Source organism: Vigna unguiculata, chromosome 5 (genome assembly GCF_004118075.2).
Source record: "Vigna unguiculata cultivar IT97K-499-35 chromosome 5, ASM411807v1, whole genome shotgun sequence".
Taxonomy (NCBI): Eukaryota; Viridiplantae; Streptophyta; class Magnoliopsida; order Fabales; family Fabaceae; genus Vigna; species Vigna unguiculata.
This window is the reverse complement of record NC_040283.1, coordinates 24304273-24376361: the sequence shown is the minus strand read 5'-3', so window position 1 is coordinate 24376361 and position 72089 is coordinate 24304273. Positions and strand designations below refer to the sequence as shown.

General features: G+C 35.3%; 2 protein-coding genes across 3 annotated transcripts; one reads left to right on the top strand and one right to left on the bottom strand.

Moving 5' to 3' along the window:
- Positions 1 to 14299: 14299 nt before the first annotated feature.
- Positions 14300 to 16151, bottom strand: LOC114186083 (cytochrome P450 83B1-like). The gene is made up of 2 exons (XM_028074096.1): positions 15231 to 16151; positions 14300 to 15099 (listed from the first exon to the last, which is right to left on the bottom strand). Exons 1-2 carry the CDS (start codon positions 16125 to 16127, stop codon positions 14491 to 14493), a joined length of 1506 nt encoding a protein of 501 aa, XP_027929897.1. The 5' UTR covers positions 16128 to 16151; the 3' UTR covers positions 14300 to 14490.
- A 23327-nt stretch (positions 16152 to 39478) lies between these two features.
- Positions 39479 to 50254, top strand: LOC114185891 (DNA repair protein UVH3). Of its 2 annotated transcripts, XM_028073831.1 has the most exons (19): positions 39479 to 39618; positions 39705 to 39955; positions 40667 to 40818; positions 40896 to 40985; positions 41132 to 41246; positions 41513 to 41590; positions 41869 to 42047; positions 42122 to 42245; positions 42789 to 42866; positions 42949 to 43002; positions 43276 to 43460; positions 43623 to 45306; positions 46169 to 46363; positions 46451 to 46536; positions 46995 to 47280; positions 47384 to 47520; positions 47799 to 47883; positions 48052 to 48600; positions 49371 to 50254. In XM_028073831.1, exons 1-19 carry the CDS (start codon positions 39531 to 39533, stop codon positions 50043 to 50045), a joined length of 5091 nt encoding a protein of 1696 aa, XP_027929632.1. In that variant the 5' UTR covers positions 39479 to 39530; the 3' UTR covers positions 50046 to 50254. The 2 variants fall into 2 exon arrangements, with proteins under 2 accessions (XP_027929632.1, XP_027929634.1); XM_028073833.1 differs by lacking the exons at positions 39479 to 39618; positions 39705 to 39955 and having other exon boundaries at positions 40695 to 40818; positions 40904 to 40985.
- The last annotated feature ends 21835 nt before the right edge of the window (positions 50255 to 72089 follow it).

Sequence of the window (72089 nt, the reverse complement as noted above, 5' to 3'; positions counted from 1 at the left end):
ATTCGTGTTTAGACAGCGCCTTATATGCCTCGGTTCTCTCACAAACGAGATAGATAGAGACACGGTGGCATTTTTGTGATTTAAAACAACTTTTGTGCCTCGGTTACCAAACAACTGAGGCCTATGAGCGTTTATGCCTCAGTTATATTTCCAACCGAGGCAGTAATAGTGTGAAAAATTCAAACATTCCCGCTTTTTTAAAATTCAAAAATAATGAGGCAATTTTATGCCTCGGGTCCCAATGAACCGAGGCATATAAGTGTTACTGCAGCAGGCCTTTTCACCCGAGGCCTATAATTAGCCAAATTTATCAACGTGTTTTTTTTTTGTTATTTTGCGTGAGAATATGCCTCGGTTATGCTTTGAACCGAGGCCTATTCACGTTTATGCCTCGGTTTCGAATCAACCGAGGCAGTATAGCTTATTAGGTTAAAAAACCCCAAATCGCAGCACTGTTCCTGCGTCTTCTCCATTCGCAAAAAAAATGCAGCCACTAGTTCAGAGATTCTCAGGCCGCGCCACCACTGATTTTCGCCCTCCACCGCACCGGTTGGCCATCAAATTGGTCGTTCTTGTTGGTCCTCCATTTCCGGCGTGAATCACGCCCCTTTGTACGGTTCATTTTTACGTTTTTGTTTCGTTTTTTATTCAGCCCTATCACTTTTTTTGCGTTTTTTTGGTATGTTGTTGAAACCCACACCACCAGACACCACGTGATACCTCGAAACCACCGCGGCACCATAAGTCTTTTGCGAGCCACCCAGCTTGCAGATCTGCAAGCAATAACAACCAAACCACCAATCTCAATGGTGGCCATCATGAAACCATCAACGCACTCTCGTGAGCAAACCACCACTTCGAGCTGCACTTGCGAAGGCCAGATCCAAACACCATGGCAACAGAGAGACACCACCGCAAGGTCTGGACGAAGCAAGCCACCAAAGTCATCGCGACGAGGAAGAAGTTCTGGCGTCACGCCTAGGTTGTCGTTGCGAACCTTACGAAGGGGACACGCTCAAGGAATGCGAAACTTCTCCATTGTGCAGCCACGAACAAGACAGACGCGCCTCCACTATGTGCTCAATTTTCTTTTTTTTTTTTTGAATTTCTGATACACATTAGGCCTCGGTTAGGCAGAAACCGAGGCAATAACTATTAAATATGCCTCGGGTTTGTAACCGAGGCATAAAGTACTACCTTTTTACCTTGTTAGTATATGCCTCGGGTGCGCACCCGAAGCCAAAAGGTGAAAATAACCGCTGTCATTTCCCTTCCCTGCACTAGTGCATATTCTTGGATTTGATACCCAGGATTTCCCTATACTTCATAAAGGGGATTTTGGTTTTGTTTTCTCTGAGCTATACTTCATAAGGGGGATTTTGGTTTTGTTTGCTCTAAGCGCAACTGAAAAATTGAGTTAACAATGAAACTTAGTATTTGATGGATATTCTCAATTAAAGATTACTTGCCAAGAAGAAATTTGATTTTTTAGTAAGTTATAATCCAATTGGTTGTAAACAAATGAGATGTTAGTTTAACTCAAACGTGCAATATAAATATATATATATATATATATATATATATATATATATATATATATATATATATATATTACGTTTCATATACATTGCACTATATAAGTTGATTGTAATCATGAATAAAAATTGTACATGTTTAAAAATCCCCTATCCTAAGGCTTATTTGTAAGACCCGGAGAATTGAAATAATTAATTAAATAATTATTTAATAAATGTGGGTAGTGAAAGCTTTTATGGGTTTAAATATTGATTGAGATGATGTGGAGTAGTACTAGTTCAAATGGTTGAGAGTACTTTATTGTATGAGAGGACTTGGGTTTGAGTCCTTTGTATGCTATTTGTGTGTTATTTAATTGATTATTATTTTGACAATATGTTTGATCATGTTGAGTGACAATATAATTAGAGAATTATATTAGTCATCACGAAACATGAATTGGTTTAATGGTTGTGCATGGATTTAACATTGGCATGGTTGTGTGTTTGAACCTTGATAGAACCAAATTAGGCTTTCTTTTTTGTTAATTTTAGTTTTGGCATGAAGATGAAAGGGTAGAGAAAACCCTAACTGACAATAAGCATAGGGTTGTTGTTGGGAGAGGCAAAGGAATACATTGTTTGATAAGAGGAAGCTTTAAATTCTCAAGTTTAAGCAAGGAATTCCAAATTAGGGAAGTTCCTATTCGGTGTTTTAACCTTTCTCATATGAAAATGTATTATATGGAATGATTGAAATGCATGATCTTTGCCATTCTCGAATATTTCTCACGTTTTTGGATTTTTCTAGAAACCTCCTGGCGGCGCATGAATTGCCGCCAGGCGACGCATGTGGTTGCAGCCCAGTTTTCTGGGTTTCCCTATGAACCGCCTGGCGGCTGATGGTGACCCGCCAGGCAACGTATAATATGTTGATATTTTCGCTGCTTTGTTTGGTTTGTCCGTGGTATTGGAATGCTTGAATGGGATTCCTATTGAATGTATACGATTGACATGATGAATTATGATTGGAAATTAATTGATTGTTGGCAACTGCATGAATTTGTGAATGTATTTTGGGGATTTGGGTTTATGTTGGGGTTGGTGATGAATAAGCATGAAGTATATAATTGATTGAGGAGCTGGTGTTATGGAAATAATGTTCATATAAATACAGTATGATCCTTGTATGATGTGTGCACTTGAAATTATGTAAGTATGATGGTGGGTACTGCAATTGGGGTGTTTGGGGTCACGACTGGTGCAAGAATAGTCTGGGCAGAACCCAAAACTGCATGCATCGCCTGGCGGCGCATGAATTGCCGCCCGACAACATGTTAGAACAACTTGCTATTTTGATTTTTGTCTGGGTTTCATGTTACTGGGTGTTTAATTGGTAAATTAATACATATATGATTAAAATTAAGCATGTAGATGGATTTGGCATACTAGGGACTAAAGGAGGTTAAAATAAGAGAAAATTGTGAGGTGTGATATAGTATAATGGCTATTTTTTTATGTTTGGTGTATGTGCTAAGTTATAATCCAGAATGCATGCTAAATTGGTAATAAGAGTGAGATTGGTTTATGGGATATGGTATGGACGGTGCATTTTCTTAGTAGTTAGGCGTTGTGGTGGTGGTCTTATTATTAAAGTATATGTGTAACATTGACCAAATTGTGGTGGCATGAGTTTACATAGATATTAGACTATATGATTATAAGACTTGAAGTATAATCATATGGTGATGTTGTAGTCTGGTGGTTTAGGAAGTCCAGTGGAGTGTGTGAGATCGTGGCTCACACGGTGAGGTTTCAGAGCATATGATAGAGTTTGGTAGTCTGGAGACAACTACGGACTTCGATTCGTTTTGGGGAACGTCACTTGGTGTCGCAGATTGTGGTCGTGGCAATTTATTCCCACGTGTGGACTATTAGGTGGTGGCTTGTAGTCGGAAGGAGAGTAGACACTCGTGCAGCAAAGGTCGATCAGTGTACTCACTAAAGTGTGTAGAATCAATAGACTTTTAACATAATGGTTGAAAGTTGATGACCTGAGGAATGGGAAAAGCTAACTTGGGTTATAGTTTTGAGACACTTTAATTACTGTCATGTTTTATTTGTTTATTTAAATGAGCTCACCCTATCTGTGTGTGTTTGGCGATGATCATGTAACTTTACATGGGAGTAGAGGTTGATGCAGGTGAGCGTGTGGATGTGTGGAGATGGAGTGGGGAACACTATGGGAATTTCACTGGTTTTTCTATTTGGAAGTTTATGGATTATTTGTATTGGCTTCATAACTATTTTTTTATTGTAATATTTGAACATCACGGTTTTATTTGGTTTGTTGCGTTGAAATAAATGTTTTAAATTTTCCCACGTTTTGGGAAAGAATTTGAGAATAAATGAGGTTGTTATTATTATATTTAGTTGATTTTATTTTAAATAAGTAATTTTCGGCTAGGACGTTAGATTATTTAGCTTGGCACATTTTATTGCAATCACATTATGAGCTGAACAAACCCTAGTTGGAGTTCTCCTTTCTAAGCTTGGATCTAGTTTAAGCTTGCCATATAAATAATGAGTCAAGCTTTAGCTTGAAACATTATCATATTCAAACTATTTTAAGGAACAAAGACAATCTTATATTTCCAAATCGAGACAACAATAAAAAAATGAAATAAGTATTTGTGCATCTATAATGAAATCTAAGACACATGATTAAATGTCCACATCCCTCTACAACAGAATTTTGTGGTTGAATGCAGCTTAAAGGTCCAACATACTACAAACACCATTTACAGCTAAATTGTAATTTAGTTTAAAGGCATGGGCTTTTACATTCTACCACAAATAATGAAACAGAAATATGTATTTGAATCTAAATTATTTTCTATATTTCTATGATTTATCGTGCCATCTAGTTGGTAATTTCAACTTTAAAGCCATATCTACCCATACATTCTAACAACAAAATTATCGTAGTACCACTAAATAGCTAAATATTATCAGTCAGATAACAATATAGTTCCATCCTTAACATCAAATTTAATACCTTCCTTCCCTCAATACAGTATGTAGTATATGAGATTTTCAAACACATTTATTATATTGCTCAAACAACTACACTACTACCAAAAATGTGTTGAAAATTTCGATGATCCTTTTAATAAACACCAACCTCTAAAGCAGTAAATTATGCACCCAATTTCAACTGTTCCATTCAATTCTAAAAGCAGGATCAACCCAATTGAATAACTTATTGTACCTGAAACAAGAATAGAGACCATTGTAATTAATCTTATCAGACTTTGAATCAACCAAAGAGACATTTCACATAACAGTTTCCCACTTATCTATTACCCAACTAAGTGACCCAAACAAACCTTAAAAATTGCTAAAAACAAAGAAAAATGAAAATCAAATAGAGAAAACAAACCCAAATGAAAATTAAGTTGCATGTGTATATCTTCATGGATTATTATGTTATAGCTATGTATGTACCTATCAATCTTGCAAACCCTTGTAAAATTGCAAGAATAAAACCTATAAATCTTGGATCCTAACTTATTATCCCCAAAATCAAATAGTTACAAAGGTAGGTAAGATAAAAATAGAAACAAAAGAATAAAGTGGGCGTAGAAAAGATGTAATATATGTTGACAGGTGGAATATCAAACAATTTACATGTTTATTAAAAAAAGGTACATCTTAATTGAAGGTGAAGCCATTCAACATGCACGGATACAACCTCCACATTAGGATGCTCGACCTTAATGGTGTGTTTGGATGAGATAATTTAAGAGAGTAGTTCATTTATTTAGATAATTTGAATTTCTTTGAAGTAAAATGACGTGTTTGGATGAGGAAATTAAGAGAAAATTGAAATTGAGAAATTTTAAGAAGGTATTTCAAATAACTAAAATAGTATAATTTGAAATTCACTCAACAAACAAGGAAATTGAAATTCCACAATTTGTGGAATTCCTCATTGTTCAAGATGAAAAAAGGTCGGTGTCGAATTGATCAACAATCGACTAGGATTGACTCAGCCGATTTCGGTCAACTTTCCGTTGATATAAACTTGGTCGAAATTCGGTCAGGATTGACTCGGTCGAATTCAACCAAATTTTGATTGAGCTTATTCAACCAAATTCAATCGAGTTTGGCCAAATATTTGGCTAGGGCCAACTCAACCCAATTCGTCCAAGTTCGACTCGATCAAAATTTGGTTAGAACTAACTAGAATAAATTCAGTCAGGCAGTCTTGGCTGAGTACAACCAAATTTTGGGTAAGGCCAACTTGACCTAATTCGACAAGAGCAAGCTCAGCCGAAATTCGACCAACATTGACTCAACCGAATTTGGTCAAATTTTACCGAGTTGATCTGAACAAAAGTCAACCGGATTAGGATGAGTCGTCCTCGTCCAAAATTCGGCTATATTCGGCTAAGTGGACCTTGGATGAAATTCAGCCAAATTCGACCAAGTCGTCCCTAACAAAATTTGGCTGAATGCGCCCAAAGTTTGAATTGGCCGAAATTTAGCCGAATTCTACCGAGTCACACATATCAGAAGTTTGGCCAAATTTGGCTAGGTTAATCCTGGCTGAAATGTGGTCGAATTAGGCAAAGTCAACCTTAGCCGAATTTGACCGAATAGAACTCGACAAAAAATTTAGCGAAACATGACCTAGTCCAGCCTGAGATAAATTTGAATGAGATGGCTCTATCTAAAATTTGGACAAATTTAGTCGTGTTGATCTTGATTGAAATTTAGGAAAATTTGGTTGAGTCAACACCGATAGAAATTGAGCCGAATGTGACTGAGTTAGCCTTGGCCAAATTTGGTCGAGTCGCCCTCGCCCTAAAGTTGGCATAATTCGGTCGAAACTACACCATCCAAAATTCGACTGAATTCACCCCAGTCGAAAGTTGGCAAAATTCAGCCAAGTAAACCTAACTGAAATTCAATTGAGTCGACCTGTCCAAATTCCACCGAGTCGTCCCCAGCCAAAATTAACTGCATGTAGTAGAGTTGGCCTGGCCGCAATTCGACCAAATTTGGCCAAATCGACCATGGCCGAATTTGGCCAACTCAACCCTGACATAAATTTGAAGAATTTGGATTGAGTTTATGCCGGCCAAAATTCGGTCTAGTCGGTTGATCAAAATTTGACTGGATTTAAATACTTTAAGTTGACTACTATATTTTTTAAATTTAATTTCAAAATTTTATATATAAAAATAAATATTGTTAAAATAAAATTTTATCTCATAAGAGAAATTCAATAATTTTATCCAAAAAGAAAATTGAAATGTAAGGTATTCCAATTACTCTGTCCAAACAAATTATTTAAAAAATAAAGAAAATTCAATTGCAAGAATTTCAAATACTTTGCCTTTTAATATTTTAGAATTATTAAAAAGCTTCATTCAAACACAAGATAAAGGTCTTCCTAAATTCCTAGATGTCACATACCGTGAATGAGTGGACATTAGTATAAACCCTAAACAACAATACGATGGGAGTGAAGGGTATACGAAGCAACAAACAACCGTACCTTGTTCTTAGCTCAAACAGAGTTGTTGTGAGAAAGAGCTACTAGACGAGGAATCCCACCCTCTCTCACAAGTTGAACAAGAGTCAATAGCGAACTCCTTCCCTTTCACCAACCCATCTTTGATTGCTTCAGCACAACAATACCACCTTCTTCCACCACCGCCTCTTTTGCCTTTTTAATCCCCGCCAAGTTGTTCAGTACCACCATCGCCTTGTCTGGCATCCTCTTCCTTTCTCCACCATTAGTGCCACTAGCGACTTCACTATCCTCGCGGCTGAAGAAGATCCTCCTTGCACCTTCATGGAGAAACTCTTCCATTGGAGAAAACCTAGGCAAGACTCTAGAGGAGGAGAAGGTGGTAAGCCTCTAGAGCTCTCTCAACATATCATTGCTGCAAGTGGAGAATGAGTGGATCGCTAAAGAATGGATCGTTTGTATCGTGAATGAGTGGAAGAAGGAATGGAAATAGAAGAATAAAAGGAAGGACGCGAATTTCAAATTGTGAAACTAAATAATTTAATTAATTACAATATATTATTATATTATTATTTATTGTTATTAATCAAATAATAAAATTTAAAATAAAAATATCTCATGAAAAAATTGGAAAAAAATAATCAATCATAATATAATTGTAACATCCCAATTTTAGTAATTTCGAAAAAAACTAATAAAATAGGATTGTTTCATTATAGTAATCAAAACAAAAGATCCAATGTATAAAGTATATTAATACAATCCTAGAACAGATATGACCATAAAGGTATAACGTTTATACAAACCAACTAAAAAGCAATTCTAATTCTAAGCATGAACCACTCACTTACAACAACTCCCACAAAAACCTTCCACCACCTTAAAAGATGGCTCCTCATCCTCTAGAGGTGCCTTTGACACTACAACCACATTTGCTTCCACCGAATAGGTGATCATCGCAAAAGAAGAAAAAACAACATAGAAACACAAAAGAAGGGTAAGCTAATGTGCAAAAGATATAATAATACATATTTATATTTAAATCATGCCAAATACTTACAAACATGTTATAAAACATAACTCTGATATATAATCACACAAGAAGTTGACACTAAACTCAATTATTCGGATACATGCATCTGGCATCGGATCTCCTAGCAGCCTGCACCTACTGATGGTTCCCAAACTCTGCAGAGTTTGGCCTCAAGGGGTTATCACCTAACCATCAACAAGGTAAATCCCCTTCACGCCTAGGACTTGATCCAGTCCAGTGGCTAGGATCTCCTTCATATCTTCACCACATAATCTACTTTGCTCTACTTGAGCTTTAGTAGTTATTATAGAAAGGATACTAATCCAATAATGAATCCTTATGCTGATGCATACACTAAAGCCTCCACACAGAATTTCTCCATGAAATTCTTTAAACATCATAACTTGGCATGCTCACACAACATTTCATACCAATTATCATTTTATATACCCATAATAACATTTTTATCTCAATTTATAGCAATAAGGACTATAGAATCAAGTTCAAGTATACACAAAATATCCAAAGTAACCAAACTAGCAAAAACAGGAAAATAGAGCAATTGGCACTATACATGAAATACATCCAAATGATGAAAACCATTTCTCTAATCACAGACTTAAAAACAAAGATCCCACCGTTCAAAATGAAGATCAACATGTCTAAGATCAGCTGTCAAAATTTCAGCTTAATCCGACGGTTAATGAAGCGAGAATCTTCATTTTACCAATAAGACGCAATGTTGAAAACTGGGTAGCGCTCAACACTAGAAAGTGACGCCCAACGCTGATCAATTTTCAAAACCAGCGCTTAGTGCCACCTGGCCAACGCTCAGCGCCAATCGATTCACAAAAACAAGCGCTTAGCATTGCCACGTGAGGCTTAGCGTTGTATCAGATATCAACAACATCAAATTAAGGTTTTTGAGCAATATGGATTTGTTTCATTACTCCACTTGGTACTTCTACTACTGACAGTGGTCAAAAAGAGTTTTAAATTATAGTAGGTCCACCAATTAGATTCATGATCCAACAACTCCATCTTTCTCAGATACCCCCAATTCAAACAATATAATCAATTTCAATTCAATCATTTAAAAGATCAACATACCACAATCACAAGCATTAATAATTCATCATAGTATATCAAATACTTCACAATCATACGAGATATGACTCACTAATCTAAAAGCTATTAGTTTCCTTTACTTGTTATCTTGCTTAGGTCGCTCTATAAATGTCAAACGCCTCTAACTCCATAAGATGCTCTATCTACACATAGAAACATCACAAGAATGATAAGGATATATCATTATGACCACTGATCAGCAGAGACTCAATCATGTGGTACTCATTATGTCCCTTAGTAAGTTTGACGATATGGATTGGGTGGTGTTATGTTGCGAAGGGAGATGTCATTTGTCTAGATGTGGTTGTCTAGCATTAAATGAAAGTGAGGGATTTGATTTTGATTAATTAAAACACTTTGATTTATATAGTTAGAGGTTGACATTGCTAAATTTTCTTTGCTTTCAATTAGATTTAATTAACTTTTTTCAAAATTCACATGTTTACAAAATTTTGACACAATATATTTTGTATTATTTGCAGCTTGAAAATAGTGAAGAGAATCTTGCAAGAATAAAACTTGTGTTATATAGTAAAAAAACATTTTTTTTAAATGTGTAGTTTGAACACTATCATTCAAATATATATGTGTGAAAGTTATTTGTTCTTATTCGATTATATTTATTTTGTCTATTAATATATTTTTAAAGTGGTTGTCCACACTTAAAGTTGTGGAATGTTGTGGTTTGGAAGACATAAATAATAATTATATTGTTTTCATATTGAATTTCTGTATGAGTAATATATGCAAAATTAAAACAATATTTCACATCAAACAATAGTTTTATAAACGTGACTTAAATTTAAAGGCAATAAATATACGGTAGAAATATAAATCACTTCAAAAAGAAGGTGGAAGGAAAAACATGCGTGTTGTTGTCATGACTTTAATAAACTATTTTAAATTTGTTCTTTTACTCAAATCCGTTGCCTATTACAAGTAATGATGATGCTTAGACTATGGCTGAAAAACTATTTTCTAAACCTCATGGGTTTTCTATTTTAGACCGTGATTTTTTTGTTCATTAAGTTAAGTGATATTTATCTTAAGATTTAATTGAGAAACCTAATGCAAAAAAATATTAATTTATCTCTTTTACTCATATTCAAAACAAAAACTCGAGACATCAGATTACACATCTAGACAAGGCTGACATAATTTTAAAATTATACTATTTCGATAATTTTGAAGATAAAATTGTACCATTTTTATGTTTTTACCGAAAAACTATTGTCAAAAAAATTTAGGTTTTATATTTTGGGTCATGTTAACTGGTGGACATTAGTTAAGAATAACTAGTATGCATTGAATTTTACAAAAAATTATAGTCACCTATAATATTAAAATAATTATGACTTAATAATCATTAGTGCACTTTTATTTTATTTACAAGACAAAAATGTTCATAAATGTTATACAACTGTATTTAATATTTGGGTTGAATATGTTTTTTATCTTTTAACTTGTAAAAATTGGAATTAGTCCATCTTGTTTTGAAAATCTTGAACCAATCTAGTCTTTCAACTTTGTAAATACATGAATTTAGTCCTTTTAACCAAATTTTATTAAGTTGATTTAACGTTGTAAACACATTTTATTATAGTATTTTAGTTTGTTTACACCGCTTGACATATTTTTATTTTAATGTTGGTTGAGAAATGTATTTGAAACATTAAATAAACTTAAAAAAATTTGGTTTAAAAGACTGAATTCACGCATTTCTAAAGATAAGGGACTAAATTGGTTCAAAATTTCCAAAAGGACTAATTCCAATTTTCACTAAAAGTTGAAGGACCAAAAATATATTTTTGTAAGACCCGAGAAATTTAAATAATTAATTAATAAATGCGGGTAATAGGAGCCTTTAAGGCATTTAATGCGGTGTGCTATAATGTGGAAATGTACTAGCTTAAGTGGTTAAGAGTATTTAATTATGTGAGAGGACTTAGGTTCAAGTCTTATGTATGTCAATTGTATGTTATTTTGACTTGTGCATTATTTTTATGATATATTTGAATGTGAGTCGTGATAATGTAATCCTAAAATTATAGAAATTATCATGAAACAAGATTTGTTGAATTGGTTATGCACTTGCTTTGTGATTGAGTGGTTATGAGTTAAAACCTAGCTAAGAACAAAATTAAACTCTCTTTTTTGGCATTCGGTAGAGGTTTTTCAAAAGAATTGTGCTGCTTTGGAGAGAAGAATTAAGGTTGAAAACTAATATTGGAGTGGAAGCAAAGGTTGAGAGAATTTTGGGTTAGAGACACACATCAAATTCGAATTTGGAGCAAGGAAACCAGGTAAGGGGAGTTGTTTTGTATGATTTGTGGTATAACATGATTGAATCCAGGTAAGTGCATGTGCCGCCCGGCTACACATCTTGTCTGGCCTAATTTTATGGGTTCTGGTATGAACCACCTGGCGGTGAGGGAGAAACCGCCAGGCGATATGCAATGGCTGGTTGCAGTCTTTTCGTTTTTGGTGAAATTGTGTGTGAAAGATTCTCTATTGGATGGCTATATTCATGTATTTACTTGAGAATGATATTTTGCTACTACTATGCTGATTATGTATGAATTTGGGACTTACAGATATGAGAAGATTCATGCTATTATGATTGAATGAACTTGAATCATTGGGAATAAGTGTAATCTATGACGGGTTAGGGATTTTTGATGACATTGATTGTGTACGTATGAGGAAATTGAGAAATTTTTGAGATACTGTCGTGCCTGAAGATGATGGGAGAGAATGTCAAAACATAGAATTACAGGTGCTGGAAAACCTTGGGGTTGCTTAACCTAGCGCTAATGTGCCGCCTGGCGGCATCTTATTGGCTGTCAGGCGATGAGGGTGCGGGATTACCATTATGGGCATTTTCTTGGAGTGTTGGGCAGTGAGAGAAATAAAGATGAGATTAAAAGGGTGTATTAAGAATTGTAAGTATGGGGCTCCAAATGAAATAGGGGGTATTTACCATCTAAAATAAAGGATGAGAATGAGAGGAAGAAATCACATAAGGAAAATTAGGGCGAGGTTTAGCAACATGGTGGTTAAATGGTCCAATTAGTGGGAGGTGAGAATTCAAAGGGGGAGACATTAGGAAACTGTTGAGAGTTAAAATACTGCAGGGTACGGACGTATGAATCGTGAGTGCTTAGTGAGGCAGTGATATGTGAATTGAAAAGTGACTAAGTGTTGGTTGATATGAAAATGGATGAATCAATAGGCATAAGCTAAGGATGGACATATTTTGGGTGTGGTAAATAGAAATAAGTTAATAATGTCAATTTCTAGAATTTGATTTGTACTAAGTGGATGAAAAATGTCAATACATATGGCCATCCGTGTGGAATTATATGAAAGGTATCTAAGACTATGGGAAGGAATGTTTTATTCATTACAGTGCAGTATACTTGGAATGTCTAACTTAAGATATTGGATTGTTGGTCATTACCATAGGCATGGATATAATTACTATATTATGATAAAGCCATTCACAACTTAGAAACCTTGAATAGATGGATTGACAATTGTAAAGTATAGGTGCATGAAAATATGAGAGTTGCAAACTACCCCTAATGGAACCTTGATAGAGGAGTGTCTATTTGAATCTTTGGTAGTGGATTATACTGCAAGTCAGACTATGTGAGGTGCTAAAACTAGTAGATTTCTGCTACTGGTATGACGCTTGGCGGCACGGGTGTGTGGTCAAGCGATAAGAGTACCAAGGGGTTACTGTCACGCGTGCGCCTGGCGGCAGGGTGTGGCCTGCTAGACGATAGACTTCCAACAGAGGGTTCGCAATGACTTGGTGCCTGGCAGCAGAGGCGTTCCGCCAGGCGGTCTGGGCAAATTTTGCCTGGCAACGCTTAGGCTGCGCCAGGCGATAATGCTGTTGTCCATGGCTTGTTTGTGTGTTGTTTTACGCAATGATGCTATACTTAGATCAGAAGATGTTGTGCCATGAGCGTGTAGGTTCATGGATAGTGGTGAACATGTGATGATATGAGCGGAGAGGTTCGTATGTTCTGTGCTCACACTTGAGAGATGCTGTGTGCGGGGAGGTACGTGGCTGGTGGATAACATGTGTTAGACTACAGGCGGGTAGGTCTGTAGAGCAGAATTATGAGCGAGGAGGTTCGTAGAGTAGGACTACGAGTGGGGAGGTTCGTAGAGGCAGGACCACGAACGGGCAGGTTCGTGTGAGCATCATATTACTGAGTCCAAGGCTAACTATTTGTGTGATTAAATGATGAAAAGCCTTGGGGAGTAAGGTCTTGGCCAAGAACTAAGTAGAATGAATAAGATAGGTGTCTTATTTATATATTCTGTTTATTTATACTTTATTTCTAATTTTATCAGCTCACCCTTTTTGTTTGAAAATTGTAATAACTTTTAGTTTAATTCCATTTGAATTTTGTCGCACTGGATATTAATTTAAATTTTCCTGTGTTTGGGATAATAATATTGAGACATTTTAATTTCATTTTCTATATTTATTTGTTTAATTAAGTAATATTCCTTAGAGATGTTATATATTTAACCTTTAATATTTTATTTAATACACATAAATAAAAAGTTAAAAAATAATTAAATAACTATATCTTAATGTTGTTAAAAATTAAAATATAATCAAATGTAAAAAGTTTAAACTAATATAAAAAATAACATAAAATAGTGTTACACATTTAAAAAATTTACAATCAAATAAATTAAATATGAATGTGAGACTTCACTAAAAAAGATATACTACTTAGATATTTTAAAAGGTATTTTTATCTTTATAAAATTTATTTTATAAATTTATGTTATTTTAATTTATAGAATTAGTTATTCTAACTTTTAATATAAAAATAATAAAATTAATAATATTAAAATAATTTTTTAACAACTAAATCTCGATAACTTTCTGTTAAAAAAATCATCCTCAAAATTTAGATTAATATCATTGTCATATTAATTATACCTTAAACGAGAGCCCTTAAAAGTCAGCATTCTCCTTAGGCCATAACTTTTTGTTGTTGCATTGATTGATATTTATTGTAAGATATAGTTAAGAAACGTACTGCACAGAATATTAATTTAAAAACTGGAGACACCAGATTAAACTATATTACACTGAGACGACAGAAACGATTTATATAGCAAGACAAAGTAGCTACATGTGCATAACTTGTTTGTAACCATTAGCACTGTGATGCAAATTGCGAATCCTCGTAGGACAAGGGTGAGAGAATTTTTCATGTGTTTGTCATGCAAATTCCATATCATTCTCGCTTTTTTGCAACTAGGATGAGAGGGTTTTTCTTATGTTGGACAAGTCCAGGAAGCATATCAGTATCTATGTCGTCCCTTTCCATCCCTTGAGGCATTTCCCAATCAAATGAATGCAGAAGATTAGCAAGCACAAGCTCCATTGTGATAACTCCCATGTGTATGCCTGGGCAAATCCTTCGCCCAACGCCAAATGGAATCAGCTCATAATCATATCCCCTAAAATCTATTTTGCTGTTCAAGAACCTCTCAGGATAAAACTCTTCTGGCTCCTTCCATGTTTCTGGGTCTCTATGCACTGCCCAAGCATTCACATACACCAATGTCTTCTCCGGAATTTCGTACTCTCTGATGCTACACTTTTTAATCGTTTCCCTTTCTACAAGCAGAGGCAGAGGTGGGTATAATCTCATCGTTTCTTTTATAACTGCCTTAAGATAAGGAAGCTTTTCAATATCATTTTCCTCTATAAAATCTTTCCCACCAAACCCATTTTCGATCTCTTCTTGGGCTTTCTTCATCACTCTCGGGTTCTGCATCAGTGCCGTCATAGCCCAAACTACTGCGGCTGCAATTGTGTCTGTCCCGGCTAAAATCATATTCTGATTCACAAAAAATAAGCAAAAATTCACTGTTAGAAAACTCCAACAAATAGTTGTGTATGTGAACTAGAATAAAAATAGAAAAGTTATAGAAGGTGCTTAGAAAAAAACAAGAAGGTTAGAATAATAACCATGATCAAGGGTTTGATGTGAGAAGGAGTGAGATGCATGGAGAAGGAACGGTCATTCTTCAGTTGAAGCAATGCATCGATGAAATCGCCTTCATTGGTAAGTTTCTTCCTTTCAGGATCAAGGTGTTCATCGATGGCGTTCTGATAAAACCCATCCAACAGTTTAAACATTTTCTCGAGACGACCCATCAACCCAGTGAGTTTATCAACCACACCACCAACAAAAGGAATGTAATCTGTGTAGAAAGTTGAAGCTACCAATTCCTGCGCTTCTCTAAGAAGATCATGGAACATGCTTTTCTCGATTCCTTCCTCTTCATACCTTCTTCCCAGAGCAGTTCTCAACACTACAGCGCTTGTGAGACAAGTGAGGAGCTCATGCAAGTTCGTCTCCTTGGAAGAAGAAGCGTGCTCCGATATCTTTTTCACCAAATGGGAAACCTCACATTTTCTGAACGGGGAAAACATTAGAACACGCTTCAGGCTAAGGAAGTGGATGATGGAAATTTTTCTGGTGTGTCTCCAATAATCTCTGTAGGGTGAAAATGCCATGTCTAACCCATTGTAGGAAAGTTTCATTGAGCATAGGAGAGAGGGTCGACCACAGAAGGCAAGGTCGTGGGTTTTCATTACCTCCTTGGCTAATTTTGGTGAGGAGATAACAATGGCTGGCCTTGAACCCAGTTGAAGAGAAAAGATGGGACCATATTTTTTGGAGAGTTCATAGAGCTTCAAACAAAGAGTAGAACTATCGAGTAGATAAAGATTGCCAATGAAAGGAAGACCTCTAGGGCCTGGTGGAAAGGGTGGTTTCTTAGATGTTTTTCGTATTCGTAACACGAATAATAGCAAGATGGGGAAAGCTAAAAGAACAAATGGTAACATGTCATGGTCCATGAACGATTAGAGAGAGAGCAAGAATTTTCGTTGCAGTGGAATGAGATTTACTTCATCAAATGGGTAAATATATATGTGTATGAATTCCCTCGTTCCCTTTTGGTAAAACAATTATGTTCAGTTAATTATTAATGTGGCTAATGTCAATAACATCTGTACGTTGTAGCTTCTTAAGAAAAAACAGAGAAAGAAAAGATATTCTGAGCTTCAATCTGTGGTGAAAAGGCAAAATACTATTAGAGGTTGGTCGTTTATCTACGTTTTTTCGAGATGTTTATGTCATCTTGTTTCCTCGCTGTTTGGCTCTTTTTAATGATTTGACTTTCATGTTTAATTTATGACGTAAAAGGTTTCATTCGCTATGATGTGATTTAGAAATGGAAATATGACTAGTTTGTGAAGCGTATGCATCGTTATCAGGCTGATTCTGCACGAACCACAGAATTATTAATGATGAGTCAGGCAATCAATACAGGTCTATTCAATTTGTAGCGAATCACTGAGGACATCGTAACTATTAAGCATAAGAAATTGTAATTCGTAAGTTATTTAATTTGTTTATTAAGAAACTCTTTCCTAAAAATCTTTATATGTAATTATAGATTCAAATACTCACTGGTGTTTCAATTATTCATTATGTTCTGTTGCTATTGCGAAAATGAAAACATAGCTCAAGGGGGAAACGCAAAAATCAAGACTAAAATAAGGAAACCATCAAGAGAAAAGAAAAGGAACTTGCATGGAAAAAAATAATTTTACACACACCATATGAACAAATAAATCCAATATATATGAAAAGGGTGTCATCAAGCACTAACGACCCAAATTAGAAAGATCCTAATAGACGTTCTTCTGACAAACGCAAACACCCAAGGCCTCTATTAAACACACCAACAACGATAGACACAAGGTTTCCATTAGACCCTCCAACAGCAGCAGGTGCTAGGCTTCCATCAAATGTTTCAATACATATTCTAATAGCCTCCCTCAAGCTGAAATGTGTATGTTTAACATTTCAAGCTTGGAAACAAGATAGAATGTCTTAGAGAATATATGAATTGGTGAGGAAGTATAATTGAGAGTAATATGATGAGAAAGTACGAAGAACAAGTTTTGATATTCACGTTGAAAAAAGATTTTGACGTTATACTAAAAAAAGATGATAAGTAATAAGTCATGGGATTCATGGTGTCCACAAAACACGGCCAATAAATGAAAATTGCAAAACATGCAAGCAAGCAACAAACTTAGAGGTCGGATACTCATAGTTAGTCTATACGTCCACAGAACACGGTCAATAAATGAAAATTGCAAAACATGCAAGCAAGCAACAAACTTGGAGGCTAGACACTCACAGTTAGTCTATACGTCACTCCGCTCCTCAAGACTGGGGGGCTGATGTCCCAACCACACCACGAATATACGATCTTCAGCAACCCTCAAGCACTCTAGACTGAGGGTTACCGTATATGGCACGCGACCCTCAACACCCCTAAGAGCCACCCACTCCAGAGTGAGGTTACCCTAAACGGCAGGCAGTCATCAGCATTCCCCAAAGCCGCCCACTCCAAGATGGAAGCTCCACCATACGGCTTGCGACTAGTAACAACCCTCCAAACCACGTGCCGACACTATGCCCCCTTATCAAGAACGCGACCTCCAGCGTCTCTCTTAGGCCGCTTACTCCTTAGAGCCCCAGTGAAGTAGGCCACACCCAGTCACGATCACTCAAGAGTTAGGCAGACAAGAAGGACCTAGCCACTCAGATCCACATGGCCGCATACCGAATACCGAACACTCACCATAGCCTACTTGCAATTACTAGTAACTTCCAAAGGACCTCTTGGTAATTTACTCCTTAGCACTTGATCCAGAGGTAACTAAAAAGAGAATTTAGGCCTAGAAGCCCATGTCAGGTAGGACCCACAAGTAAAAAAGGGTATAAATAGCACACTATTCTATGCATTGATTACGCATTAAATATTCTTTGAATCCCTGACAGAACCAATGCTGACTTAGGCATCCGAGTATCTTTTGTAGGCACTCCTACGCTGATTCGAGATGACCACTGAAGCAAGGAAGGATCCATTAGAAGCCAAGTACCAAGACAGCTAGGTGAACCCAAGGAGTACACTTTGGTCCTATAAGAACAGTGGCCGGGATTAGCGGGAATTGGTATGTTCGACCAGCGGCACTTAGGCTAAGTGGCTGGGGTGTTTGGCCTTGTGCTCGACCGGAGGCACTTAGATTAGTGTTCAGGATTGTGCTTATTGCAGAAGCAAAAAATGTGGGTGTAACCTCATTGTATTTCTTTGATTGGAATGGGATGCCTCGTTAAAACCTTCCTGGCCAAAACCATCCTTAGGGAAAAAATGCCAAGGTAGGAAAGAGTACATCCGATTACATGGTGAAGAAAAACAAAATGACCAGCTAGCTGAAATCAAACTTTAAGTGCGAAATGTTCCAGGTGTTGGGTACTGGCTTACTGGATTGCAAGGCGCATCGCGGGTTGACGATTGAGGTGTGCATCTGTACGCCCAGAGGACCTCGAGTAACTCCTCCGACCACTTTCCTTTGGCCCCATCTAATCTTTTCTTGAGCTGTTTGAGGATGACTTTTTTGCGGCCTCCGCTTGACCATTAGTGATGTGCTTAATCTTGAAGTTGCGGTAGAATTCTGCCAACCCATGATTAATAAATTGTCTGCCGTTGTCGGTGATGATTGTGTGGGGTACATGCTCAATTTTGAAATCATTGAACTGGGCAATCATGATGGTAACTATGTGGTAGTACTGCATAAGCATAGGGTCTTTCACTTGATACTCCCCCGTTAGGTGCCCAACTGTCAATCGAGAGTTTGTTTTGCATAGGAGCTTCTTAGCGCCGACCTCTTTAGACAGGTTAAGGCCTGCAATTATTGCTTCATACTCGGCCTGGTTGTTCGAGGTGTTGAACTTAAAGTGCAGGGACTATTCGATTAGCACGTTGCCTGGTCCCTCGAGTACTACACCTGCTCTTGCCCCCTGTGGGTTGGACGAACCATCGACGTGCATGGTCCACCAGGTTTCCTCTAGGGTTGCGTAGTCTTGTAAATCATTGGCAAAATATGCCAAACACTGTGCTTTAATTGCGCCGCGCAGTTCGTAGCAAATGCTAAATTCTGACAACTTGATTAACCATGCGAAAAGTCTACCAGCCAAATCTGGTTTTTGCAGGATTATCTGGATGGGGCAGTCTGTGCGAACAATCATCGCATGACTCTAGAAATAAGGGCGAAGCCGTTTAGCTGTTGTTATGAGTGACAAGGCTACTTTTTCTACTACCTGGTATCGCGTTTCTGGATCTTGCAATATGCGATTGACAAAATAGATTGGCTACTGCTGACCGTTGGCCTCCTAGACTATTGCGGCACTAACGACTGTGACGGAGGCCGAGATGTAGATTATTAAAGGGCGGTTTGGGTCTGGCTTGCTCAAGATGGGTGGGGTGGTAAGTAGTTGTTTCAGCTAATCGAATTTTTGCTAGCATGTGTCACTCCAAGCGAACTTGGCCGATTTTTTGAGCAGTTTAATCATAGGTCCTGTTTTTTCTGCGAGCTTGGGAAGGAAACGTGATATGGTTGTCAGTCCCCCTACCAGGCACTGGACTTCCTTGAGGTTGGTTGGGCTCCTCATGTTGATAATTGTGTGGTATTTCTCCGGTTGGCTTCAATTCCCTGGTGAGTGAGCATGAAGCCCAGGAATTTGCTGCCATTAATGCCAAAAGTACATTTCTCTGGGTTCAGCCTCAAGTTGTAAGCCCGGATGGCATTGAAGACTGCTGCCAAATCTAACGAGTGTTATGACGGGTTTGAGGACTTTACCACAATGTCGTCTACATATACTTCAATGTAAGACCCGGGAAAATTAATTAACTAAATAATTAATTAATTCATAAATGCGGGTAGAAAGCGCCTTTATGGCATTATTTATTGGTTTATGTGACGTGGAAAAGTACTAGCTCAAATGGTTTAGAGTACTTGGTTTGTGTGAGAGGACTTGGGTTCGAGTCCTATGTATGCCAATTATGTGTTGATTGTTTTATTATTGATTTTTAATCATATGTATGGGTATGGAATTGACATTGTGATCTTATCATGGTTGGAATGTATCACTAACATGAATTGGTTGAATTGGTTATACACTTGAGGAGTAACTAAATGGTCATGGGTTCAAACTTGGTTGGGAATGAAATTGGAATTGGAATTTTATTTTTTAGTATAGTTTTGGAGGGAATATGAGAGGGCAACAGTAAACCTAGAAGGGGCAGCCAAGGAGGGGGCTGGAAATCATTTTTTTAAAGGTAATTAAATCGGACTTAACCACATCAAAAAGGCCTAAATTCGTTCCAGCCCTTTAACCCAATAATAAGACACATATAAAAGGCAAAGATTGAGGTGGAAAGGGGTTTTTGCAACTATTTTCGTTTTGGGTGAGAGGAGGGAGGGCAGAGATTGGGAGAGTGAGAGGCAGAATTGAGAGTGCAAGGGGCTGAGTGAGAGAGAGAGAGGTGGAAGCAAAGAATTTGGTGCACCAAGGAATCCCTAGTCTCTTCGCAAATTCAATCAAGAATTCAGGTTAGGGGAGCTGTCCTTATGCGATTAATTGCTTCACATGTGTTATGGTTTTTGGGGCTGTGCTGTTTAATACATTACTGGTTGGCACAAAATTCGTGTATAATGTTGGGAATTGGATGTGTAATTGATTGATGTTGTGCCAATAATTTTGTAAAGCATGATATTGTTGGTAATGAGGGTTTTTGGTAATGAATGGAGGTGGATAATTAGGTTCTGTATTTTGTGTGGATTGTATAAGTATAAAACATGCTTCTGGATTTGATGTGCCATTTCATTGTAACGATCGTGTTTTAGAAGTGTTTTGGTATTGGTTTTGGTGAATTGGGAGCATGTACAGAGGCAACACCCTGCAAGTCTCGCCCAAGCGAGTCCATCTTGCCTAAGCGATAATTGTAGAGCTACGTTTCTGGTTCAGAGGTCTTGTAGCTTGTCTAGGCGAGTTGTTTTAGTGTTGAGCGAGTGATACTCTCGCTTAGGCGAGAGTGATTCGCTTAAGCGAGATGGTGACGAGATCAGGTATGTTGAGCGCGATTTTCTGCCCAAGCGAGGGGGTTTGGAGGTTTGAGCGAACTAGGGTCTCGCTCAGGCGAGAAGGTCTCGCCTAAGTGAGATATCGGGATCAGTTGTGATGTTTTTGTTGAAACCTCGTCTAGGCGAGGTCTGTGTGTTGTTTTGGGCGAAGGTGTGACTCGCCCAAGCGAGAGGATCTCGCCTAAGCAAGATAACATGGTGTGGTCACTATTTTAAGCTCGCTCAGGCGAGGTGGGTTAGCCTAGGCGAGGCTGAGGGCTTAGCTTAGGCGAGAGGTCCCTAGCTTAAGCGAGTTTATGCGAGTTACTATGTTTCTATGTGCTTTTGAGTGTGTTTTGGCTGGTTATCCTAAGTATATGTTGTATATGCATGTGGTGTGGTGTTTGGGCTTGAAGGACTAAGTCCAATAGGGGTCTGGGATGTGCTCGGTGGTTGGACACATGATGGGCATGGAACTGGTTGAGTTCCCGTCGGCTATTAATGGGCAAGGAGTCCTTAGTATGGTGATTGCATGTGTCGAGCGCACGATGGGCAAGGAACTATGATATTTTCGTCGACTACTATTGGGCGAGGAGTCCATAGTATGGTGATTGCGTGCGTGTCAGGGTCCAAGTTATGAGACTTGGATGTTTATACTATAGGCAAGGAGTCTGTAGGGCATGACTATGAGCGGGATAGGCTCATAGGGTTGGACCACGAATGAGTTAGTTTCGTGGGATCACAGGGAAGTCCCAAGACTTAGTTCATGCATATGACTCATGAAGGACTATGAGGTCATGGTCAGGTGGTTTGAAAATTATGAGATTTGTACTTATGTTATTTTGGGTTGGGAAACATGTTTATTTCATATATCTGTTTATATTTTATTGTGCATAGCTCACCCTATCTGTGTGTGTATGGCGATGATTGGATAATTTGTTATCTGGGAGCAGATGATTTGACAGGTGAGCCAGGAGATGCTTAGAGACGGAGAGCATGGGCTACTTGGGATTTTGAGAGAAACTTTATTGTTTTGGATTTTTATGTAAATATTTTTATACACAACGATATTGTACATTCGGATTATGTATGGTACCAGTTATGGTTTTTTTTTAAATTTTCCTGCGATTTTGGGAATTAGTTTATATTCAATGCAGTATTTATTTTAAATTCGAATTTTATTTATTTAATACCCGTAATATTCCTTAGGGATGTTACATTCGACGCTTTTTCCCAACAGGGGTTCGAAAACCCTGTCCACTAGCCTTTGGCACGTGGCTCCAGCGTTTTTCAGGCCGAAGGGCATGACCTTGTAATATAGGTTAGCCTCCTCTGTGATGAATGCGGTTTTCAGCTTGTCTTCTTGAGCCATGGGTTTCTGGTTGTACCCAGAATATGCATCTAGGAAACTTAGGATTATGTGGCCTGCTGCGCCATCAATAAGTCGCTCAATACTAGGCAAGGGTAAGCATCCCGAAGGCAGGCCTTGTTGAGGTTAGTGTAGTCAACGCACATGCGCCATTTCCCGTTTGGTTTTTTAACTAGGACAACATTGGCCAGCCATGTTGTGTATCGCGCCTCGTCCACGAAGCTGGCTTTTTTTAACTTTTTTGCCTCCGCCTTGGCTGCTTGCCGGCGTTCTTCCCCGAGTTTCTATTTCTTCTGGGAAATTAGCTTGGCTTCCTTAAAGACGGAGAGCTTGTGTGATGTGACTCTTGGGTGGACCCTAGGGAGGTCTATTGCTGTCCATGTGAATAAGTCTGCATTATCGGAAAGTAGTTTCTCTAACTGTCGCTCCTCTTCAGCTTGGAAGGATGTTCCTATTTGTAAGAAATGGTCCGGTTGCGCGAGGGGAATTGCCGATTCTCTCCTACTGGTTCCACTCTGGACTTAGAGTTAATCCTGGGGTCTAGCTTTTCTTTAGCTAAGTTCGCACCTTCGGTGGTGATTTCTATGTTGTGCGTCGTCATGGGAGGTGTGATAGCTTTAGGCTAGCCATATAACATTCCCTTGTCGTTCTTTGATCTCCATGTATCGTGAGGATGTCTCTGAATGGTGATGGAAATTTCATGGCCAAGTGGGGGGTGGAGACTATCGAGCCTAGGGCATTTAGTGAGGGGCGCCCTAATAGTACGTTGTAGGAAGTATGGGCATCTACGACCAGGTATCGTATTAATATGGTTCGGACCCCCCCTTTCCTTCTCCAAAGGTTGTATGTAAGTCGATGTAACCCCTGGTTGGAACCCTTTTGCCAACGAAACTGTATATTGGTTCATCGTTTGGGGCCAGATCATCCTGGGATATATGAAGTTTTTGTAGGGTCTTCCAATATAAGATGTCAACCGAGCTGCCTTGGTCGACCAACACCTTTTTAACTGCGAAGCTTTGGAGTTCCACTGTTATCACCATAGGGTCATCTTGGTTAGGGTCAGAGCCTGTGAAGTCTGAGTCAATAAACGTTATGGGGGGCATCCTCCTTTGTGATCTACCGATCATGCTGTGTACTGACTGAATGGCTCTCAAATGTATTTTCCTTGAGGAGGATGAACGCCTTCCCCTTGCGAATCCCCTGGAGATGGTGTTGATAGTTCCCCTTAGAGGGGGTCTATCATCGGACCTCCTCTCTTGTTGTGTTGCCATTTGTTTTACGTTCTGATTTCTCTCGGGCTCCTTTCTTGCTTCTCAATGCTCGGGTCTTCTTTCCTTTCTTCGCTCGAATCGCCTATTATCTACTCTATCATAATGGGGGCGGGACCCTCCCTCTTCTGTACCTCTGACATAGTGCTTGAGGTGGCCGACGCGTATCAGTTCCTCTATTTTGTCGCGCAAGGTTTCACATTCCTCAGTTGTATGCCTATTGTTGCGGTGATATCGATAGTACTTGCTCATGTCTGCGTTTAGTGGATTCTGGAATTTCTTGGGTGGTGGAATCAGCGCTGCTTGCAGGACCTCATCCAGGATACGGGATTTGGTTGCGTTCAGAGGGGCATAGTTGGAGAACCTAGCTTGCTTCCGTTCTCTTGGGCGACTCTATTTGCGCCCTATTGGCTCTTTGGCGGTCTTTCGCGCCTCTGCTTAAACTGGTGCGGGTTAGATGTTGTCTTGATAGCGTCGCATATCTTCTACTCTAATGAACATGGCAGCTCTCTTCTGCAGTTCTTGCATTCCGAGGGAGGGGCGCATGGCCAGCTCATCCGCGAAGTGCCCAGGCCTGAGGGCAGTTATCATGTAATTCAGTATTAGGTTTGGAGTGAGGTCTTTGACTTTCATTGCTATGGCTTTGAATCTATCTATGAACATGTGGAGAGGTTCCCCTTCATCCTGCCTGAGGTTGAGGAAAGCTATTGATGTGAGGTCGTGGTGCCGGCTGCTATTGAACTGGGTTGTTAATGCGGTGGTTAAGGTGTTGAAGGAGTCTATAGTGTAAGGGGGCAGGCTCATGAACCATTCCAAAGTCATCCCCCTTAACGCAACAGAGAATGATTTGCATAAGACGATGTTGTCGGTAGAGTATAGTCCGACCTGGTTGGTGTATATTGAAATGAATTCGTCTGGGTCAATGGTGTCGTCATATGTGACGGTTGGCGCTTTCCACTTGTGAGGGAGGGGGTTTTATGTGATCCCATCCACAAAAGGGTGCCTGCGGTTTCTCCACGACGCGAAGGAGTTGAAGTTACCACCCGTGGTGTGGCCCATTGTTCTATATTCGCTCTCTTCTTCCGTGACGGGGAGAGCGTCTGCTCTTGAAGGCATGGGGCAGGGTCCTCCCTCCCCTTTGTCTGTTTTAATCTTTCTCTTGAGACGGGAGTTTTCCTCTCTCAATGCCTCCATCTCATCCACATTTCTCTTCTTGTATTCAGCGAATTCCTGCTGCATCCTGGCCTGGGCCTCCAAGATACGGGAAATATTTGATGAAGACCATGCGTCTCCAACTTCGACTGTTGGGACCCTAGTAGGAACTTCCGCTGCTCTGCTTCTCGTGGATACCATGTTGTCTAACAAAGAGTTGGGTAGTGAACTTGCAAAGTACTATCGGGCCCTACGGTGAGCGCCAATTGTTCTTATAGGACCAAAGTGTACTCCTTGGGTTCACCTAGTTGTCTTAGTACCCGGCTTCTGATTGATCCTTTCTTGCTCTAGTGGTCGTCTCGAACCAGCGCAGGGGTGCCTGCAAAAGATACTTTGATGCCTAAGTCAGCACTGGCTCTGTCAGGGATTCAGACAATATTTAATGTGTAATCGATGCATAGAATAGTGTGCTATTTATACCTTTTTTTGCCTGTGAGTCCTACCTGACATGGGCTTCTAGGCCTAAATTCCCTTTTCAGTTACCTCTGGGTCTAGTGCTAAGGAGTAAATTACCAAGAGGTCCATTGGAAGTTACTAGTAATTGCAAGCGGGCCATGGTGAGTGTTCGGTATTCGGTATGCGGCCATGTGGATTTGAATGGTTGGGTCCTTCTTGTTTGCCTAACTCTCGAGTGATCGTGACTGGGTGCGGCCTACTTCACTGGGGCTCTAAGGAGTAAGCGGCCTAAGAGAGATGCTGGAGGTCGCGTTCTTCATAATGGGGCATAGTGCCAACACGTGGTTCTGAAGGTTGTTACTAGTCGCAGGCCGTATGGGGGAGCTTCCATCTTGGAGTGGACGGCTCTTGGGAATGTTGATGATTGCTTGCCGTTTAGGGTAGCCTCACTCTAGAGTGGGCGGCTCTAAAAGGGTGTTGAGGGCCGCGTGCCGTATAGGGTAACCCTCAGTCTGGAGTGGTCGGCCTTGAGAGTTACTGAGGACCGTACACATGGTAATAGGTTACCAAGATAATATCAGTTACCAAGATGAGATAAAATTGAGATTCTTAAAACTCCATAAACCTCTTACAAAGAAAAAACTCAATTTTTTTCAAAATTCATATATCTTTTATTGTTTTACAATTACATCATTTTACATTCAAAATTATATTAAACTCTCTAAATTTCACATAAATTCTCATTAAGTAATCTTTAATGTTCACTAGAGTTACCTTTGATTCCTACTAAAATGCATCACTATTTCCTACCATGAGAATATGAATGATTTCCCCTAGTAGTCCTTTATCTTTTTATGCGACTATTCAACCTCTTAATATATACTTATATATAAAGGTGATATTTTATTTTGGTGTCCACATTTATATTTCTAATTTTATTCTTTAATAAATAATATTTTTTTAAAATTAAAATAATTGTTTATCGTTTTTACCTTTTAAATATAATCACTTTGTTATATTTAACTCTTTCATTCATTTAACTTTTCTTTTAAACTAATCATTTTTAAAATAAATGTATCTTTAATAAAAAATTATCCACAAAATAAATAAAACAATATTTGTTTAAAAATTATCACTTCACAATATCTGCCTAATTTCATGGGTTCAAATTTTCTTCTGTGAAATACTCATTAGATGAAATTTTATCCATTAAAATGATTTGATTTGTTCCATAAATGCTTGAGAGTAATGGATGGGTGGGATAAATTTAGTGTACAGTTTCATAATAAATTTCAATGGAGAGGATCACATAGAAGAATGGGAAGACATGCTTTTGCATGAAGGGGGTGTAATAGCAGATTATATCTTATCCTCTCCACCGTACCCTATTTAATAGACTGATAGAACATTCGAGATTCACCCTACCCTACAGTGTTTTCTCGTTATGATTAGGGTTTCATACTTAATTTGTGGGGTCTTGCTCGAGAAATACTTCTTAAAAATGATATCCCCCGTATAAACTTTCCATTTAAATCTTACAAATGGTTTAAGGAAAGATAAGGACAAATTCATATTTATTGATGAAGGTAATGAGCATTAGATCTATGTTTTAGGTCTATTTATTTGTGACTTTTATATATATATATATATATATATATATATATATATATATATATATTAATATTTTTTGTAATATTTTATATACGGTTAATTTTACATAATTCTTTTTTTTATATATTTTTTTGTTTTTTTACCGTTTCTTTCTCTTTAGTCCTAAATTTTTTTTCAAATTTTATTATTGAGAAGAGATTCTTAATAGTTCCTCTTTCTTAAATCTTAAACCCTAATCCCTAAGCCTCTTTCGCAAATGTTCAGGTTTCACTCGCAATTTTATTTTCTGCTTTAAGGCTTTGTTGGAGGTTTTGCACCATGTTCTCTATAATTAAGATATTTGTTATCCTCTAATATTGAGTTTGTATTTTTTTTTTTTTGTTCGTTTTTCACTTTGTTGTTCGTATTTCTGTTTTGTATTCAATTTGTGATGGTAACTTGTAAAAATAATTCTCTTTTGATTATCTGATTATAAATTTCTGTTTTGTTCATTTACGATATACATTTTCTACCTGTTGCGAGTTTTATACGTGGATACCCGCGTGTATGAATATTTTTGACATCCCTAGTCATAGCCCCTCCCAACTTTTTTTTCAAATTATTTATTAAAATTTATAATATATTTATAATGTTAAAAAAATTAATTTAATTATAGATGAAATTAATTATTTATTGAATTTATAAAAGACAAAAATAAATATTATCAACCTATTAAATAATACTTTTGTGACTTAATATTATATTCAATAGAAAATTAATTTAAAATTTTAGCTTCAGTATTTTATTGTTAATATTCTTAATTATTCAAATTTAAAAAATCTATCAATTATCTTTAAACTACATCAATATTTGACAAACATAAGAAATACATTTTACTTAAACAATTTTTTTTGTCAAATAAGATTGTGAAATAAAATAGAAAATAAATTTTTATAGATAATATAATTATTTACGTTGAAAAAATTATAACTGAAAAATTAATGTTTTGGTTTAATTATTGATGTATTCAATAATTTAAAAGTACAACATAAAAAATCTAGTAGATATATGTAACTTTTTTTATAGTTATAATTAAATTATATACTATTTTTGTTGAAATATATAAATTTTAAATATATTATTTTGACTCCTTCAAAATTAATAATTAAGATCAAGTGTGTGTACATCAGTTTGCTATCTTTTAAAACTTCTATACCTTCTCATTTTTGTTATTAAATTGTTATTTTGTTTATTCAATTAGGCTTTATGTTATTCATTTATACATTTAATTACATTCTAGATAGCCATACATAATTTGGTTTGATTAGAATATAAACCACAACATATATTAGAGTTGACAAAATGGGCTATCTAGCCTTATCTGGTCTGACCCATCACGGGTTTGTCACTTAGTGAGTCAACCCAACACAGCTCATCGAGTCAAAAAAATTCAAACCCGATATGACCTACTATGGGTTGGTAGGTTAAACGGGTTGGTTCACTTGTTCACTTAATTGGAAAATAATACAATTTTTTTCTTCGGTCACAAAAGCACTAAATTATAATTTTGATTTAAATCTAAATAAACTACAATACAATCCAAAATGATGTTAAATTCCAAATACAAACCAAAATCACAACAATATACATTACAAACTCAATAAATCCATAAATCCAATAATCACAAAAATCCTAATTAAATCAATCTTTTAATTAAATCAATCTTTTAAGCACTAAAATTCAATTAAATTCCCAAATTTAAATATTAAATGAGGGCAAAAATTTGAACTCATCACTATATAACAACAAATTACAAACAACCCAACCTGACCCAATTGCAAAGCCCAACATAATAGAAAACACTTGGATAACTTGTTATTTGCGGGTTGGCTCACTAACCCAACCCACCACGAGTTCAACTTGGATGGACTGAGTTACTGGTGGGTCGAGTCAGAAATTAACCCATACTGAAACTTATAAAAAAAATTCAACCAAACCCAAATTGAAACTGTAATGGGTCAGGTTTGCTCATGAGCTCTAACTCATTTTGACAACTCTAACGTAGATAAATTATAAGAGAATAAATGTATATTGTATTTAATATTTATTATACTTCTCGTACAAATTAAATTTGGAGATTTAAGGCTTGTGAAACATAGAACAAAATTTGAAAACAAATAATCAAATTGTAATTCTCTAAAGATTCAGATCCAAGTTTAAGCTTGTAATTCATACAATTAATAATAAATTAAATTACTTATATAATTCAAATCAAAATATCATTTAATCTAATTTGTATCTCAACATTAAATCAAGAATCAATCGATTCATTTCTAAAATAAAAAATTATAATCAAAAAGTGTCAAACCAAAATTAGAGAACAAAAGAACAAGCTAAAAGTACTATATGACGGTGCAAAACTCCATTTGGATTGTTTGATCTGATTCCATGAATTAATCCCTATGAATTAGTTCTCCATGGATAAAGGAAAAGAAATTGAAAATGAAAGAAAAAAAATGAAAGACGGAGATGAAGAGTGAACCCAAAATTTGAGGCAAAAGGGAAGAAAAGAAGATGAAGATACAATTTATAAAACTAGAAAACTAAATAAATTACTTTTGTCTATATGTTTAGAGCACATTGAGGTTATATATATATATATATATATATATGATACTTGAATTAAACAGAGCTTTAATTTGGTCTTTAAATGTATTCAAGGTGTGTCTTTAAATGTATGCTTGAAAAAGTAACCATTACAATTTCTTTTATGACTATTGAGTACCTTCGAACTTATTTTAACCATTAATTGCTTTTTTTCTTCATCATGTTACATCCTTGATAAGGGACAACTGATCTCCTTATGGTACATATCCTTTTACTTCAAACAGTGATAAAATTGCACACCCTATTAAACATACAACTTGGCCAAAGTTTAAATATGCTCGTGTCAGGATAGTTTACTAGAATTTAAATATGATTGTGCCAATAAATGTAATGCCTTTTCTTTTAAATATATTTTCCCTTGATTTTATAAACATTTCAAGTTTAAATAATTGAAATAAAGAGAATCCATCGATCTATTAGATAGTATCTATATTATATTAAAACAAAATAGAAGATTGCACGTATATCAATTATTTGTATGAACTCTCATAAAAGTAAAGAAATGACAATTTCCTAGGGCACTAAAATGACTTTTTCAAGATTTTAGTAATAAAAGTATAAAAACTTCAAAGTAATCTAAAAAACAAAAAGGGTTAAATATGTTTTTGATCCCTCAAGTTTCAGTGAAATTTAGAATTGGTTTTTTTTTGAAACTTTTGACCAATTTAGTCATTCATCTTTAGAAATGTGTAGATTTAGTCCCTTTAACCAGATTTTGTTAAGTTTATCTGACGTTTAAGTGCATTTCATGATGGTATTTGAATTGTTTACATTGTTTCAACCATTTTTGTTTCAATGCTAACTCAAATATTATCATAAAACGCGTTTAAAACTTCAAATAAACTTAACAAAATTTGATTAAAATGACTAAATCCACACATTTCTAAAGATGAATGACTAAATTGGTCAAAAATTCTAAAGATGGACTAATTCCAAATTTCACTTAAACTTGAAAGACCAAAAACATATTTAACCCAAAAAAAATGAATAATTACTTTTGTCCATGATGTCACACTTAAATTAGAACATTCCTCATGCAACAAAGACGAGAAAGTATAAGTTCTATCACCAACATCTCTTTGTTAGTGAAAATCATGTTCACCTATATTGTCATCAAACAAAACAAAAACATAAATAGAAGAGTAGAAAATATACCCCACACATATATGAAAGACATATACAAAGGTGAGTATAGATCTAAACATGTACAAGCATCACTAATAATCATTTTCGTAGAAGAAAACAAAAATACTAAGTTTGATTAGAAACTAGGGATATGACCATTTTGATATTCAGTTGGGGGAAGGATATTGACATCACACTCAAGAAAGGTGAGAATGTGAGTGATAAGTCATTGGGTATGATCATCACAGGTTACCCTGATAAGATCAAGATTGGAGTTTCTATAACTCAGAACTCCACAAAACTCTCACCAAGAGAAAACTTAATTCTCTATCAAAATTCATATATCTCATTTGTATTACAAGTGTATCATTTTAAAGGATGAATTAGACAATATCTTCCATAGTCATTTTCAATAACTAATATTTAATACTCACTAATACACATTTAATCCTCATTATATGAATGGTTATCTCCTATAATTAATTAAAAGATAAAAATTACAAGAAACTAAAAAAGAACCTTGAAGATCAAATTAGTGCCTCCTTCTTCAAATACATTTGTCCTCGAATGTCATGGGTACACATCTTCAAAAACAAAAGATGATACCATAATCAAAGATAATCCTTTTATTAGTTTTCCAATTTAAAACTACCATCTACGACACACGATTAATTGATTGAGACCAAATAAATGGTTGATGCAACAACTCCTCACAAAAAGCTTTTCCTCATATTGTTAAATGGACAAAACAACAATATCTGTATAAAAAAACATCATCTTTATCATTATATTTTCCTTGTGTTTTGCTTTTTGCTCGCCACTTTTTTTGTTTATTTCTCTCATTTTCTTTTCTTCTATATTTTCTTGAATTTCTTTTTCTCTCAACTCTTTTCCTTTCAACACTTGTTCTTCCATTCTTTTTTCTTTCAATTCCTCTTCAATTTTTTTCTCTCTCAACTCTTTTTCTTTAATCTCTCTATTTCCCAACTCCTTTTCTCTATTTTCTTTTTCTCTCAACTCATCCTCTTTATTTTATTTTTCTATTAACTCATCTTTTATTTCTTTTTCATCACTAATTTTCGTTTTCTCCGTCGCTCCTTCTTTCATCATAGTATGAAAATCCTTTTCCATATTCATCAAACATATTCTTTTTATCTTTATACCTTAGCTCTTTTTTTCTCTCTCCTTTTTCTCTTCTCAAAATTCTCTTTCAATTTCCTCTACATTTGTAAAACAAACTCATCAACAAATAATTTGTGATAGTCATTGAGATGAGAGGCACCTTTAGCACAAGTACCTACCATATGTTTAAAAGAAGTACAAATAAAAATTGAATATATATATATATATATATATATATATATATATATATAGGTTAAAATACCTTTTTGGTCCCAATTTTCGTCAAGTTTTTTCAAATAAATCCTAATTTTGGTTTTGTGTTCAAATAGGTCCAATTTTCGTCAATTTTGTTCAATTGGATGCCACATGTCACTTCGTGTTTTTTTTTTTTTTTTAAATGTCCATGTGTCAATCCAGTAGCGTGCCACGTGTCAAAATCAATATTCTATATTCAATTTGGTCCCTATATTTGTTATTTTTGTTCAATTTAGTTCCAATTTTGTTTAAAATTGACCAATTTTGTCCCTATCGAAGATGTGACCAAATTTAATTTTTATATCAAAGTTATAATGATGTGAATTTTAATATATTATATAAAAATATTTAATAAAAAATTTGAATTTTAATATAAAAATTAAATTTGGTTTCAATTTGGAAAGGGACCAAATTGGTTAATTTTAACAAAAATTGGGACTAAATTGAACAAAAATAACAAATATAGAAACCAAATTGAATATAGAACATTGACTTTGACACGTGGCACGCTACTGGGTTGACACGTGTACATTTAAAAAAATAAAAAATAATTAAAAAATAATTGAAAAATAATAAAAAAAATTCAAAAATACCACGAAGTGATACGTGACAATCATTGTTCATGACCGTTAATGATTTAAACGGTGTTAACAAAAAAGGACTCAATTGAACAAAATTGACGAAAATTGGGACCTATTTGAACACAAAACCAAAATTAGGACTTATTTGAAAAAACTTGAATAAAATTGGGACAAAAAAGGTATTTTAACCATATATATATATATATATATATATATATATATATATATATATATATATATAAAGTCACTGAATATCAATAGTCGAAGCTGTGATACCAATTGATGAGAAACCATGGATAGAATTGTTCTGATATTTAGTTGGGGAAAAGATATTGACGTCGCACTGAAGAAAGGCAAGAAGGCAAGTGATAAGTTATAGGGTATAATCGCCACATGTTATGATAAGATCAAAATTGAAGTTTGTATAACTCAAAACTCCACAAAACTCTCACAAACATAAAACTCAATTTTCCATCAAAATTCATATATCTCATTTCTAATACAAATGAATCCTTTTATAAGATGAATTAGACAATATCTTCAACAATAATTCTTAATAACTAATTTTTAATGCCCATTAATACGCATTTATTTTTCATTATATGCATGCTTATTTCTAATCTTTAATTACAAGATAAAAATGATAAGAAATTGAACAACTCCAGAAGATCATATCAAAGTTTCTCTAAATTTTTAATATTAAGCACAACCTATGTAAATTTACATAGAATACATATTAAATTATATTCATTGTTTACGGTTTTTTCGTACAAATAAAAGTTGAGGGGTTTTGTATTGGAAAACATAAAAAGTAAATTGAAAATCAAAATTAGATATTAAAAATGAAATCCCACATGATTAAAATAATCAATTCACACATTCAAACAACTAAACACTTATCGAAATATTATATCCAATAATTTGAACGATTAACTAATTTAATTAATCAACTAAATCAATTCATGCGAATTAAATCTCAATATCACTGTTAGCACTCTATTTTTTAGTATTTTTTCTTTCTAAAACTCTCTTTTTAGTTTAAATAAATAATTGTTTTTTTTAATTAATTAGTGTTTGTTGAGTGTTTAAAAAAAATAGAGTTTTCAGAAAATTGTGTAAAAAGTTTCTTTTAGTAATCTTTTAATGCATTTTGTTTTGTTCCTTTAAATTTTCCTTTTAGAATAAAAGTAGCTTTCCAAGAAACCCTTTACTTGTGCTTAATAGGATTTCACCCCTTGAGTTAACTTTTTTACTGCAGAAAGACCTTTGCACCACTGAATAAAAAAAATGTTGGGCGTGAATCAGTGGAATTGGGCTGTGGAAAGGGCCAGAACTGGATCATTTGGACCTGAAAATGTTGTCCAAGAAAGCAGCCATCGACTCAGTCAACTGAAGTGTTGACCAAGTCCTTCTTTGCAGCACGCCGTTTCACTTATTGTGACCCAACTCTTGGAGCTCTCCATCACGAAAAGAGGCTTGAGCCTTTGACACCGCAGCTTTTTGCAACACGATCCAGGAGACCAGTTAATTTTTATCTCTAAAATTGATTATTATTTATAATTTTTTTATTGATAATTTTAATTAATTTTTATTTTTAAAATTAGTCATTATTTACAAATTTTCTTGTAGTAATAATTCTTCGTATTTTTGTTGAAATTTACGTAATTAAAACAATAATTATATAAGAAGTAATCAAAGCTCCTGTAACACTTTAATCATTTGTAATTATGTTGAGGTTTAGGAGTTGTCTCTCTTTCTACAATTGTTATAAACATGCATATACATCAAGCATTTTTCACACCTCCTCTCATTAGCACAAAGAAGACTTTTCATGTATGTTACATGTTATACGTAATTATGGGAGATAAAAATTTAAGTCACTGAAGATCCCTGACGTAAATTTATGTTTGCTTATAATTAATTTAATCTTTTTACTTTTTTTTTCTCAAATTTACACAAATTAATGGAGTAAAGACGTAAAATTACATTTATTAATGTGCTAACAGACATAACTTTACATTTGTAAGTGTATTAACAAATGTCAATTCTTGAGGGTTTTTTTTTTTTTTTAAATTGAAACGAAAACTTGAAAAACATAAATTATCCGTAACTGAATATACATTTCAAATATATTGTTACCCGTATATAATAAATATTTTCAAAGTCAACATAAATATATATATTAAATAAAAATGGTAATCTAACTTAAAATGGAAAGCTGATCAAAGATCCAATTTACACTATGGAGGAGGTAGTTTGCCCACTTTTTGTCTTATTTGGCTTATGTCCAACAGTGGAGCTTAGTGGAGATTGCCCTCTTCCTCCCAATTTTTTTTATATATTAATTAATATAATTTAAAAAAATATTTAAAACTTTGATATATTTTTATATATTTTATATATTTGGTGTCTTAAATTTTTTTATATATCTATATAAAAATTTTAGCAACTTTAATTTTTTTTTTCATAATTAGATTTTAAATGTGATTGATTATCTTTAGTAATTATATTTCACAATTTTTTATTGAATTATGATACATTATTTTTTTTAGTTTTAATTTATTTTAAATAGGTATATATTGATGAAAAATAAAAAAATAGATTTATTTTTAAAAGTGATATAAGGGAAACTTTCCATGAAGATGAAAAGATGACAATACGGTTGTTCACCCATAATAATGCTATAAAAGCTTGTGAAAACTTGTTGAATCAATCTATAATAAAATGAACGATAAATTTCTTGTCGACAATATAGTTATGTACACTGGAAAAAAAAACTGAAAATTTTAGTTTTGATTCAATTATTGATCAGTTAAAGAATCTAAAGGAACGAAGGATAATCCTTTATATATGTGTGACTTATTTTATAGTTACAATTACATTAAAGTACAAAGTATATATTCATTTTTATTGTATTAGTGACAATAATTAAATATATAAATTTTAAGTGTATTATTTTGGCTCCCAAAAAATATTGTTCAAGATCCGCCACTGCTCATGTCCTCCTTTGATATAGTTAAGGGATCCTTCTCGAAGACCTAAAACAATAATATAATGTTATTATATAGTAGAGTTCTTTAAACCATATAATTCTTGCACAAGTTATAAGTGTTTACCATCGTCTAGTTTTTATAATTCTTGCCCTAATGATAGTTTTCATCTAATGCATGATGTAATACCCACATTCCAAGGAACTAATATGATTGTTACACTATAATAAATGAGGGAAAAATTAATATCATACAATGTCTACACAAAATAATTAATTTAAGGATTGAATGATATCTAACCTTAGGATATATAATTTGAATTTGTCTTTGTCTATTCCTTTGTAATAACTAGTTTGTCGTAGCCACAACTCTAGTTAAACTGAAGACACGTTAGTCATGATTATTATATACTAAATGAATGATATGAAAGTTGTAATATTACCCTTGTAGTAGTGCTTTAATTTGTTGTAGGGTTTCTTATGAATAGAATAAAAGTAGATAATTATGCAATCATCAAGAGTGAGGACTATTAATTGCCAATGGGACCTACAATGAAGGAGAAATGGTTAGTTGAGTATCATAACTTAAAAAAAAGTTACACTCAATAAGACTAACACTTCAATATATGGAGCCATGAAAACATGTCCTAGTGAGGTGGTCACCCATATTGTAATATATTCTTGGATCTAAGCCTTTGTGTTGATAAATCTTTGAATGGTTTAGGGCTAAAAAAATTCATACACTTGTGATTGTCTTAGCTCCACACTTGTTCTGTCCATATACCTAAGGTAATGAATTATAAATTGAATGTATAATTTTAATATAGTAAATATAGAAGAAACATTACTACTTACATGCACCAAAGTTGGATGATAGAAATGTTTATCATTTTGTCTCCACCAACCACTTGCAATGCATCAGAAAGGGAAATGTAAAATGAGACAACAGATTCGAGTCCAAATACTCTAAAGTCCCATTATATCTTTATTGATCACCTATTTAACCTAGCAATATGTTGACAAGTTTTGAAATAGGATCATCCTCTACTTCTGTCATGTAGTTATCTTCATCAATAATGGTGTCTCACACCATCTTTTGACGAGGAGAGAACTAAAATAAATATATGCAAAAGTTTAATTCATCTATTTATAAATTATAAAAGAAATTACTTAAAGAAGACAATGGACTACCGGTTGTTGTGAAATATCCATTATTAGTTTTCTAAGCCAAACCACAAATATGTCTAAGGTCTCTCTTACAAATTGAATCTATCAAGTTGGTAGAGACAATTGAAAATAAAAATCTTTAACCTCATCAACCACCACACATGACCAATTTGGCTATAGAGGAGAAAGTGAGGAGAAATGTAGCATGAAAGGTTGTTTTAAATACATTTACATGTGACCTGCAAGCACCTAACATAAAATAGGATTTTTACGTTTGACATGTCAAATATAAATATTGACCATTTAATTACAAAAACGTTACTACACATTTTTTACTGTTGGGTATTGGGCTCCCTTCCCATGTGGAGAAAATGCCCAAAGTTTGAGAAGCCCATGTCTCACTTAACCTAGTGGAGAGGGGCTATAAAATAAATAGAGAGGCAGAACAATAGAATCAGAACACACTGAAAGCCCTAACACATAGAGGGAGAGGTAGAGGGAAAATTCTGTTCACGTTTTTCATAGAGCCGTCGCCGTAAATTCGGCACTGTGGGTTCGTTCACCATTGATCGCGCTGAAATTTTTACAGCAGGTTCGGGACTCATTGCTCTTCATTCTGACCGGTTGGATCGTTGATACGAGGTCTGAGTTGGGAGATATTTATTTCGCACTGCAGTAGTGATTTTTAGAGGTTTTCCTCTCTTGTTCTTCTCTATTTGAAAGCTTTGTTGCTTTGTTATTTGGTTGGGTGTTGGCACTAATTTGTGGTATTGATTGAGACTCTTTTGTACTCTTGTTGATCATAGTGAAGCTATTTCTTTGGTCTGGACGACTCGTGGTTTTTACCCTTGATTTGAAGGGTTTTTCACGTTAAAAATCTTGGTGCCTTTATTTGTGCTTTTGGTGATTTATTATTGCTACTCTTTGATTATTGCTCCTCATAGATTCTTGCAAGTTAGGGGAAATTATATCCGCTGCATTCTCTGGTATATTGTTTGTGTTATTGTTTTCCCCATAAAAGTGGTATCAGAGCCGATGGTTAAAAATGGTTCAGACGAGTGCAGGTCCCTGTATCGAAAGTCTTCCTGGCAAGGGTTCCAGGTAAACGTGTCCCGTTAAAATGAACGACGGTACGAGAAAAGGAGTACTCATGGTTGGGGATGCTTCCGCTGGAGGGGGAGTGTACCAATGTGGTTGAAGGGACTCACCATTGAGGGAGAGTTTGTTAGGAATCCAAGTGTGATTCTAAGTCCCACATTGGCTAAAAATGAGAAAGTGGAGTACTATATAAGAATAAAGATCCATAAACCCATTGTCTTAAGGTTTTAGATTGAGAGTGGTGTCAATGCCTTATGCGATTGGACTCAGGTCTCATTACCCCTCCTCTTTAAAAAAACGTAACATTTAAATATGTTGTCTACATGTTAGACATAATTTTATTGACATGATAAATTGTTTTTAATATTAGTGTCTTACCTCAAATGATAATACACACAAGATTTTGATATTTTGACAAAGTTTTTATTAACAAATTTTGACAAACTCTTCGCTAAACCTTTTTCTTCTTTTCCAAATCATAATAAATTATCTAAAAAAATATTGATCCAATTGTGTGGTGCCATGTGGACATCGTTAAAACTGTCAAAAAATATTTTTCCATAAACAATACTCATTCAAGAGTCATTGTCAGTTTATCTCACCTAAACTTTAATGTAAGTATAAAAAATTGGATAAAGTGAAGAATGAAATGGAACAAAACCTAACCCGTTGAACTTTTAAAAATTAAGCTCAACTCACCCATAATCTTTCCCCTCTCTTTATATGTTTAAGTTTTTTTTAAACACTTATTTTATTCTTTATTTCAATCACACAATTTTAATTAAGACAAATAGACAATTATATTTATTTAGTGAAAAAAAGGACACTCATCACTATATTCAATCCCTTCTTCCTTTCTCTCTACCATTCCATCTACCTCCACACCGGACGGTTTCATAGTTCTCTTCTCTTATAATTCATTAACTTATCTCATTATATTTTTCTCATTTTTTTTTATATCTTCTCCAAAAACTAAAAATAATAACTTTTCTCCCCGCAAATGTCACTCCAATTTAAACATCTTTCCAATTAAAGATGCAATCTTTTTATTATTGTTCTTCCAAATATAAAAAAAATATTATCTAAAAGAGAATATTTTGAACATTGAGGAGACCAAAGAAGAAGAGGTTATAAGGTGGAGGAAGAAAAGAATAGATTGGATATGGTAAAAGAAAGAAGAGAATTTAATTAAGAGGTAGAGAAGGAAGAGAAAGGAAGGACGGAGAAAAAATGAGAGTTAATTTTAAAGATTAACCAAGTTAAATTTGAGTTAAAGGAATTATTTTTAATCAATTAAATACAAGGAAATGAACTAAATAAAAATTTGGATTATATTTGTTGTGTTAAAAAACATAAATATAAACCGACTTAAATACCGAACAATATTGATATTACTTGGGCTGGCTGTTTGGCGCGATAACGTAACTGACCAGAAATACAATGGGAGTCCACGGTCTCTGGGAACTACTCTCCCCCGTCGGTCGCCGGGTCTCCGTCGAAACCCTCGCCGGGAAAACCCTCGCCGTTGGTACTACTCAAACCCTAGCACTTTCTTTCTCTCTCTCACCGGCATCAAGTAATAAAGCCTTTTTCTTTATTTCCCCTAAATTGCAGATGCGAGCATATGGATGGTGCAATTTATGAAAGCGATGCGCGACGAGAAGGGTGAAATGGTTCGCAACGCCCATTTGCTTGGCTTTTTCCGACGCATTTGCAAGCTTCTGTTCCTCCGCACCAAGCCGGTCTTTGTCTTCGACGGCGGGACCCCTGCCCTCAAGCGCCGCACCGTCATTGCCCGCCGCCGCCAGCGCGAAAATGCCCAAGCTAAAGTCCGCAAAACTGCGGAGAAATTGCTGCTCAATCATGTACGATCTTTTTCTTTTCGTTGTCAAGTATGAAGCTATGATCACTTTTTTTGTCCCTATTTTGTGACTTAAAATTGGCCGTTCGGTTCCAATAGAATGAAAAGAAAAAGCTCTATTCCCTTTGAAGTGGAAGAGTATTGGAGGGGTTAGAGTCGAGTGCAGTTTATTTATTCAATTCTCGGGTATTTATGTAGGAAGAAAGCGAGTAATAACTAATAAGTGATTTTCCATTCTTTGCTGTACCTCGATGAGTGAAGAAGAACGGAAACTTTTCATCCATTGAATTCTCATTCTCCTACTTTATTTTCCATGTGATGGTGGTGGTGCAATGAGTTTAATTTTCTTCGTCTCTTGCTCACTTGCATGTTGTGTTTATTGTGGTGTGTGGCAACGTGTTTTAATTCTGTAATTTTGAGGGACACTTATGCTTATTTATGTGTTGCAAAGTGAAAAGAATTCAATTACATTAAACCTTAATGTTGGAAGGTATAATATTTGTGATTTGGTGGACCTTGTGTATGTGAGGGTGGTTAATTTAGATTATCATTTTCCACTCTGCTTTTCTACAATATTGCAAAACAAAGAAATTGTTGTACCATTATGCTAATGGGTATACCGTTATCGCACATTCGTACCTAAATATGGTGCATTCTATCGAGATTTTGGTTACGTATTGCAATCTTAACGTTTGTTTTTCTACTTCGCTTACAGTTAAAAACACTAAGGTTGAAGGAACTGGCTGATGATATCAAGAGCCAGAGGATGCAGAAGAATAGTAATACTAAGGGTCAGAATGGATCTAATCAGAAGGACTTTGTTTATAGTGATTCAAAAGGAAGTCACGTGAAAGAGCTAGATGAAATGTAATCTGTATATGCTGGTGTGAATTGTAGATGTCTTCTATCAGAGTTATGTTTATTGTTTTGAATTATTTGTTTAGGGCTGCAGCTAAATTTGCAACTAAGGAGGACATAAATTCTTCACAGGCAACACTATCATCAAGTTACAACCAGGAGGAACTTGATGAAATGTAATCAACCTTAATTTTTTTTTCATAAATGAAAGGGACTAAAAGCCCTGAAGTATTTTTCACATTTGCATAAAATATTATCTTAATGTATTTGATCTTGAATTTGACTGATACTTTATCTATAATGTTTGGCTGAGTTCATTTAGGTTGGCAGCATCTATAGCTGCAGAGGAAAATGGAAAACATGCCAGAAAAGAAGTGCCGTATATAGTAATTAATCCTTCAGAGGAAGAACATGGTGCAGAAGAACAGATTCTACTGGTAAATTTGCAAATGTAGAAGAATGGAATAGTTACAAGTAGCCAATACCATTATATGTTGTTTCTATTATTTTTTTGTATATAATTTTGTTTCTTGATCAAGCCCATGAATTTTTCCAATCGTGTAACAATAGAGACATTGTTGGGGAATGAGGAAATATTTCATCTTTTTTTTTTTGTTACTCTTTATTTTATTTGTCAATTGCTAGTACATTTGTTGATTTCTCAGCTCTTGTGGCTGTATCTATATTTTTTTTTCCTCCTCAGCCATCAGTTAATGCAGAAGTTGATATGGCCGTATTAGCTGCTTTGCCGCAGTCTATGCAACTCGATATTCTTGCACAGGTCAGATTTTAAATATAATGATATTACCTTCTGCCATGCATTTGGCAATATGTCTTGCTATTGTTATGATAAAGAAGTTTTCTCCCACTTCTAACTAACACATTAATTGGCATGAAATAAAGGATCAGATAAAATGCTTTCAAGAATATTTTCTCATATTTTGGATGATATTTGTGCTACGGCATCATATGAAATATGGGCTTACTGACAACTCATCTACATATGATATATTGTGTTTCATTTAGTTTAGATGTAAAAAAATTGTTTATTGATATCAGCTAAAAGGAAAGAAAAAAGAAGGGTTACTAAAGGAAGTTTACAACCATGAACAACATGATGTCGATTATCGGGGCAAGGGTAAAGGGGTTCTGCTCAGTGAAGCTGGCATGGTTGGTGGTAGCTCCGGACATGACAGTGTTGCATCAAGGACTGGGAATCAAGACTCAATTGACGAAATGTAGGCTGCATTATAATGTCATAATTTTGGTGTTATAATTTTATTTCTTATTTGTTAGTTTTGATGGGGATTAGGTTGGCTGCATTTATTGCTCTGGAGGAAAATGACAAGTTAGTAAATAATGCATCAACTTCTGTTGGGGCTTCCACTTTGGAGGAAGAGGATGTTGACTATGACGAAGATGAAGAGATGATACTGGTCAGTCTATATTTTGAGACATCTATGACTTTCAGTTAGTTCGTTTAGTTTGTGCTGAGAGTTTAGGTGACAGCTCTTGGTCATTTTCCATTTTAGTCATCTTAATAGAAAACGAGAATGATTCCTGATTGCACTAGTATCAATCCTTGTATTAGACTTGAGTTTGAAAATACAATCTGCATGATCTAATTGAAAGGAATCTAGAATTAATCCATATTTGTAGCACATAACACTAACACAGGCCTAAGCAGCAGCAGTGAGTCTCCTCCTTCAAGCACTATTAATTTTACAAAATCAATTAAAAGTCTATTACATGGCCCTTTTAAGAAACGTACATGTAACTGTCGAACATTACATGATATAACTGTCCTACAAATACTGAACACACTTAACTGTGCACTTCCTTCACCTTGCTTCCCCAACTCCGTACCTAAAACGCATGATTTGATGTGTAATCTATGCATAAAAAATAAAAAAGTAGTTTATTTGTTTTATATTTTTCAGCCAGCTATGCGTAGTGAGGTTTTGTATTCTTTTTTTCAGCCAGCTGTGCATGGTGAAGTTGATCCACTTGTTTTAGCCTCATTGCCTCCATCAATGCAGCTGGACCTTCTTGTTCAGGTTGAGTTCTTAAAAGTATTTTTTAGCTCAAGTGCCTCTTACATTTTATTCTGTCATGAGTGATTGAATAATTATTCTGCAGATGAGGGAGCGTTTAATTGCTGAGAACAGACAAAAGTATCAGAAAGTCAAAAAGGTTTGTGGAAAGAATTCATATGTAATTTTGATATGTTGAAATGTAAAACTTGTATATTTTTAATATTGAAAATCTTTTGGATAGTTGTGTATCTATTTAGAGTTGACATGGATAGTTAAAATGTAAAACATGGATAGTTGTGTATCTAATTATTCTTGATGACATTGATACTGTTATTATTTTATTTTCATTTTGGCATGAGAATTACTTCGCCTTTGTACTAGTTGTGATTGCACACTGAACTAAACATGTCATTCAATTGGCTCCTTCCAGGATCCAGCAAAATTCTCTGAGCTACAAATACAAGCTTACCTTAAAACTGTTGCTTTCAGACGGGAGATAAATGAAGTGCAGAAAGCTGCAGCTGGAGGAGGAGTAGAGGGTGTACAGACTTCACGGATTGCATCTGAAGCCAACAGAGAATATATATTTTCATCATCTTTTACTGGTGATAAACAGTGAGTAATCTTATTCTCAATATATTTCCATAGTTGAATAAATTGTCAGTCAGTCCTAGTAAAATAGTCTTAAAAATGGTTGGGTGCTTTTCCTGTGTATTATGATATCTTGTGAAATTCAATTGACAACTCCCTTGGCCTTTGCATTCCTTAATATGGCAGTGAACTTACCTCCACCAGCTTAGAGAAAAATAAAAGTACAAAACAGAAGGCACAAGGAGCACATCATTCTCAGAATCTTGCAAATGGCATTGTGGCTGGAAATGATTTTAATAAATCAAGTGAATTGGTTTGCAATGAACCTGGCGAGCCTTCTGATGAAAATATTCAGACATATCTTGACGAGAGAGGTCGATTTCGAGTAAGTAGATTGAGAGCAATGGGGATGCGTATGACCCGTGATATACAAAGAAATTTGGATTTGATGAAGGAGTTTGAGCAGGAAAGAGCACATGTGAACAAGGCTTCAAATATTGGAACAATGAAAAATGGAGAAAATAAGGGTTCATCAGAAAGTTCTGGGATCCAGCTTGTTGATAAATCAAAAGAGGTGAATGTTGACTTAGTTGGAGAGAATGTGCAGAATGAACAAAATATGCTAGACCAGAGTGCTTCTATAGATATATCTTTTGAATATGGTCACGAAAATGAGTTTGCAAATGGTGAGGATGATATATTTTCTAGTTTAGTAGGAGGAAATCCAGTGGCGATCTTTGGCACTGATGATTCTGCAGCAACAGTGCATCCTTCTCATTCTGATTGGGAAGAAGGAATTGTTGAAGGTAAGAGTACTGTTTTTCACAAACATGATAAGGTGGAATTGAAGCCTTCTGTTGCAGACGATGATAATAATAATGAAAGTGAAGTGGAATGGGAGGAAGGAGATTGTGATGGTGCTAACAGCAGCTTACTGTCAGGAAAATATGCATCCCGAGGGCAGTTGGAGGAGGAGTCCAATTTGCAAGAGGCAATAAGGAGAAGTCTTGAAAGTGCAGGGGATGGAAAACACAAATGTATGTCATTGGTTGATGTGCATTCAAATACTTATGAGAACAAATTGGATCATGATTTTGAACACGGTGATCATTCTGACCGAATGGCTTTAAATGAGAACACTGGGTTCCTGAATAATGAAAATAAAATGGAGGGACTCACTTTGTGTCGGGAAGATGGTACTGAAAAAAAGGAATTACATGAAACTGAAGATAAAAAGCATGATTTTGTTTCCGTAAATAATGCACAAACTTTCCCTTTTCATGGAAGTCCGTCAAAGCCATCTGTGACTTTTAGTTCAGATAAAACTGAGATATTGATTGACACAACATGCAGTAGGGACAGTCACCATTGTTCTGAAGATTCGATTTCAGATACAGATATAATGACCAAGGACCAGGTCCCGATGGTTGCAGAGAAGTTATTTGATAAACATGATAATGATAAAGTGTCTTTCTATCATAAGAATACATCCAAGGCTGTTCTAGTTGGCGCAACTGAAGAGGGAAAAAAAAACTATATTAATGAACCTGAACCATTTAGTAATTCTATTGACACTACCAAACCCACTATTCATTTGGTGGAGTCATCCTTGAAAGGAGTAACAGAAGACCTTATTGAGCCAAACTTGGCTTCAAAGGGAAATGACGGAAATTTCTTTGACACAGGGAACAGTAGCCATGGCAGTGATACGGTTAATAGCCTAGGGGGTTTTCATGCTCTAGCAACTGAGGTTAGCCTGGAGGAAGAAATTCAAATTCTTGGTCAAGAATATATTAACCTGGAGAATGAGCAGAGGAAGCTAGAGCGGAATGCAGAATCAGTAAACAGTGAATTATTCACTGAATGTCAGGTGCTGAACTGAATCTGATCTATAATACATGTGATATATATTGTGACTAGTTATTAAATTTCATAAAACGTATTACTTTGATTTTCATTTTTTTCATCCAATTTAGGAACTAATTTGTTGTAGATTTTGGTTGAATTTATTGTAAATGAATTGATTTTGAAAAAGGTTTGTAAAAATCTGTGTTTGGGAGGGATATTTTAAAAGTGAGGTTAAAAGAATTGATGTTGTATGAATGGTATTTTAGAATCACTTTTAGAGGCTAAGTTCAGATACATTTACCGATCTGTCACCCACAATCAATTCTTTTATCAGAGAAAGTTAAACATTTATGGTTCTCAATGTCAATTCTTGCCTCAAAATTCATTTTGAAATTTTGGAAGGCACCCAAACAATTAATACCCCTACTTATATATTTTTTTATTTTACTATATCATTGGATGATGTGGAATCTTTAACACTTCCACTTACGTTGAGGATTAGACATTTTACATGTGAATTTTCCTAAACTGAAACATCCATGAATGGTCTAATAATAGTCTGATAGTTGGTGATCAAATAAGCCTAATAACAATTCGTGTGTCAATTGGATGAAGTCAGTATCCCCACAATGGATATTAAGATTTTTTTTATAATTATTAATAGCAAAATTGTTATTTTTATTTCATCTATCATCATCATTATTAGTATTATTTGTATTACTACTGCTACTACTACCACCTCAGGAATCCATTTGCAAGTTTTTTGAATTACACTGTGGCTTTATATATCAGTTATCATTAACAAATGCCATTGATCAGTAGTGATTTTCCATGGATTAAGTGTGTTGATCCCTTATGTTTCTGATGCATCTGACACTCTGTAGGAACTACTGCAAATGTTTGGCTTGCCTTATATTATTGCTCCAATGGAAGCAGAAGCTCAATGTGCATATTTGGAACTTGAGAAACTAGTTGATGGTGTTGTAACCGATGATTCAGATGTCCTTCTATTTGGGGCACGCAGTGTTTACAAAAATATATTTGATGACCGAAAATATGTAGAGACATACTTCATGGAGGTCTAGATTTGCTAAATACTGTAGATGTAAATAAATTTCAGTTGTAATAACATTTTGTTTTCATGCCTTTCTTTATGATTGGTTCAGGACATTGAGAAGGAGCTTGGACTGACCAGAGAAAAATTAATACGCATGGCTCTACTTCTTGGGAGTGATTACACTGAAGGTGTAAGGTGTGACCATTCTTACCTTGTTCTAGAGTATGTTTTTGGCTAGTTAGAGGTTATTCGATCTCATTTGATATGACATGTTGCTATACATCTATATCTGACTTTTCTTTATCCAACTCCTAAAAATAAGACATTTGGTAGATGTCCTTCCATGTATTTATTTCTAGTAAGGTTGTATATATATAAGTTTCTGCATATATGAACTTGACTAGTTAGTAGTGACCCAATCCCTTTTGGCTAAAGATGTTACTATACTTCTACATCCGACTTTTCTGTCCTACTCTTTATAATAAAATATTTAGTAGATGTCCTTGTATATTTATGTATATTATGTGTGTGTGTGTGTATATATATATATATATATATATATATATATATATATATATATATATACATACACACATATATATTCTGCATCTATGAACTTCTCTAGATAATTTTGTGTTGCTGCATGTATGTAGTGGGATTGGCATCGTTAATGCTATTGAGGTTTTGAATGCATTCCCTGAGGAAGAGGGCCTCTTGAAATTCCGGAAATGGGTTGAGTCACCAGATCCCACCATCCTTGGAAGGTTGGATGCAAAAACTGGATCAAATACCAAAAAGAAAGGAGCAAAAGATAAGATAAATTCCTTAAATTGTGATGTAAAAGAGTCTCCATCAGAGCAGAACCTCCCCCATTCCCTAGAGGAAAATGAGTTGCCAGATTACATTCAAGAAACAAGGCAAATTTTCTTCAATAAGCATGTAATTGATTTACAGCCTTTGGTGCTCTCCGTTAAAATAATGAATATAGTTTTGCGTTTATTAGATCATCTTTGTTTGTGACTTTCTTTTTCTCTTTTAATAGAGAAATGTTAGCAAGAATTGGCATATCCCTTCTTCTTTTCCAAGTGAAACAGTTATATCTGCTTATTGTTCTCCACAAGTTGATAAATCAACCGAGCCTTTCACATGGGGAAAGCCAGATCATCTTGTTCTTCGGAAGTGAGTTTATATGTTAAATGTTCTTGTTTCTATAACTTATGTTAAATCAACTGGCCTGTCTCTCATTTCTCTTCATCTATTCATCTATTGGTGCTTCTGTTCCTCAAATGCTGACTTTTCCATTTGAAAAATCCACCTTGCCTGATACAATGCCATGCCCTTTAGGGGGTTGGGATTAGTTGAGAGTTTTCACTTTTGGAATTTACTTAATCTTTCTCTATCAAACCCAGGTAATATATTTGTATATTCTTGGAAATTGAGTTACTTCCTGTCCACAGATTGTGCTGGGAGAAATTTGGCTGGATTGGCCAGAAAGCAGATGAATTGCTATTACCTGTGTTAAAGGAGTATAATAAACGTGAGGTTAGAAACTTTGTTTTAGTAATCTCCTCCCAGTTTTTACTGACATTTTTATTGTACTAAAAGTTGACATTAATTTGATCACTATATAAGCAAGCTTTTCAATTGTTGATTGTCTAGTGTCTTCTCAAATCTTCATATTATTATTAAAACGTTAATCTTTTAATGCAGACTCAATTGCGATTGGAAGCATTTTACAGTTTTAATGAGAGATTTGCAAAAATCCGTAGCAAAAGAATTAAGAAGGCAGTAAAAGGAATAACTGGTAAGCTGCCTTCAAATATGATAGATGATTCTGCGGAGGAGTTGTCCAAGAGTAGGAAGATTGGGGGAGAACCCGAGGATAGCACATCAAAGATTTCAGGGGGAACAGACAAAAGTCTTGAACATCAAAGGAAATCAATAAAACAGTCAACGAAAAGGAAGACTGATACTATTGCCAAGGAACAGTCAAAGAAAAAGAAAGTCAATGATGATCCGTCTTCAGCACCTGGTACATCAGAGATGGAGAATTTACAGCCAAGTATACAGACAGAAGAACAGTGTGATGGTAAGGCATTAGTTCGGAATACAAGTGGCCGAGGAAGACATAGAGGTATGGGAATAAAAAGAGGAAGGGACAAGGAGAATCTCAGGTTTGAATCCTCATCTGCTAGCAGTGACATTGATGATCAGGGACCAAGAGTGCATGTGGATAAGGTTCCAAAACACGTGAGAAAGGTAAACCCTTAATCTTGTTTTTTCTGATTTATGAAATGAAAGATGTATAAGCTCTGTTTGGATAAATTTATCCAGTACATGTAGGAGACAAAAAAACACGGTATTATCATTGAGTCTCTCCATAGGCTATATTCAACTTATGTGCCTTAGCTTTTGGAGAAGTTAAATGAAAAGGGCTTCTACAAAAGTTAAGCTTGCAAATTGATTTTAGTTTATGTTAGAAGCTCAATTTGTTTTACATTATTTTCTTCTCTTACAAGTACTTGTCGAGAAGTATATTCAAATAGGACAGTATACGGTGATCAAGTCGTTTCTTTATTGACAACCTTCCTTTATTCTCTTGATCACTAATAATAAAGTAATAAACAGACAGCTGCCCTTTGGTGCTTGCAGTCATCTCAACTTTATGAAGTCCTAAATGTAAAAGGATAGATCCACACTTATGTTCAGTGCTAAATCAAATCATAATAAATAAAAAGTAACCCACCATTCTGATAAACTTGATTTAAACCTGTTATTACTTGTCAGTTGTCAGCATGTAATCTTAATTTGGTTACTTATATTATTAGTGTCTCGTTTAAGAGAATGGGAATGAGAAATTTCTCAAGTAAAACAGAATCATCATCTTAACACTGTCAAAAAACAGAGTGAAGGAGACAAATTCTATAGTATGTTGAAAACATTTGAAGATGATTGAATGTGGTCTCATTAGAAAAAAAAAGTATGAAAATGAATAAGAATGTTTCACTTATAATTTGTGTACTTTGCAGTCATTGCGATCTCGGAAACCTGTCAACTATTCTGTCGAAGATCCTGAAGATGAAGATGCCGATGATGTATTTGATCATAGTAATCAGACTGGTCCAACTGAAGAAAATGTATCTAAGATTCATGCTGCATCTGAAGATGGTCCAACAGATTTCAGTGCAATGAATTTTCCTTCGAGGGAGAACTCGCCAACCGACCCTTTCAAGTCAGAAGGTCCGTTTTTCATGCATGCAGGTGAAACTAATGATCCTAGTACTGGCAATCATGATTCTTCTACTGGCAATCATGACTCTTCTGATGAGTACCTTAAAATGGGAGGTGGATTCTGTTTAGATGATGGTGACACAGACAAGCCCGATACAATTGACGATGTCAATACTGCCACAGTGGATTCTACTCAAGACTTTTCACACTTTTCTGATTGTTTGGATGAAACTAACCGTGATAAAAATAGTTCAGATATATTATTTTCTGGCACTGAAAAGTCTGAAAATGGGATAGGTGGTGGAGGAGACTTTTATAAATTTGGTATAGAGCCAAATGACCTTGTAAATACTAGTAGTTATGATCATTCTGACATAGAGATCTTGAAACCTGAGAATGCTCATAACAATAGTGGAGCCTCCGCTGGAGTTTTCAGTGGTATGCCTTTTTTGAGGAAAAGAAAGAAAAAGTGAAACTTCTCTAACTTAGAGTCAGGCTTGAGCACATATTGGTCAACCCTCCAGATTGTTGACTTTTTAGTTATTTATTTTCTTGTTATTTAATTGTTAGGAGAAGGGACTCTTGGAAACTTTGGCTTTACGTTCATGGTGCTTCTTATGAGATATATATATTTTGCGTATTCATTAACTTAATACAGAAGAGAATGTAAATTGTCATGTGACCCAAAAGTGACAATCAAATTTTGATTGGTTTACTGGCTACTCGGGGATATTCTGACCATAACTATCAATACATTAAATCGTCGTATAGCTGTTAGTCATGTATCTGTTTTGGATGACCACCAATCCTAGCATCAAGTGCGTTTGGAATTCATTGTAGTTTTCAATTCGATAGGAGTTGGTTTGCGTCATCAGCATACTTATAAAACGTCATTGATTCCTGCACCTTCATGTTTTCTTTCGGATCTTTAAAATACCAATTATATCCTTTATCTGTTATTCTACAATTTAAGTTCGGATTGTATAATCAAAAATCTTACATATATTTTTATATCTTGAATTATCAATCTGGACCAGTGTTATTAAAACTCTGTACTGTTCATGGTGGAAATCGGTGGCGATGCGATTTTCTTATGGCGGTCGCTTTTTTCATAACGGGTGGTGGGTGTGAAATGGAAAAAGACGGCACATGTAAAGAAGTATGGGCAGAAAAACCTTGCTTGTTCTCTTTCTTGTGTATTAAGTGGGTGCCCAACTGATGTTTTATTAAAAATTGGGCCAAGCTCAATAAACATTTCTTTTAACCTAATACTCCTACTAACCCTTTTTAAGTCTATCTTCTATTTTTTGAGCTGGCTTTGCTGCTTAGTATTGGTTGCTGTCACTCATCGTCAGTAGCCATCGCCCATCACCGGTCGTCGCCAGCCTCTATTGTTCACGGACAGTCGCTACCTTTCACATTCTCCTAAACAAAATATAAATTCTTTTAATTATCTATATTTATATATTATATTTCTTTTAATTCTAATATTTTCAACATAATTTGGAAATAGGGTATCTGATATTTTTTGTTATTCGTTATTAATAACACTAATCTAGATTATAAAATTTACATTCTAAATTATATATTTCGAAATGGAAAGTTATATTTTATGTAATTTGGAATTTAAATTTTACATTCTCCTTGGATTTTGGATGGAAACGAGAGTGTAGTTCCACGATTCAACAAGAAAGCAGTTGCAAGCTGTAGTTTTCCATCAAAGCTAACTCAAGCATGTGGCGAACATTACACAAATTGTGTAATAGCTTGTATCCTTAGTTTGTTGGTTTTACTCGTGGAAAGCTACATGAGTTGCTAATGAAATCAAATATAACCTTAAGAGTTTCACTGCAGCTATAAATGAGGTTTTAGATCCCTAGATCAATTCAAGAAAACCAAAGAATTAATCATAAGCTGTTTTTCAAATCTCGTCGTGAGAGGGCATGACAGAACCTCCTTAAGTTAAGTTGTACCAAAGCATGAAGATAACAATAATGGAAGTGAATGCACAGAAGCTATGAAAATGGGTGAAGGATGCTCTTGGTTTATGGTGGGATGGAGGATGGTTCTCTTGAGGGATTGGGTCAACTTTGAATGTTCCAGCATGACTTAGAGACAATTGGAATGTTCTAGCTTGACTTAGAGATAAGTTAAGAATGACTTAATATTTTAACACCATTTCATTACATATCCCAAAGTTACATGTTTAGAAATCCTCTCCATTAAAAGGACGACATGTGGCCACTACTTGTAGAAAGGTTTCTCCATTCCTAGAGTGTCAAAATTACTTTTTCAAAAAGCAACTCCACTAACAAAATGACACATGCCTACTACTTCCATTAAGAGCTTGCCATATGGCTAACTCTCTTAAAGTGGGACACCCTTGACCCCCAGGGTTACAAAACTTAATAACCCATGATTAGTCTTAAGTTAGGCACAGATCTTGTGTCAACTCTATGTGTTGACTTTTGTTTACCTAAGTTTGACCAAAAATCCTACACTACTTGGCCTTTAATACAAGGTTTAAAAAGGAAATGTTACACTACTTGGTTCATTATATAAGGTCTAAAATATTTCTACTCTACTAGATGTGTTCCAAAATGACATAAGAGAAAGAGCTTTGTTTCACCTTGCATAGATGACCTAGCTCTTCTTGAATATGCTTAGTGTAACACCCTTTTTGAGATGCCATGTGTAAGTTTTGTTTCGTTTAAAATGTGAAGCACAACCTCTGATACCATCCTATTAAATAGAAATTTTCACAATTTCCCAAAATAACACTTGATAAAAACTCATTCAAAACCTCTTTATTCATCAATATAGATATATAGTTCCTCCAAACAAATAACTTAAACCGTCAAAATGAGACTTAATCTCAAATCCTTCAAATGAGAACTCAACCACTACACTATTACATTTTTTTTATTTCATAAAAAAATCGTTCAAAGGTCAAATCAAAACTTCCCATGCCCCAAGAGCTCCTCATAGCTAAGTCTCTCCAACTGTATCTGCATCTGCATCAACATCTACTCCCTTACAATGTAAGTCATACGATCATCGTAGGTGGAAGCCACATCCACAAACATGCAAGGGTGAGCTTATCATGTATCACATCACATAACAAACATATTAACATATAACTCACGTAACATATTATAATGTAACATAATTCATTCATAAAAAAATCTGCCAATACATGTTCTCAACACCACAACTTGAACTTATCAGAATATTACCACCTAGTAATATTAACGGTATGACATTCTCTTATAGCCAACCATTATACTTTTCCTATGCACCAACACCTCTTGGAAAAGTCCTTTCCCTTGCTTTTCATAGACTTACTAGCAATAACTTTACCTACTCGACAAAATCTTGGGTGGAACACTTTTGTTAAGCTCATGCTAAAGACTTACGAAGGAACGAAACCCTTTTACCCTGACTTGACAAAGTCCTTTAGGTAAAGAAACCATCCTAGCTTTACGACTATAAGAAAATTCATACTGTCACATCACATATGTATACTCATTCATGCAACATCTCATCACGTCATGCCACATCATACCATTCCATACATATGTATACTAATTCTCATCATGACACACATAAATCAACAATCAGGCACATTAAGGCCTCATCATCACCTATATCACAACACATTGACATCATACAATCCACATCAATGTACTTAACACACACAAAAGAGAACAATTCCTCTTATTACAATTTTTACCTAATTCATCAAGATTAACCGTTCCCAAGGCCAGGAGACACCATTTTATGCCACATTCCATCATAAATCAATGCAGAAAATTCAGCTTAGAACATTTCCCTTTCAACCCATGAAGAAAACTACACACCACATATATCAAACCAAAAAAATAAAAGAGGACAAGGCTTAACACACCTTACCTGGAATTCTTGAAATTAGATCACCTTTATTTGCTATACCCTCATTTGCTCTCAATCCAACGTTACCTCGCAAATCTATAACCCTTTCTTTTTCTCTTCTTCCAAACTCACGTTTTTCCTTACTCTATCTATACCTTCCTCTTAAAAAAAAAATTGACTTACCTTACTAACCATTAAGTTGCCTAAATTAAGTTAAAAATAAAATAAAAATAACTTATTTTGGTTTTAATCGTTTTGCACTAACTCTCCTATTGAATTCTCATTATTCAGTCTTAACCATAGCGCATGTGTCCAAATAAAATGTATATGCCTCAACTTTTTGCCTTTCTAGGTGTATCACGAGTTTACTAAAAAAATACACCATTTTACCCTTTTTGCTTTAGCTAAAATTTGAACTCACAACCCCCATGACTCAAGTAACACTCCAAACCATATCAACCATCATGTGTTTCTTGTCAATCCACACACACAACAAGATTACAATGTACCCACACATCCAATGCATTCAAGAGAAACTACCAAAACAATTTTAAACGCGGCAATTCAAATTTGTTAAGTCCCTATAGGCATAGGTCACATTCAAGCACACACACAATCACTTCCTAAGCAATTACAAAATAACAGAAAAAATATAATTGTTCCAATGCACACATAAGAATCAAACTCATTACCAACAAATCTCATGGTAAGGTTCTAACCAATTGTGCTACTCTTCACCTTTGTTTATGAACTTACACATTAATTCAGTTAATATTCCTCACTTCCAATTATCCCTTAGAATTATAATTATTTTTCTAGCTCTTACACTTAGTCATGGTTAGGGGGTATGCCATCATCCTCTTCTTCTTCAAAAGGATTTGTCCTCAAATCTTCAAGTTTTCACATGAACATCGTTCCTCCTCCTGAAGATGTTTGGCTTTCTTCGCTCGAGGTCAAATACTATTTTACAAAAAAAAAGACACAAAGTAAGTGTTATTAGAATAATCTTCCAAAGCTTGTAGCTCCCAAGGATCATACACATCTAATCAAATGAATGATCAAGGCATTGGAGTTTGGGAGCATTGCCTTTTAAGCTCTTCTTTGCCTTGTGTCCAATGCATGTGCTTTTGGAGTGACTTCCCTTTTTAATGAATTGATGACAAGGTATTATTTGGTTTTTTCTTTCCATTATACTAGAGGAAGACAGAAAGAAGGCATCTTTTAAATCTTCACACAAGCCTTTGCCCTTAGCATGAGTATTGTTTTGTTGAGGCACTCATTAGAGTTATGTGAATTACTTTGACACTTAAAACATTTGATCTCACTTTTGTGTGCTTAGTGCCATGACTTTTCTTTTTATCTTTTTATTGTTCTCTCTTATTTTTCATTTGCACTTGATCCTTTTCCACTTGAGATGGTGTGAGAGGATGAAGTTCAAACTTTCTCTCCTTGTGAGTGATGGATATTTCATTTATATGACCATTGTGTATGGATTTCTTGTCAAAATACCAAAGCCTTCCTAACAAAATATGACAAGCTTTCATAGGAACTATGTCATATGTTAGTATTATGGTGCTTGATTTAGTCCCACACCGCTTAGAATTATGAGATGTGGTTCTCTATTTTACTATATAGGAGGCCCTATGTAAAGCTTGAAATACACCAGAAATAAAAATACTTTCTAGTGTAGTCGTGGACGTAGGCATACACATTGTACGCCGAACCACATTAGATTCTTGTGTCATTTATTTTTCTCTCCTTATTCTTTCCTTTATTGCCTTGTTCCTAACAATTGGTATCAAGAGCCATTTTTTCTTAGTATGCTCTATGGTTGCAACATTGTTTGATATTCCACATCAGAAAAGATTTGGTTTCTTTTTCTTCTTGGAAATCTCAGTTTAGAGAAGTAGTGAGAGCTTTGGTCAAAAGTAGTAGGAGCTTTCGTCAAAGGCAACATGAGCTTTTGCCAAAAGCAGCAAGAGCAATGACATTGGAAGAATGGAAGGTGAGGATTGAGAAGTTTGATGACAGTGACTTTGAGTTCTGGAGATGTAGATAGAGAGCTACCTGTATTAGAAGAAGTTGTATCTACCCTTAACAAGGCAGAAGCCAACCGACATGGCGTAGTCAAAATGGGATTTGTTAGATCGACAAACACTCGGTGTGATCTGGTTGACATTAGCCAAGAATGTTGTGTTCAACATCATGAACGAGAACACAATCATAGATTTGATGAAAGCGTTATCAAATATGTATGAGAAGCCATCTACAACTAATAAAATGTATTTGATTCGCAGGCTAGTCAACCTAAAAGTGTGTGAATGTAACTCGATTACTAATCATATTAGTGAATTTAATACAATTATTGTGCAGTTGACATCAGTGCAAATAACATTTGATGATGAGGTGAAAGCATTAATTTTATTATCATCTCTTCTGGAAAGTTGGAGTGCAATTGTTACTGCAATTAGTAATTCTGCAAGCAATAGTAAGTTGAAGCTTGATAACATCCGTGAGTTGATCTTAAGCAAAGATGTTCATAGGAAAAGTTCAGGGGAATCTTCTAGTTCTAGTTTTAGTTCAGCATTGAGTATTTAAACTAGAGGAAGAAGTAGCCATAAAGGTCGTAATTAAGGTTGAGGCAGATAAAAGTCAAGAGGGAGATCACAACCAAAATTTCAAAATGATATCACTTGTTGGAATTGTCAGAAAAGGGGTCACTTTACAAATCAATGTAGGGCTCTAAGGAAGCATAACAACAACAAGAAGCAAGATGATGATCAATCAACAAATGCAACAACTGATGAAATTGAAGATGCATTATTATGTAGTCTAGATAGTTCTATTGACTCATGGATTATGGACTCAGGTGCGTCATTCCATACTACACCTTCCTTAGAACTATTATCTAACTATGTTCCAGGAAAGTTTGGGAAGGTCTACCTTGCAGATGGAAAATCTCTTGATATTATAGGAAGAGGTGATATTAATATCAGAACCTCTAATGGAAGTGTGTGGACTTTGAATAATGTCAGACATATTCCTACCTTAAAGAGAAACTTAATATCTATAGGGCAGTTGGATGATGAAGGGGCATTACACCACCTTTGGAGATGGACATTGGAAGGTAATGAATTGGAAGGTAATGGAAGGTAATCTTGTTGTTGCTCGTGGAAAGAAGCAATGATCTATTTACATGATTATAGATGAGGATATGATATCAGTTGCAAAAGTTGGCAATAGTTCCTCTTTATGACATCAAAGGCTTGGGCATATGAGTGAGAAAGGAATGAAGCTCATGGTCTCAAAAGGTAAAATACCTAACTTGAAACATGTTGATGTTGGACCTTGTGAACATTGTATCTTTGGAAAGTAGAAAAATGTTAGCTTCTCTAAAACAAGTAAGTTGTCTAAAGTAGAAATACTAGAACTAGTGCATACAAATGTTTAGGGGCCAGCTCCAGTGAAATCTCTTGGAGGTTCACAGTATTACATAACCTTCATTGATGACTCTATAAGAAAGGAATGTGTTTATTTTCTTAAAAATAAATTTGATGTGTTTTCTGTGTTTAAAAGTTGGAAAAAGGAGGTTGAAACTCAAACAAGTTTAAAGAATAAATGTTTGAAGTCTCATAATGGTGGAGAATATGACAATAGTCAATTCAAGGAGTTTTGTTAAGAGAACGAGATTAGAATGATCAAGACGGTTCTAGGAACACCAGAACAAAACGATGTGGTAGAAAAAATGAATAGAACTTTGAATGAGAGAGCAAGATGTATGAGAATCTATGTGACGATAAAAAAAAAACAAATTTTGTCATTTAATTATTATTATTTTCTACAATATACTTATAAAATTTAAAGGCAAAATTATACGATGATATCTAATTATACTTAAAATACTCACATATATATATACATATATATTTATATATATATACATATATATATATATATATATATATATATATATATATATATATATATATATACATATTTACAGTACTGTATGCATGTTATATCTACATCGTTTAGTACATCTTAATTTCCTACACTAGAAGGGGAAAAGTATTATTTATTTACAGTTTTTCCCTCATAAACTGGCTTTCAAACAGGTGGAGGGAAAAAGTTATGGATAGGGTTCACTTGGACTATTGGGGGTAAATAAAAGGTAACTCCGATTTGTCCTTCGATGACAATCGGCGCATTCAGAGCAGAGAGAAAAGTAATGGTAGAGTTTCCCGTTCACTGAAATGTTACAAAATTATTCACTGCATTGGTTTGCCATGCATTTCCCGGAAAAACAGCCACAATGTCGGCGAAGAAGGGATCAGGCATGTTCAGAGCAGCCATCTATGATAATGTTATAAAATTTTGTTTTTCACACACAATCATAAAATAGGGAAGTGAGACAAATATCACATAAAAAAAATACAGCATATCATAATAAAATAAAATGAAATGAAAATTCTCCCAATTCCATAAAACGGGATCTTCATTATACTTTCATAAAGATATTGATTAATTTTGTAGTGACTAGTCAGGATAAATGAGCTCATGGCCAACAAAGTAACTTAAGAACATCTCATCTTGAGTAATATTAACTCGTTTAAATCCCCAAGGTCATACCTCCAACTACAATAATCAAATCTTTATTTATCATACATTTTATTTTAATATTAAACCATATAATTATATAAATAAATAAATAGATAGGATCAATGAATAATTAAAATAGATATAAATAAATAAAAAGGGTCAATACGTAACTAGAGATAAATATAAATAAGTAAATAAGAGTAAATATAAATTGAATAAATAGGACCAGTGCATAACTGGAGATGAATATAAATAAATAAATAGGAACGAGAACTAAATATAAATTAGAATGAAGTTAGGGACACCTCACTGAAGGTAATATAGAGATAAAAATAATTATGAACAAATAAAAATAGTCATCGTAAAAAGATAAAATGATAAATGTCTCCTTCCTTTACCTTAGTTACTATGGAAAACACACCAAGGTTGTATGGAGACTGCGATAAAAATTCTTTCTTCGTTGTCGTAACCTCTCTATCTTTCACACACAGCTTCTCTCTGTTTTCTTTTGTCTAGCTTCTCTTTTGCTTTCTATTTCTCTTACCCCACCCCTATTTATACTATATTAGGTAATCATTACTTCTAGTTTGATTTTAATTAACTTAGTTCCTATACTATTCTAATTCCATTAGTTCTCAACGTTCCATCCTAGATTTTTTTTTTCATAGTGAAAGGATAAAAGATAGAGACATATCTGCTAACATAAAATGCTTCTGATTACTTCCATATATATATATATATATATACTATTTTCTTTTAACTTTTATTAAATATGATAATAATGTTCTCATCCATTTGTTATTCAATACACTGCCACTTTGCTTTCCAAGATTTTACATCTGATTGTAATCCGCTTTCCATTTATTCAAACTTTTGCATATAATTCATATATCGACGATTATTAAACATATATTCATAATTTATTTTATTATTAGTTTCAATAATATATACATAATTTATAGAATATTGAACTATTGTATAATTTGTTGTTAATGAATTATTACCTATCAGTACAATTTATTTTGTAAACTTACAGCTAGCAGATATTATAAGTACTATCGACATTTTTTTTAATTGCAAACACTTAAATTTTGATTTCTTGAATAATTATAATTTTTTTTATATCATATGTTCAAAATTTATTATACTAGTCACAATACCTAAAAAAAAATAATGTATCATAAACTTTTAGGTATTGATACACTGAAAACACTGGGGTACAAATTTTGAGATGTTACAATTCTCCCCTACTAAAAGAAATTTCGTCCTCGAAATTATTTATTTATTTATTTTTAAAATAAATAAGGGTAAAGGTTTGTTATTTTCTCTTCTAATTCCCATGTAATATCTCCATTAGTTTCATTGCACATGACCTTCACTACAGGGATCTGTCTGCCTCTCAATTCTTTGACCTTCTTGTCCATAATCAGTACAAGTATTGCGTCAAATGTATGGTTATTCTTTAATTGTATTGTATCAGATCTTATCACATGAGTTGGATCAGAAACATATTTTCTTAATTGAGACACATGAAAGACATTATGGAGATTGGAAAGGAACGGAGGTAAGCAAATTTGATACGCAACATGACCTATTTTTCTAAGAATTTGGTAAAGACCAATGAACCGGGGGGTGAGTTTCTTTGATTTCATCACTCTACCAATTCTAGTGATTGGTGTTACTTTCAAGAATACATGATCACCTTCTTGAAATTCAAGAGGTCGTCTTTTCTTGTCAGCATAAATTTTCTGTCTACTTTGAGTTGCTCTCAATTTGTCCCTGATCATTATGATTTTCTCTGTTGTCTGTTGAATCATGTCAGGACCTAATACTAAATTCTCACCGGTCTAAAACCAACACAAAGGTGTTCTACATTTCCTTCCATATAATGCCTCATAAGGTGCCATACCTATGCTGGAATGGAAACTGTTGTTATAGGTGAACTCAATCAAAGGCAGGTATCGATCCCAATTATCAGAATTTTCTAACACACAAGCTCTCAGCAAATCTTCCAAAGATTGAATGATTCGTTCAGATTGTCCATCAGTTTGGGGATGATAAGCTGAGCTAAGGTGAAGCTTGGTACCTAAGGCTTGATGTAAACTTCCCCAAAATTTTGAAGTGAATCGAGGGTCCCTATCAGATATAATACTTATTGGAACTCCATGTAACCTGACAATTTCTTTTATGTACAATTCAGTCAATTTTTCCAATGAATACCTAATGTTAATGGGTAAGAAATGAGCAGACTTTGTTAATCTATCCACGATAACCCATATGGAATCAAATTTCCGAATGGTTCGTGGGAGACAACTACAAAATCCATTGCTATACTATCCCATTTCCATTCAGGTATATCTAAGGATTGTAGCATTCCTGCTGGCTTTTGGTGTTCTATTTTAGCTTTCTGACAAATTAGACATTTTGCTACATATTGTGCCACTTCCTTTTTCATTTTGGGCCACCAAAACATTTTCTTAAGATCTTGATACATTTTTTTTTGTGCCCGGGTGTATGCTTAATTTGCTTTTATGTGCTTCTTCTAGAATCACTTCCTTAATTTCCTTATTATTGGGTACACACATCCTATCCTTAAATCTCAAAGTTCCGATTTTATCTATGCCAAAATTCTCCCCATCCTTTTGTCCCATCAATTTCTTTTTCTTTTGAATGAATTCATCACTTTCCTATGCCTCATGGATTTGTTTTTGTAAATTGTTAGTGATCTGAATGGAGTTTAATTGCATTGTATCATGGCTTAGGGTGACTGACAGATTCATGTCTCTAAATTTTTCTAACAAATTCATTTCATGAATCATTAGTGAGGAGATATGTAAAGATTTTCTGCTTAACGCATCTGCCACTACATTTGCCTTACTTGGGTGGTACTGTAATTCAAAATCATAATCTTTTAGAAATTCCATCCATCTTCTTTGTCCCATATTTAATTCCTTTTGATCAAACAAGTATTTGAGACTTTTATGATCACTAAAAACATCAAACTTTCCACCATAAACATAATGTCTCCATATCGTAAGTGCAAAAACAATGGCAGCTAGTTCTAGATCATGGGTTGGGTAATTTTTCTCATGTGTTCTTAATTGTCTAGAAGCATATGCCACTACCCTTCTATCTTGCATAAGAACACAACCTAATCCCATTTTGGAAGCATCACAAAATATAACAAAGTGTCCAGTAGGATTGGGTAATGCTAAAACAGGAGAAGTGGTTAATCTTTTCTTGAGTTCTTGAAAACTATCCTCACATTTTTCTGTCCACACAAAAGGTTGTCCCTTTTTGGTGAGTTGGGTTAAAGGCAAAGCTATTTTAGAAAATCCCTCAATGAATCTCCTATAATATCCTGCCAAATCGAGAAAACTGCGAATCTCAGTCACTGTTTTTGGTGGTTCCCATTGTAAAATTGCTTCTACTTTGGTCCGATCCACTGACACTCCCTTATTAGAAATCACATGTCCTAAGAATTTTACTTCCTCTAACCAGAATTCACACTTAGACAATTTAGCATACAATTTCTTTTCTTTCAAGATTTGCAAGACAATCCAAAGGTGTTCCTCATGTTCCTCAAGAGTCTTAGAATAAATAAGAATGTCATCTATAAAAACAACCACAAATTGATCTAAAAATGGATGGAAGATCCTATTCATGTAATCCATGAATATTGCAGGAGCATTGGTCACACCAAAAGGCATCACTTGATATTCATAATGACCATACCTAGTTCTGAAAGCAGTTTTTTGTATGTCTTCTGCTTTTTTTCTAATTTGATGATATCCTGACCTTAAATCTATCTTAGAAAGTACAGAGGCTCCTCTCAATTGGTCCATCAAGTCATCTATTCTAGGAAGAAGGTATTTATTCTTTATGGTGAATTTATTTAATTGACGGTAATCTACGCACAACCTAAAACTTCCATCCTTCTTTTTAACTAACAAAACCGGAGCTCCCCAAGGTGACACACTAGGACGAATGAACTATTTTTCAAGTAACTCTTCTAATTGTTTCTTCAATTCTGCTAATTCAGAGGGTGACATCCTATATGGTGCAATAGAGATTGGTCCAACTCCAAGCATCAGATCTATGGAAAATTCGATTTCTCTGTTGGGTGGTAGACTAGGAATATCTTTGGGAAAGACTTTAGGAAAATTTTGAACAACTGCTATATTTTTCAACGTAACTTCCTATTTTATTTCCATAGAAGATAATAACAAGTACCCTTGAATTTCATTCTTTAAAGGCTCACTTTTTGAATTGGTAGGTGATTTTAAAAGATTCTCAGAGTTTGAAAATATTACTAATTTCTCAACACAATTCAAAAGTACTTGATTGGAAGATAATCAGTCCATACCTAAGATTACATCTAATTGAGATAAAGGTAGACATATTAGATTTACAAGGAATTTTCTATTCTCAATGAACAGTGGACAGTTTAAACAAACTCTATTGGTAATTACTGATTCATTTGTAGGAGTTGAAAAACCAAACTAGTTTTTAGAAAAGAGGTCGGCATATTAAGATGTTGAACACAATTATTGGAAATGAATGAGTGAGTTGCACCTGAGTCATACAGTACATTTAAAGTTTTTCCTTTAATAAAACACATACCTTGAATTAGATCATGGTTTTTAGCAACTTCAGCTCCAGTATGGTGTACACTCTTCCTGTTGTGGTAGGTCTTGTCTTAGTTGCAGTTGGATTGAAATGTGACTTTTGTTGTCCACACTCAGAGAATAGGTGACCAGGTTTGCCACACTTGAAACAGACTGGTCCATTAAGGTGACAATCTTTAGCATGATGACCTTGTCCGCATTTAAAGCATCTGATATGGTCATATACAGGTCTACTAGAATTTCTTGATGAAGATTGGTTGGATTGGGCCCTCCATTGTGGGCGATTGTAAGGTTTTCCCTTATTGCGTTTATTCTTATTTGTCTAGGGTCCAAAATATTTTGGTTTGATATTTTGGTTGTTCTCAAAATCTTCCAAAAATCTATACTTGTGAATAAGCGTAGGAAAATTAGCAATTTCTAGTATTCCTACTGCTTTTCTTAATTCATCCCTAAGTCCATTTTCAAATTTTATACATTTCATCCTTTCCTCTGGGTGATAAAAGAAAGTAGAGTATTTTCCTAATTCTTCAAACTTGGAAGCATATTCCCCTACTATCATACTTCCTTGCTTCAACTGCATAAACTCTATTTCTTTTGCTCTCCTCACATAATTAGGAAAATATTTTTCTAAAAACCTTGTTCTAAATACATCCTATGTAATAATTATTCTTCCTCCTTCAAGTAATCTCCTGGTACCATCCCACCAATCTTCGGCTTCTCCTATTAACATAAATACAACATAATTCACCTTTTGATTGTCAGCACAATTCATAACTCGAAATATTTTCTCCATTTCTTTAATCCATAATTCAGCTTTTTCTGGATCATATCCTCTAGAAAATTATGGGGATTTGTTTCTCCTAAATTCAGCTAATCCTTGTGATTCAGGGTTTCCTTCAGGTCTTTGATTCCTCATTAGAGCATCAGCCATGTCTCGGATAGCTTGCATTGCTTCCGTTAATTCATTGTTCCTTCTAATGTTTGCCATCTGGAATTGTATGAGTTAGTAAAAAAAAAATAATGAGCACATTTCACAGATCTCGCATGAAACGTCGCTTTGATACCATCTAATGTGACGATAAAAAAAACAAATTTTCCATTCATTTCATTATTATTATTTTCTACAATATACTTATGAAATTTAAAGGCAAAATTATACGATGATATCTAATTGTACTTAAAATACTCACACACACACACACACACACATATATATATATATATACATATTTACAGTACTGTATGTATCTTATATCTACATCGTTTAGTACATCTTAATTTCCTACACTAGAAGGGGAAAAGTATTATTTAATTAAAGTTTTTCCCTCATAAACTGGCTTTCAAACAACTGGAGGGAAAAAGTTATGGATAGGGTTCACTTGAACTATTGAGGGTAAATAAAAGGTAACTCCGATTTGTCCTTCGATGACAATCGGCGCATTCAGAGCAGGGAGAAAAGTAATGGTAGAGTTTCCCGTTCCCTGAAATGTTACAAAATTATTCACTGCATTGGTTTGCCATGCATTTCCCGGAAAAACAGCCACAATGTCGGCGAAGAAGGGATCAAGCATGTTCGGAGCAACCATCTATGATAATGTTATAAAATTTTGTTTTTCACACACAATCACAAAATAGGGAAGTGAGACAAATATCACATAAAAAAATACAGCATATCATAATAAAATAAAATGAAATGAAAATTCCCCCAATTCCATAAAACGGGATCTTTATTATACTTTAATAAAGATATTGATTAATTTTGTAGTGACTAGTCAGGATAAATGAGCTCATGGCCAACAAAATAACTCAAGAATATCTCATCTTGAGTAATATTAACTCGTTTAAATCCCCAAGGTCATACCTCCAACTACAATAATCAAATCTTTATTTATCATACATTTTATTTTAATATTAAACCATATAATTATATAAATAAATAAATAGATAGGATCAATGAATAATTAAAATAGATATAAATAAATAAAAAGGGTCAATACGTAACTAGAGATAAATATAAATAAGTAAATAAGAGTAAATATAAATTGAATAAATAGGACCAGTGCATAACTGAAGATGAATATAAATAAATAAATAGGAACGAGAACTAAATATAAATTAGAATGAAGTTAGGGACACCTCACTTAAGGTAATATAGAGATAAAAATAATTATGAACAAATAAAAATAGTCATCATAAAAAGATAAAATGATAAATGTCTCCTTCCCTTACCTTAGTTACTATGGAAAACACACCAAGGCTGTATGGAGACTGTGATAAAAATTCTTTCTTCGTTGTCGTAACCTCTCTCTCTTTCACACAAAGCTTCTCTCTGTTTTCTTTTGTCTAACTTCTCTTTTGCTTTCTATTTCTCTTACCCCACCCCTATTTATACTATATTAGGTAATTATTACTTCTAGTTTGATTTTAATTAACTTAGTTCCTATACTATTCTAATTCCATTAGTTCTTAACGTTCCATCCTAGATTTTTTTTTCACAGTGAAAGGATAAAAGATAGAGACATATCTGCTAACGTTAAATGCTTCGGATTACTTCTATATATATATATACTCTTTTCTTTTAACTTTTATTAAATATGATAATAACGTTCTCATCCATTTGTTATTCAATACCCTGCCACTTTGCTTTCCAAGGTTTTGCATCTGATTGTAATTCGCTTTCCATTTATTCAAACTTTTGCATATAATTCATATATCGACGATTATTAAACGTATATTCATAATTTATTTTATTATTAGTTTCAATAATATATACATAATTTATAGAATATTGAACTATCGTATAATTTGTTGTTAATGAATTATTACCTATCAGTACAATTTATTTTGTAAACTTACAGCTAGCAGATATTTTAAGTACTATCGACATTTTTTTTAATTGCAAACACTTAAATTTTGATTTCTTGAATAATTATAATTTTTTTTATATATCATATGTTCAAAATTTATTATACTAGTCACAATACCTAAAAAAAATAATGTATCATAAACTTTTAGGTATTGATACACTGAAAACACTGGGTACAAATTTTGAGATGTTACAATCTAGCTAGGATTACCCAAGGTTTTTTAGGCAGATGCAATAAGCACAACAACTTATCTCATAAATAGAGGACCATTAGTTTCTTTAGACTATTAATTACCTAAAGAAGTATGGTCTGGAAATGAGGTAAACCTTTCACATATGAAAGTTTTTGGTTGTCCTTCATATATTATTTTGAAATTTAATAGTAGTGATAAATAGGACCCTAAGGCAAAGTGATGCTATTTCATTGGTTATGGATATGATATGTATGGCTACAAGTTTTGGGATGACCAAAACAAGAAAATTATCAAAAGTAGAAATGTTACTTTTAATGAAAACATGTTCTATAAAGACATGACTGCAGAATTTGCAAATGCAAATAAATAGCCAGACTAGGTATCATTAGAAGAAATTTCAGAAAGTGATGTAGTCAGCAAATGGCAGAATACAGAAGTAGAGCCTGAGTCAGAGTCTGGGTCAACACCTAAACAAATAGCAGATTCAATAACTCTTGAAATACTGATTAGAAGATCTAGTAAAACAATTGTAGCACCACAAAAGTACTCCCCTTCATTGCATTACTTGATGTTAACTGATGCTGGCAAGCCAGAGCATTTTGCTGAGGCTATGCAGGGAGATGAATCTATTAAGTGGGAGCTAGCAATGAAAGATGAGATAAAGTCTCTTCAGAAGAATACAACATGGTCTTTAACTAAGCTTCCAGAAGGAAATAAGGTTTTGCAAAATAGGTGGGTCTATCAGTTAAAAGAAGAACCAAATGGCAACAAACGGTATAAGGCTAGAATCATAGTGAAAGGGTTTCAACAAAGACAAGGAATTGACTTCACATAAATTTTTTCCTGTTGTCAAGATGACTACCATCAGAGTTATCTTGAGTATAGTAGTTGTAGAAAATCTTCATTTAGAGTAGTTAGATGTGAAAACTGCATTCCTACATGGAGATCTTGAGGAAGAAATTTTTATGGCACAACTAAAAGGTTTTGAAGTACAAGGCAAAGAGAATCTTGTATGCAAGCTTCATAAAAGTTTGTATGGATTGAAACAAGAACTGAGACAATGGTACAAGAAGTTTAATGAGTTTATGAGAAACTAAGGATTTCACAGATGTGAAGAAGATCATTGTTGTTACGTGAAGAAATATGTTAATAGCTATATCATTCTGGCCTTGTATGTTGACGACATGTTGATTGCTGATGCTAATGTGGCAGAAATTGACAGGTTGAAGAAACTGTACCACACCTAGCTAAACTCGACCAAATAAGTAAACAATACATATATACCAAGGCAGTTAAGTATTCAGCCTAGACCGAGTTAGCCTATGTTTTACCAGTTCTAACCTAAACATCTAGAGGAACAATCTGCACCTCATATAACCTACGTAGCCGGCCTAGACCGACTACCCCACCAGACCCGGTAAGATTAAAGCCTAGACTGACTACTCCAATAAACTCAGTATAATGAAAGCCCTCAACGTTCAATAGGTCCTAAGGGTATGGGCTAAGGCCCATGCCCACTTACTGTAAGACCCGGGAAAAATTAGATTAAAGGAAAACACATAGAAAGAAAATTAATGGTTAGATTAATATTGTTGATTCATTTAATTTAATTAGGTTATTAAATTATGAAATAGAAAATAATTATTATTTGAGTGATTTAAGTTATTGTGGTGTTTATAATAATTATTTAAGTGATTTTAGGAATTAAGGTTAGTGGAGTTTAAGGGCTTTAAATCTTATAATGTATATAATATCATGTGAAGGTATATAGCCTAGTGGTGATAATTGCGTGCATAGAAGAGCAGGTGCAGGGTTCAAATCTGGCTGGTGTAAAGTTCCATTTGTGTTTGTGTTAGAATCCATATTTTTCTCTCCTTTAAAGGTGTGGGGCCAATGGAGCGTGAATGGGGTTGTGTTTCCAGGCATGCGGAAATAACGCTGCAACCAATTCAAAATTTCGTTGCTCATTTTCTTTCTGTTTTTATTTTATTTTTTAGAGTTAAATGATAAGGAAAAAAAAATGGGCTAAAAACAATCTTAACAGAACTATTGGGTGGAATTAGATAAAGCTAAACCCTAGGAATTTTCTTTAGAGAAAAGAGGGAGACCGGAGAAGGAAAAGAGAGGAAGGGTGCAAGTTAGAGTTTTCAGTGGTAGAGAAGAGGAATCATCTAGAGAGGTAGGGGAAGCCAACCTTGCATTCTTCTCTTGTTTTCTTGATGTTTGTTTGATGAGTGAAACTTGAAAAGCATGCATGTGTAGTCTAGGAGAAGTTAACTTTGTATTCTGTTTTGCTTGGAGCTTGACTTCTCTGTCTTATGCATTGTACATTGGTTGGCAGTTTGGATGTGTTTACGTTGCAGTTCATCTATGATTGTGTAGAGTTGCTTTACAAGGAATGCGTGAATCATATAGGTTTTGGTTTGCTGTATTATGAGGTGCGTGAATTATGTGGTGCGTGAATAATACATGTTTACTATGTGGAGTTTGTTTTGTTGTGCATGGTGCAACGAGGGTGGTTCTGTTTCATTTGATTCGATCACGTGGGGGTGGTTTGCATGGTTTTGATTTGGGTGCAGTTTCGTTTTAATTATATGCATGCAAACTGTTGCATTCTTTGAGTTCATGGTCACTTAAAAAAAATGTGGTTTTCTTCTTCGTGGGTTACGGTGCAGTGCAGGGGTTCTTTTTGGGTTTCATTAGGTTTTCATTGGTGGGTGCAATGCATGCAGCTCTTAGTTTTTCATAAGACTTTATTCACGTTGCAGGTGTGAGGATGGGTTTATGGATTTTGTTTTTCTCTTTCTATTCTCTTTCCCGTAAACACATGAGTGTTAGTTTCTCTTTCTTCCATTTTTTTCTCTCTTTCACGTAAAGGCATGATGCGTTGGGGCCCACGGATTTGTTTTTATCTATTTCCTTTAAACCATTCATGTAACTTTGAGGGAGGGTAGTCTTTAAAGGAATTGGTGCAGACCGTGCCATGTTTTTCTTCCTTTCTCTTTTGGAATCGCTTTTCACGTGATTAAAGGATACAAAATCCTTAGTTTTTCTCTTGTTGTCATGCGTGAAATGAATAGGGGCAGCGGGGGGGTTTAGAAATGGCAAGTATGGTAAGTTATATATTGACTATTTTTCTTTGAAGGGTTTGAATGCGTTAGGAGTATGAATTGACATCGTAATTTTCTTGCGCTTGTATTTGATTTTTGGAATGTGATTATATACAGGGTGATATATGAATATGGGTTGGTTGGAAGACTTTATTTTTCAAGCATGATGTGATGGTGAGTGTTTTGTTGGCAATTATGAAATTCTCATGTGTTTCATATTGAGAGTATATTGAGTATATTGCTTTGCTTGAAAGCTCTTGGTGGAATTTAATGAAGATTTTAGATGAATGTGATGCTATGTTTGGTTTAGTATGAATGTTTGGATTTGGGGTTTGTGTGTTCAAACCAAGGATGGATTGTGGTCATAAAGTTTCCGTGTTAATCGAATGCGACGTTGAGTATTATTGGACAAGTTTTATTTATGATTTTCTTTTGTGAATATCATTGTTTATGGTTAGCTTACCCCTATTTGTTTGTTTGTATGTTTGTTGCCTGTGCGATGATCGTATAACGTGTGTGTTATACGGGAGCAGACGGTAATGCAGATATTTCTGACTCGAAGTAGATATCAGAAAGGATGGAGTGGACTCGGGGATTTATGGTTTATTTTGTTGATTTAAATTAAACAATGAAGACTATGAAATTTTCTTTTAATTTCTAGTATTTAGTTCGAACCTTGTTTATTTAATATTATTATTATTCCAAATTAACATTTGGATTATCTATTTACTTTTAAATTAAAAGTTTTTTAATTAGTACATTTTCAATATTTATTTCTTTTTTCGCGAAACGCAAAAATTTTCTAACATTCCGTGGCGTCCCAAAATTGGGGTGTTACACTTACAGCCAAAGCCCAAGCCAGGGCCTGGCCCATAGCATAACCAGACGTAATTAATACTCTATAAATACACGTGGACCCCAATAATTAAAGGTACGCATTCATTAATCACGGATTTGACCTTTTTGAGAGTTTTGACTCACTTGAGCTTCAGAGTCCCTTTTGTAGGTAACCCCCTTTGGGTCCAAGCCGACATTTATCAAGCAGGAAGAAGCCAACTGAGGAGATAGCGGACTACATGGGTAAGGTGACTCTTGTGCCTAACTTATCTTGTTTGTTCTCTGCAGGAACAATTGGCACCCACCGTGGGGCACGAGACGAACACCTTTAGTACCCGCTTTTCTCTGAAGATGGTTTCAACCTGTTGCAAAGCTAGAGTGAACAAGCAAGCAGATGCTGGTCCCTCAGGACCTGCTGGCATCACCCTTGACCTGGCCGTCATCCTAGACGGCCAAGCAAAGATGCAACAAGAGCTGACAGATCTGAAGAAACGCAGTGCTGACGAGATGGAGGCGCTGAACATCTAAAGTTGCAAGGTCCCCGACCTTCCAGCCCACAGAGGAAGAAAGCAGATACAACCTCACTCCTCATACCTTCACCACTACCCAACAAACACCCTCCCTTCAACCCATCCCCATACCGCAGCCCCAACCCCTGCCGCTACCCTCCCTACCACCCAGATCCCCTACACCATACCCACCACCCTACACACCACACATGTTCCACCATACAACCCACAATACCCTCCAACAAGCCACATCCCCCCTCACAACCTGACTTCCACCTTCCTCGCTATTGATCACTCATCCCATCCCACCCCATCTGCTCCTTCTGCACCAGCCCAGACGTCGTCACCCCTTCACCGATTTCATCGCCAACACCCCTCTCCCCACCCAGTGGGAACCTTTCACCCTGGACCGCTATACTAGCGAAACTGACCCCGATGAACACCTCAAAGTCTACATCACCCATGTCGCACTGTACACGTCCCAAGATGCAGTCTTCTGCAAAGCCTTCCCCACCACCCTCAAGGGCCCTGCCCTAGAATGGTTCACAACCCTTCCACCTTACTCCATCGACAATTTTGACGTCCTTTCCCACATGTTCTCCACCAATTTTGCTGGCAGCCGTCCACACCAAACTACCACAATCTCTCTCCTGGGCATTAGACAGGAACAAGGCGAACCACTCAGAGCGTTCATAGATCGCTTCAGTAAGGAAGCTCTTCGCACTCCACACCTCAACCAAGAGATGATCCTTCAATGCATGGCACTCACCCTACAACCCGGCCCGTTCGCCAACAACGTCTACCTCCACCCACCTGCTTCTATGCACGAACTCAAATTGCGTGCAGCCGACTATGTCCGCATGAAGGAAATGCAAACCCTCCACACCAAATTCTACAATGACTATGCAGCCACCACCGGCAAAACTACCCCGCAACCTAACCCACCCCTGATGCCCGCCCACGCGAGCCCCGCCAACCTCGCTTCACCAGATATGCCCCTCTTACCGTAGCCCGCTCCCGCATCCTCGATGAGGCCTTACAAGCTGACCTAATCCCTCCACCACGCAAGACAACCACACCTCCTAACGCTGATATGACCAAATATTGCCGCTACCACCGCAACCATGGCCACACTACAGAAGAATGCAAAGCACTCGAGGATAAAATAGAAGAACTGGTCCGTGCTGGCCACTTTCGCCGTTTCATCCACAAAGATGACCATTCTTCTTCCTCTCGATCTCACAACCCCCCTCGATCCGACCACAGATGCCCTCCACATGACTCTCGTCACGACAGACGCCCCACCCAACCCACCAACCAAGAACCCGAACCGGCCCGCACCGACATCACCCCTGCCGACCCTCCCCTGCGTGGCACCATCAACACCATCTCTGGTGGCTTCGCTAGTGGAGGATCCACCTCTTCTGCCAAAAAGAAACACCTCCGTCATATCCAGTCCATCAACCATATCACCCATTCCTACCACAGACGCTGCATGCCTCCCATCATCTTCACAGATGACGACTTTCATGGCCTCGACCACCAACAAGATGACCCCATGGTCATCACGGTTGAAATCGAAAACTACGCCGTTAAGAAAGTCCTTGTTGACCAAGGCAGCTCTGTTGACATCCTCTACTGGGCCACCTACCAAAAACTCCAACTTCCGGACACGGCTATGGTCTCCTATGATGAACAAATATATGGCTTCTCTGGCGAACAAGTTTCCACCCGCGGCTACATCGACTTCCACACCATATTTCGTGAGGGAACCCAAACCAAAACCATTCCAATCCGCTTCCTCATTGTCGACGCGCTAACATCCTACAATGTCCTCCTAGGCCGTCCTTCCCTCAACACCCTTGGCATTGTCGTCTCCACTC

Excerpts from the sequence above, each read along its gene's own strand:
- LOC114186083 (XM_028074096.1), bottom strand. The coding sequence starts at position 16,127 with ATGGACCATGACATGTTACCATTTGTTCTTTTAGCTTTCCCCATCTTG. Across the intron at positions 15,100-15,230 it reads ACATCAAACCCTTGATCATG|AATATGATTTTAGCCGGGAC; the intron begins GTTATTATTCTA and ends TTTGTGAATCAG.
- LOC114185891 (XM_028073831.1), top strand. The coding sequence starts at position 39,531 with ATGGGAGTCCACGGTCTCTGGGAACTACTCTCCCCCGTCGGTCGCCGG. Across the intron at positions 39,619-39,704 it reads CGGGAAAACCCTCGCCGTTG|ATGCGAGCATATGGATGGTG; the intron begins GTACTACTCAAA and ends CCTAAATTGCAG. Across the intron at positions 47,521-47,798 it reads GATCATCTTGTTCTTCGGAA|ATTGTGCTGGGAGAAATTTG; the intron begins GTGAGTTTATAT and ends TCCTGTCCACAG.